The sequence below is a fragment of the Ursus maritimus genome, unplaced genomic scaffold, assembly GCF_017311325.1.
Source record: "Ursus maritimus isolate PB19 unplaced genomic scaffold, ASM1731132v1 scaffold_14, whole genome shotgun sequence".
Taxonomy (NCBI): Eukaryota; Metazoa; Chordata; class Mammalia; order Carnivora; family Ursidae; genus Ursus; species Ursus maritimus.
In genome coordinates this window covers 2071194-2141809 of record NW_024423786.1, presented here as the reverse complement: position 1 = coordinate 2141809, position 70616 = coordinate 2071194, and the positions used below count along the sequence as shown (strand labels likewise).

The 70616-nt window shown below is 48.1% G+C and overlaps 2 protein-coding genes and 1 pseudogene across 4 annotated transcripts in view; 1 reads left to right on the top strand and 2 right to left on the bottom strand.

The window, feature by feature from the left end:
- The window catches only part of EEFSEC (eukaryotic elongation factor, selenocysteine-tRNA specific), a 249804-nt gene extending 243794 nt beyond the window's left edge, over positions 1-6010 (bottom strand). For 2 of the 3 annotated variants that reach the window (XM_040628368.1, XM_040628370.1), the window contains exon 1: positions 5650-6010. In XM_040628368.1, coding sequence (XP_040484302.1) covers positions 5650-5965 — 316 coding nt within the window. In that variant the 5' untranslated portion in view covers positions 5966-6010. Of the gene's footprint in view, positions 1-689; positions 843-5649 lie in introns of all 3 variants that reach the window. The other variant, XM_040628371.1, reaches the window with a different exon arrangement.
- A 16193-nt stretch (positions 6011-22203) lies between these two features.
- Positions 22204-62449, top strand: RUVBL1 (RuvB like AAA ATPase 1). The gene is made up of 11 exons (XM_008697814.2): positions 22204-22454; positions 26005-26091; positions 32398-32530; positions 39376-39527; positions 42632-42721; positions 43528-43677; positions 45414-45477; positions 46905-47103; positions 56210-56312; positions 60777-60868; positions 62063-62449. The coding sequence occupies exons 1-11, from the start codon at positions 22314-22316 to the stop codon at positions 62220-62222; spliced, it is 1371 nt and encodes a 456-aa protein (XP_008696036.1). The 5' UTR covers positions 22204-22313; the 3' UTR covers positions 62223-62449.
- LOC103669605 lies at positions 53170-56126 on the bottom strand (annotated as a pseudogene).
- Positions 62450-70616: the final 8167 nt, after the last annotated feature.

Below are 70616 nucleotides of genomic sequence, written 5' to 3'. Positions count from 1 at the left end.
GCTGGGAGCCTGCTTCTTCCTCTCCCACTCCCCCTGCTTGTGTTCCCTCCCTCGCTGGCTGTCTCTCTCTGTCAAATAAATAAATAAAATCTTAAAAAAAAAAAAAAGAAGAAGTTAAGGTTAAAGAAGTATTTCCACTTATATCAACTCCTTTAAACATGTCTCAATATTTTAGGACACACATGTATGAATACCATAACATAACAACATACTGCTGTACAGATTTATAAAAAGACCAGAGGCAAAGAAAACCAAAATCGGGTTTTTTGTTTGGCTGGCTGGTTTTACATTAGCATAATGCCCAAATTCCGTGCACCGCCAGGCCCCTTTGTTGTCTCTGCTTATACAGCTACCACGCTGCTTTCTGGGTATTATGTGGAGGTACCCGAAGGGTAATGTAAAAAATCTGGTTGAAAACACACATTCATTCACACACCTTGTTTCTCGGGTCCAAAGAGAGCGTCTCAGACAGACTGCAGAAAAACTGCAGGGCACACTCCTTGATGAAACAAGCCAAAGGGACAAGCACTTTCTCCACATCGGCACCAAGAGCACAGGGAGTTGGAAAAACAGAGAAGGCAAAGTAGCTTAAGTTTTACCAAGACTGTTTTCTCCCAGGCTGCAGAGACAAAGACCCCCGGGACTGCTGACTGTTTTCCCTCCAAAGAGAGTAACCAAGTCAGACTTACAAGGCTTTGGCTGCTGTCATCAGCTCCAGCCAGGGAGGATCCAGAGACCCAGAGAGGGTCCAAGCCAGGCAGGAAGCACCGCTTAAATAGTGGGCAGAGGAGGCAAGGGATCAGGCGACAAGTCGTGGCAGAAGAGCTGCTGTTCATTAACAACTGGAACAAAAGACCAGGAGACAATACACTGTTAATCCTAGCAGCCACAAGAGGACTATAAATTGCCAAGCCAAGATACCAGCATTTTTCAGCTCTCCTCTTTCCTGCCAGAGTTAGATTGAGGATGGGTCCAAGTCCCTCACCCCCACCCAAGTCTTTAAAACATACATTACTGAATCTTTTTGAAGTTCTAACCCTGAAAGATTTATACCCTAAAATGGATTAGAGAAAAATACTGCCCTGAGACACTACTATAGGGGGCTGGAGTGGACAGATATACTTTTTCATTCCCATTGAGAATGCCGGAGTAGGAGCTGTGGGTCAGATTAACACAGGTTCAGAGCTAGCCCTGACACAGGAACTGTGCTCCCTGCCTAACCTCTCTGAGCTTGCTTTTTCACCTGTAAAATGGGAATACCACCTCTTACCTCACGAAACGGCTCTGAGTGTTAAATGGGGAAAGAAAATAGCTTAAGGGCAGCACTAAATAAAGGCTAAGTACTAGTGTCACTATTAACCTCCCCCTGGTACCACAGGAGTTTTATCTACGGCCACGTGGCTCAAGGAGATACAGCCCAATTTTCTCCTAAGTTAAGAAAGGAACGTTTTGGGTAGTGAAAATACTTTGGGGGGAGCAATAGAATCAAAGAGAACTGCCTTTAATATAAGATATATTAAACTTCAGGGATATCATCATAGAACTGAGACAATCATTCTAATTTCCTTCTACTAGGGCTAATGTATTCAGCAAGGGGTCTAAATCACTCACAGCAAGTCGGGAATTCTAACAAGAGCCCAATCTTCCAGCAATCCCAGGTATGGGTGCATTGCCTGCCGCCAGTACGAGTCCCTCCCCCAGAATCTTGCATCGGCCTAAAGCTCAGGCCAAATCTTGTCACAACCCTGCTTTAAAACGCTGCCAAGGCCCTTAGAAGAAATCTATGCTAAGGGCCTAACCTAATCTAAGTTCAACACTCAGCACTCTAAAGGATCTGGCCCACCAACCCTTCTACCTCCATCTGCGTCACACCTCCCCAAACATCATGCTGATTTCCAGCCACAACTAAATGCTAGCAGTTACCTCTGACTCTAAACAGACAAAAAGGCAGGTTTAAACCACAGAGGCCTGACCAGGCATTTCCTCCACTAGGAAAGCTCTTCTTTCCCCCATCATGCCCTATACCCCACTGCCTAGCAAAGGCAGTTATTCCTGCTTTTGTCCTGTATGCAGAAAGCTCTGAAAGGTCACTCTGCACATGGGACAATGCCCTCTCCCCAGCTCTGCTGTTAGCTCCTAGAGGGAGGGAAAAGAATCAACATGCATAATGTATCTACTGGAGGCCAGGCCCCATGCTGACTGCTTTCTGTCCACTAACCCATGAAGAAAGTTCTTTGCTCACTATGACCATCCAGCGCAGGAAGTGGGACACAGCTTCACCCATTCAGACTTACCGAATGCCTACCACACACCTGGCTCTGGCGCAAATGCTGAGAATACGCTCGTAAATAAGCCAGACATGATTCCTACTTTGCTCTCGGGGAGGACAGGGACAGTCAACAAGTAAACACACAGTTATTAGATAGCGAAAAGGGCTGTGAGGAAGTAAAACAGGGACATGAGAAAGTACATGGGGGAAANGTCGAAGACACTTTAGCTAGGCAGCTCAGAGGAGCCTTCTCTAAAGGACACTCAAGCTGAGATATAAATGAGGAGCCAGATGTACCAAAGAGAGGGAACAGCAGGTGCAAACCTAGCCCATTCAGTAAGAATGAGGCCAGTGAGACTGAAGGTCAGAAGCAAGGGATGAGCTCAGAGGAAGACGGAAGCCAGATCGTGGGTTCTGTGGCCCACAGAGAAGAGGCCGGCTTTTACTCTAAGAACAAAGAGAAGCCACTGGGAAGTGTTGAAGCTGAGGGCTGACGTGATCTGATGAACCTCTGTAAAAGGAGTTCGCTGCCTACTGTATGGAAATGGAATAGCAGGAAGAGGAGGGCAAGCAGGCAGTGAGAAGAAGGTCCAGTCTTATAGGAGGCCAGCTGACAGAGGCAGGGATTTGGCCTCTGGAGCACTCTCAAGAAGGCAAAGACGGCTATGGATTTATGAGTCATGAGGATAGGTAACTAAAGGTATTAACCAGATCCAGGTTAGGGGCAGCAGAGTTAGGTAAGCACCAGCCCAGTGTTCTTTATACTTTCCTTTATCGGAAAAATAGGTCTAACACTCCCACCACTTGGAGTTGTTGCACAAATGCAAATTCTTAGCAACAGGCATGGGCCAGAGTAGGTACTCAAATATGGGCGCCCTTTCCCTCATTTTTTCTCATTTCTCTGCAAAGGGTGGGAATCTGATCTATGGAAGGAAGACAGTGGCAGCTTTGGCCTCACCATCCCACTGTGTTCAGGTTGCATTTTAACGGCTATAAGAAGGTAAGAACAGTCTCCTCGCTCAGGAGGTAAGAGAAAAGTAAGAAGAGCCACGATGTACGTACAAGAGAAAAAAATCCTCTTTTTTTCTTTTACAGTTTTGCAGTCTAAACTAAGTACTTGCCAAATTCTTGGAGGCATTAAAATTTGGTTATATAGGATAAGGCTGGCACCTGAAACATTTTGTCCTACAAAGAGCTTCTCTATAAATGGATATGTTAGAAGAGGGCCAGGGGGAGTATAAAGTGATCTGAGGAAGCATGGCAAAGAGCTCCAGCTTTGGGACCAGGGGAACCTGGGCTGTGCCACTTACCAGCAGCGTCCCTATGCCCCAATTTCTTCAACAATTAAATGGTAACCACCACACTCCTTGCATAGTTTGCCTGGGAAGTGGCAAACATGCGAGAAAAGCAAAGCCAATAAAGAGCTGTGTGGTTGCTATCTGCCAGTGCATGGAAGGTCCAAAATTAGGTTCAAAGATCGCACAGTAAGTAAAGGAAAAAGCCAGGCCTCGAGCCCAGTTCTGACTTCAAAAACATGTCCTTCATTACTCACCTACACTATTTACTAAGAAAAACAACAATAATAACAAAAACCCTAAAAGTGCCTTCTTGTTTTATTTTAAACTGGCTCTTCCATCTCCAACCTAGACTGGCTCAGACTACATGTCTTAAAATGTACTTGGACTTGACTAAACAGAATTGTTAAGAGAAGGGAAGGGGAAAAGGGTAGAGAGGATCACATGACCCTTAACATTCATCTGACGACTAAAACATGACTTAGTGGAAGACTTTAGGTCGTGTGACCTTGGGCAGGTCCCTTCCCTTTAGCCTCCACTTCCTCCACTGTGAAATGGAGAAATGACCTCAGACTGCCTGCAGCATGGAACAACTGGGAGGTAACAAAGATCGAAGTACTTAATACTCATCACTACAGCTGGGGCCCAATATGCCCAGCGACCAATGAGGTCATCTGCCCAATATATATTCCCATTTGTGCTTATAGGTGTAGAGGATATCTTATAATTGGAAGGAAACAGAAGGCAATGGAAAACAGGAAAGTAACCAAATACTTGGGTCAACAGTGAACAAGAGACTTCTTTTAGCTGTACACCCTTTTATGCCAGGTGCTTCTATTATTTTATCATTTTCCTCTAAAAACAGAGCAAGTTTTAAAGCCCTGTCCACAGATTTAACTGTGGTAAAATGTGTCCCCAAAAGTAATCCACAAAGGTATAATAGCGGCTTCCTCTGGAGAAATAGGAGGGGCAATTAGGGGACTTTTGCCTAATTTGAAACGTTCAATTTCTTCACAAGCCGAACATATTCATGTATTACCTGTATAATTAAAAATTTATTAAGTGGTACATCTTTGGAGGGCATTTTGGCAGTACCCATCATGACTGAAAATGCATGTGCCCTTTGCCCCAAGCCAGTTCAGTTCTAGGAGCTTACCCTACAGATAGATTAGCACCCCCACCAGACTTGTTCTAGAAAATTCACTGAAGCATCATTAGCAACAACTGGAAAGGACGTAAGCGTCCAGCATTAAGAGTTAGTTAAGAAAACGGTGGCACAAGTGTACAGTGGAAGTTTACATGACCCTTAAAAATAATACAGCTTTGGGGGCACCTGGGAGGCTCAGTCCACTAAGACTCGATTTCTGCTCAGGTCATGATCTCAGGGTCCTGAGATTGAGCCCCACTAGGGCTCTGTGCTGGGCGTGGAGCCTGCTTCTGATTCTCTCTCCCTCTCTAATAAATAATTATAATATAGTTTTGTGTGTATAGATATGGAGCCCTTGGTGGTGACTAAAACAGTGTATCCAGTGTTACCATTTTGTCAAGAGAAAGAAGAGCAAGGGGGTTTACATACACAGAGGTAGGCTTGTCTTTACATGGAGTTTTTTGAAATGATACATGGAACTGGGAACAGCGGTAGACTCTGGTTGACTCTGAAAATGGGAACCAGGAGACCAAAGAACGGATGAGTGGAGACTTCTTTTTTTGGGCACTTTTTACATATGCCCTTTTGCTAGTCTTTGAGTTTTCTTACTTGTTCGTGTATTACAAACTCATCTTGAAAACAAACCAAAAAAACAAAACCAAAAACTTTAAGGAAGCACCTTCCTGCGCGGTTGTGCTGGGTGGGAAGAGCTTCCAAGTCAGCCGGCCGCCAGTTCGAGTCCCAGAACCTCCGCTCCCTTGCCGCGCGGGGCCTTGGGCGAGCCCCGTCCGCCTCTCGCTACCTGGGGGTGGGGAAGCCCCGGCCGTGAGGTGAGGCCGTCTCCCTTCCCGGGCAGCGGCTCGGGCGAGCTCGGACACGGGGCCCGGCCGCTCCGCCCAGCGTCCCCGAGCCCGGCTCCCGCCCCGGCCCGCGCTCACCGCCAATGATGGTCCGGATGAGGGAGGCGTGCCCGGGGCAGTCGACCAGCGTGACCTGAAGCTGCGGCTCGCCGGGCTCGGGCTCGGCTCCGGACGCCGCCGGGGGCTCGGGCAGCGCCGACCGCAGGCGCGCGGGCAGCGGCACCGAGAAGCACGAGAAGCCCAGGTCGAGCGTGATGCCGCGCTCGCGGCTCTGCGGCTGCTTGTCGAAGGCGGCGGTGGAGGCCGTGGTGCTCAGCGCCCGCGCCAGCGCCGTCTTGCCGCTGTCGATGTGGCCCAGCACGCCCACGTTCACGTTCACCCGTCGACCTGCCATGCCGCCGCTGCCGCTGCCGCCCGCCGGCCCTCCCCTCCCGCGGCCGCCGCTGCGGTCCGGCCAGTTAAGCCGCCCCCCCGCAACTCGCGCGCCGGGTACGCCGGTTCCGGCCCCGAAGCTTCCGCCCTCTCGGCGCCCGCGGGCGCTGCCTGGCCCCGCGCAGTAGGAGGGGGCTCCGGGGTCGGGACTTGAGCATGGTCGCCGACTGTGGGGCTGTTCTCTCACCTGGCTCCTGCCACCTGATGCTTCGAGGAGATGGAGAATGGGGGGATCCGTCCATCCATCCATTCATTGAACAGGCTGTTCTTATGTGCCTACTGGGTACCAGGCACTGCTTTCTCACGGCATTGGGATACAGTGCTCTCTCCATGTTATACTGTATTGGGGCGGGGGTGGGGGTCAGGCAATACACAGGTGAACAAACGTCTGAACCAGACCATTTCAGAGAGGGAGAAGCCTTCCAGGGAAAATAAAAGCCGAGATTAAAAGGGCTAGTGCGCAAGGAGAAGGGAGGACAACTAATGTACAACGAACGGTCAGGGAAGGCCTGTCCCGAGTTGCTGATTGAGCCGAGGCTGGAATGTTGAGCAGGAGCCAGCCATGGGGAACTCTGGGAAAGACTGTTACAAGATGGCAGAGAAAGATGTCATCTCTGACTCAGGAGTTCCCGCCCTGCGAGTCTGCAGCCTGGCCTCAAGAGGGGCTGCAGAGCTCCAGACTGTATGTAAAATGTTAAGCTGTGTGCTTGTACCGGAGAGGGTACGTGCCTGTCTCGAAATATCCAGTGTCTGGAGCCACTAGAAAGGTTGTCAACAACAGCCAGGGGTCACAAACAGGGGTCTTCACTGGCTAGGCAAATGACTCAAGGAGAGATGAGATGGGCTTAAGATGCCCCTGAGTGTGGGGACTGGGGACCTGAAGAGTGTCCTTTGTAGAGGAAGCCACCTCTCAGTTCCAGCCAATATAAGGCAGGAATGCTAGCCTAACATTGCCCATCTTCCCATGTTTCAAGGGAAGAGAGTGTTTCTCTATGAAATTTCTATATGAAATCTTTCACATGTCAGCAACTAATTTAGCTTTTAATTTAAACATTAAGGTGGCCAAGCACAAAACCCATTCAATTCTGCCTGATGGCCAGTTTGCTGTCTGTGACGAGCCGGGCCATTTTCTGCTACAGTCACACTTGGCAGTAACTGCTCCCTGATGCCTCCTGTGGTCCAGGCCCTGCCCTGGCAACAGAGTCACTGAGAGAAGCAGACACGGTTGGTTCAGTCCCTCTTGCAGTGCAAAGAAGAGGACACGTGTTGGGATAGCTAACACCTTGCATCTGCCACTCTAGGAGACACATGTACAACACAGGGTGAAGACTGAGGGCAGGGGTTTAGAGAAGGGCCAGATAGGACACTTCTGTTTGTCGGGCACATGGCACTCACCTGGGGAAAAGTTACTGCTAGGTGCTTGCACACAAAATACCCGTACAGAAGAGAAGAAGCTTTATGGTAAGCTTACTCTGAAAATGTCTTTCCAAGTATGGTTTTAGTCTGAACCTGTGGCCTTCTCAAATGTCACAGGCAAAAGCTCTGGAGAGTCAGTTATAGGCTGCGATACTGTGATTTATGGTAAGAAATATTTATTTAAGGGGTGCCTGGGTGGCTCAGTCGGTTAAGTGTCTGCCTTCAGCTTGGGTCATGATCCCAGAGTTCTGGGATCGAGCCCTGCATCAGGCTCCTTGCTCAGCGGGCAGCCTGCTTCTCCCTCTGCTCTCTGCAGCTCCCCCTGCTTGTGCACACTCTCTTCCTCTCTCTCTCTGTCAAATAAATACATAAAATCTTTTTAAAAATTTATTTATTTGATCTTCCTCCTGTTCCTGGCACAGAGCTCCAAAAACCCTTGGAATTTCCTGTGATGACAGTGAGAAAGGTGTCTTTTGTTATGTTCCTGAGGTGACTTTTGGAAAGCACCTAAGAATGGGGGCTGGCCACCAGGGAGCCAACCAAGTGATTAGAGTTGGAACTCTCAGTCCTACCCCCTAGCCTCTGGACAGGGGAGAGAAAAAGGAACTGGAGACTCAATCAATTGCCAATGGCCAATGCTTTATTCAATCATGCCTGGGTCACGAAGCCTCCCTAAAAACCCAAAAGGACAGTGTTCAGAGACCTTGCACGTTCAAGGAAAGTGGGGAGCTCAGATAAGGCATGGAAGCTCCATGTCCCTTCCCACATACCTTGATCTGTGCATCTCTTGCACCTGGCTGTTCCCAGTTAAATCCTTCTGTAATAAACTTGCCATCCAGTACGTTGTTTCTCTGAGTTTTGTGAGCTGCTGTAGCAAATTAATTGAACCTGAGAACAGGGTCGTTGGAACTTCCCATCGATAGCTGGTCCTCGGAACCATAGGAGAAAACCTGAACTTGCAGTTGGCTTCTGAAGGGGAGGACAGTGGTCTCCTAGGACTGAACCCTTAACATGTGGAGCTGATGCTATCTCCCGGTAAATAATGACAGAATTGAGTTGAATTGTAGGACACTGTAGGGGAGGAAAAACTTTTCCCCTCCTCCTTCCTAGGTTCTGCGGCTGGCCTAATCATTAAATTGGCCTAAGACAGATTCACAGGCTAACTAAACAAATGTAATTTTGTACATATGAGGACTCATAAAAATGTGAGACTCAAAGAAGTAACCAAAGCAGGCAGCTTTTTTACCTTTTAGATAAAGAAATAATAAATCTGTGCAGAATTGACAAGAGAAAGAAGTTGGGGCTTGGGGTAGCAAATTAGTGAAGAAGTAAACAAGGTTGATTTCTACAGCATTCTGGGCCCTGAATTCCCTATCTCTGGTGATAAGGATGTCTTCTACCCAAGTACCCTTCACATGGGAAATTTATTTCCTGCTTTCTGGGAGATAAAAGAGGGTCACAATGTCCTTATTGCACAGGCTGTTTCTTAAGTAACTTTAATTCAAAATAATCCATTTGCCAAAGTGGCATCATTGGGGGCAGCCTGCCCTGAAACCCAACAACACTGGTACAAGCAAGACAACTGGTCCAAAATGGAGTCACTTATGCAAATCCCTATGTCAACAAACTGAGAATTAATTACAATTTTAACTCTCCCTGAAATGGAATGTTAAACCAGTCAATTAGGAATCACCTGATCAGCACTAATTAGGTAATCGGCTTAATAAGTTCTCATCATCTCTTAAAGGAAAGTAACCTTGCCACCTTGAGATAACCAACCCACTTTTTCACCTAGTATAACTTCCTTGTTCCCACTCCCTTTTGCCTGTACAAGTCTTTCATACAGCTCCTCAGTGCTTCTTTCTATCTGCTAGATAGGATGCTGACTGCTTCTAACCAATCTTTGCTCAAACTCTTAAAATTGCTAACATGCCTCAGTTTATCTTTTAACAACACCCAGCTGGTGTTAGACAATTGCTTGGGAGAACCCACACGCTGGAATTGGGGCCAGAAATGGAAAGGCGTGGGCACCTGGGTGGCATAGTTGGTCAAGCATCTGACTCCTGGTTTTAGCTCAGATCATGATCTCAGTTTCCTGAGATCCATCCCCTCACTGAGCTCGATGTTCAGTGTGGAATCTGCTTGAGATTCTCTCCCTATCTCCCTCTGCCCCTCCCGCTCATTCTCTCTCTCTCCCTCAAATAAATAAATAAATCTTAAAAAGAAAAAAACACAGAAATGTAGAGGCCAAGGACAGAAGACATCCCCAGAGAAAGGATCTCAGCGATGCTGAGATTTGCGTTCAGGGTTCAGGACCCGTTCCTCAAGAGAGATGCTCTGCAAGCATTTCAGTTCCCGACCCTTTGTCCATTTGGGCACCAGCGAATGTGGTCTTTGTGAATAGGCATGTTGTAGTGTTTCTTTACTATATTGTTTACAGCAGTAAAATATTATGCACAACTGAAATACCCTTAAAAACAGATGTTATGGTAAGTTTGCAATTATATCAAACTAACGAGTTACCAAGAAACGATAATTTGAAAGAAAGAGAGTGTGTGGTCTAGACGACCTACAACTGGCCGTGAGCGGATCGCTGTCGAAGTTGAGTAATGGGTCAGGGTGGGGAGAGGATTCATTATAGTTTCTTTTTTCTTTTTTTTTTTTTTAAAGATTTTATTTATTTATTTGACAGAGATAGAGACAGCCAGCGAGAGAGGGAACACAAGCAGGGGGAGTGGGAGAGGAAGAAGCAGGCTCCCAGCGGAGGAGCCTGATGTGGGGCTCGATCCCATAACGCCGGGATCACGCCCTGAGCCGAAGGCAGACACCTAACGACTATGCCACCCAGGCGCCCCTCATTATATTTTCTATCTACTTTTTGTGTCTGTTTGAAATTTCCCATAGCAAAAATTTTATTTATTTATTTTAAAATTTATTTATTTATTTATTTATCCCTTTATTTGAAGTGGGGGGAGAAGGAGCAGAGGGAGGGACAGAAGCAGACTCCCTGCTGAGCAGGGAGTCCAATATGGAACTCCATCCCGGGACTCCAGGATCATGACCCGAGCCGAAGGCAGCCACTTAACCAACTGAGCCACCCAGGCACCCCCATAGTAAAAATTTTAAACAGGAAGAGAGAGAGAGAGAGAGAGAGAGAGAGAGAGGGATCATGGTATATCCACAGAGTGGAATATTATGCAGCCGTCATAAAGAACAACAACAATGTTTGTAGACCACTTGGGAATAATTTCTAAGATATATTGGTAAGTGAAAAAAAAGCAAGGTGCACACCCATGTGTGTAACATGTTTACTTTTAAGAGCGAGGCACTCCCTCCCTATATTTGTTTCAACAGTGTAGAATAGCCCTGTAAGGGATACACATGAGTGTATCCCAGAAGATGGACCCAGAAAGGCCCTAGAGCTCAACCCTCTTATTTCGTCTCTCTCTGCATTCGCTTCCTGATGATCCAAATCACTAGGACCAGTCATGACCTTAAAAGCCATCAACTCTCAAATGTACAGCTTATATATGCATCTTGAATGCCTAACAGATACCTCAGACTGAATGCAGGGAATGAGATGCCTAATCCCGCACTTCTTGCCAACCTCCAGCAGCCCTGTCTCAGTTCATGAGAACCACATCCTCTCAGTTGTTCCGGCAGCAAACCCTGGCTCAACCCAGGAATCCTCTCTTCCTTTCATACCCTGCATCCAATTCATGAAAACATCCTGCTGGTGTTATGCCTAGAATCCAACCACCTGTTAGCGCTTGGCTGAAGCTGTCATCTCTTACCTGGATTACTGAACAGGAAAATTCACTCTTTTTGGCATATGGTTCTATGAGCTTTGGCAAACGCACGGTCACATAACCACCACTACAGTCAAGATTCGAAACAGTTCCACAACCCTCTGAGAAACCCCTTTGGGATCAAACCCTCCCATACCTTTCAACCCTGGAAGCCCCTATCTCTGTTCCTATCCCGACAAGCCTTTTCCTTCCCAGAACATCGCATGAATAGAAGCAGACAGTAGGTAGTCTCCGAGTCTAACGTCCTCCCTTTAGGATAACGCACTTGAGAGTCACCCACGTTGTTGTATGGGACCACACTGTGGGTTCCTTTTTATTGCTGTGCAGTATTCCACCGAGTGGATGGACCGCCATTTGTCTACCCGTTCATCTGCTGAAGGACAGGAAGACATTTTACTAGCAATGCATTGGTATTTTTGGCTCTTAAATTAGGCCAAAGTATTACCTATTCAATAAATAAGTAAATATTCTTTAAATGTAAAATATTGTCCTAAAGAAACCAGTGGGCCTAAGATCCTTTTGTTTTTAGTCCTTAGTGGATGAGTCATAAATGCTTTCTCACTGTTGCCTGTGTATGGACTTCTCACCACCCACCCCTTGCCCACCCCTCTCCACTCTGGCCATTATGAACCTGTGCGATCCTGCAGATGGACAGTGCTGACCCTCCTTGCCCTAACTCGGCCACCAGCTAATACCCTTTGCCTGACACACTTCTGGAAGCTTCCTCTATATCATGTCCCGAACTAGTCACAGTTTGAGAAAGTAAATACCAGAAACCCTCCATGAAACTGAAGAAAAAAAAAGGAAATTCACTGGCTGACGGTATAGCTAAAGCCCAGGTTCCAGGGGTTATCTGCTCATGCTTGAATCCCACCTCCGCCATCTGAAAGCCGTGTGGTCTTGGGCCAGTTACAAAACCTCTTTGTGCCTCAGTTCCTTCATTTGTGAAGTAGGTAGACATAATAGGTCCTAACGCACAGCGTTGCGAGCATTAAATGAAGTGGTATTTGTGTGGCACCTTGAACAATGCCTGGCGTAGAGGAAGTGCTGTATTACTGTTTGTTAAATTCAATAAATAAAACCTAACTAAAAAGTCTAGAGGAAGTGCCCCTTTTCACGTCAGCCTCATCCAGGGGCTCAGACGATGACACGAAGCCAGCAGCTTTGTTCCTCGCCCCTCTGGGGTGCTTCTGTTGCAGGCAGGCTCTCGCCTCATGATGACAGGATAGCTGTCAGCACCTCCAAGCTTACAGCCTCAGCAACCCCAAGTCCCTACATCGAGTCTCGTTGTCCCTGACGAAGCCGTGTGTCCCTGCACCAAGCAGAGACAGAAAATGCTCTGCCTAGCCAGGTGTGTCATTAGCTCACTCCAAGGGCCAGGAGGAAAGTGCAGGTGCTGTTGCCAGCAAAACACAAATCACACTATGCCTCACTATTGCACATTTTGTCTCTATCCTGACATCTATCCCACTGAGTTGAGTTTGCTTTAGGCCAGGCTGGTGCTCTGAAGCCCCCCCCCCCCAAACCAATCCAAGTAGGCTGAGAATCCCTCACACATCTTTGACTGCCCAGAGCCTGACACAGGCAAATGCTCCATAACTGTTTCTTGACTGGACTCACCCCCAAACCGCTAGGCCACAAATACATCCCCCTCTGCAGCAGACTGCTGGGTCTCATACAGTTCCACAGGCTGGGCACGGTCCCTGGGAAATGACTGACAGGAAACGGCCTGCAGAATTGCGATTATTTGGGATTTGTTCTTAATGTTAATGCGATGCTGGTTCCTTTCTGTTTCTTTAATGCCATTTTGTACTAAGGTAGTTCAAAGTTCTTTACAAGCAGCTAGTAATTAATTCAACTTCATTAAGGCCAATTAATCCAGGATTAATTATAAATTTGCCCAGAGGAAGTTATTATACTTTGCTCTTTGATTTAGGTTTTGGCTTCTAAAGATTCTTTTAGGAGTGAAATGGAAATTTCCCTTTTCTCTGAGGGTAACTACCTTGCCAGTGATTGTGTTAACCATGTACCTTCCTCAATATGTCCCATACTAACCTCGGATGCGACTGTCCCTTGGGCCACCAGCTGTGCTACATGGCATTCCCAGCACTAAACAGATCTGCTAATGCCACTAGCCACAGGGTGAGGAAGAGGGTGTCCTGACAAGAACTCATCCTACATAGTTTCAAACCAGAGCCCTGTCTCATGCTGGCTGCGTGACTCACCATTTCTTCCACCTGCACATGGACATAATAATGTTTTACCAAATCTCTGTAGTCTACATTGGCCAGCATCCACGCCCTCCTTTTCTGAAAGGCTCCTTGATTCTCCTTGGAGGCATCACACCACCCTCTTCCAGGTCACTGTGGAGACTGACTCCCCTCTAGTTCCAGAATGAGTCTGAGACTCAGGTCCAGCCCACCAGCCATAGCAACTGGTTGGGTAGGGAACATGTGATCCAGTTCCACAACTGGAGGAAACCCTGGAATTGTTTCCCAGGGCAAGCAATACAAAACTGTGCTCTCTGACACCGGACTACAACCTAAAGAGATCAGTCTGGGCCTGTGATGGGGTCCCAGGGGGGGAGCCTGGCCATGGCAGGGTAATGGACTTCCAAAGATGGCCCTGTCCTAGAATCTGTGAGTATGTTAGCCTACATGGTAAAAGGGACTTTGCAGGTGGGATTCAGTGAAGGATCTTGAGATGCGGGGTTACCCTGGATTATCCTGTGGGCCTGATGAAATCACAAGGGTCCTTATCAGAAGGAGGCAGGAGGGTCAGAATCAGAGAGATGGCATCATGAAAGGCTCCGCTGACCATAACTGTCTTTGAAGATGGAAGATGGACATGAGCCCAGGAAAGCGGGCAGCCTCTAGAAGCTGGAAAAGGCAGGGCAGTGGATTCTCCCCTAATCCTCCAGAAAGGAATGAAGCCCTGCCAACACCTTGATTTTAGCCCACTGAGACCCATTTTGGCCACTGACCTCCAGCACTATAAGAGAATAAATGTTTTAAGCCACCAAGTGTGTGCCAGTTGGTTACCACGACAATAGGAAATGAATGCAAGCATTTAATTGGAGGACTGAGTCTATTTCTGTATTTATTACATAAACAAATATCTCCTAATCCCCTCCCACCCGATCAGATAGAGGGGCCTTTACCAGGCTTGCTCCGCATCTTAGACCTAAGGAGCCCTAAGACTTACACCATAAACAACCTCAGTGCCTGTCTTCTGCTCAGACCTGCTGCTTTCATCCAGGCTACCCCGACCTCTGACTGCACTGCCATGCAACACCAGTAGGACAGAGCCCTGGGAGCCGTCAGGAGCTGCAGGCTCCGGCTGCTTTCCTAGGCTGACCCTGGGACCCAGCAGACGCTGACAGGTTTCCCCATTGCAGTGGGACATGCCTGTTGAAATGGAAACACTGCTCCCCAGCAGAGGAAGTTACAGTAGGAGACGCAGGACTAGCCCTTGCTGACCTGGCCCCTGTCTCCAGCCTGACTTCTACCTCTGCTGTCCACAGCAGTTCCTGTGGAGTCCCTGGGGTACTGTTTCGGCTGAAAAAAGCATGACAAAATGACCCACTAAGGCCAGGACACACACAGAGAAGGCAAATATTAAGGTGGGGGGGAACAAGGTCATGCCTTTATATTCCCAGACTCTGACCACTTTCTGTGCCCTCCCGGACGCTAGAGTCCCTTGTGAAAGATGTCATTTAATTTTCTTAGAAATGCTATACATGAATGCTGTTACTGCTGTTTCACAGCTCAGGGAAGTGGACCTAGAGAGATAACTTGCTCAGAAAACATCAGGATTTGAAGCCAGGTCATCCATGCTGGAGTAGGAGCCTTCCACGCTGCCAGGAATGCAGGACCCTTCTGTTCCCGGCCAGCTGATCCTGGTTCTGTTAGTTTCCTTCAGCCCTACAGATGTGCACCATCTTCATAATTTATGTCCTATCCAGATACCACCTACCACTTAATATGTTCCTTTAAATTAACCTGCTTTTTGACTTAAAGTATTTTCCTATACATAGGAAAACTATCACTTGCAATAAGTAGGGAGGAACCACAAAATCCTTGGTTTCGGAGTCCTTAGGGAGATTAGCAAGTGCTAGAAAGGAGTCAAAGTTAAACTCTGCTCCCTAGGACTTGTTGAAATAGAATTAGAAAGGCAAGAATGTTCTTACCATAAAAATCAATATTATTTAATTTTAGGTCTTTGTACTACCTCTAAGTTGCCACCAAAATGATCTCTGTCTGCTCTGCCCCTAGAAATCAGCCTAGGGCTGAAATAATAAGCATGGCAATTAGGTTGGCAATAACCAGAAAGGGGTATAATTCTGAAGGCTGGTGAGGATGTAGAAATGCAAGATCAGTGAATAAGCCAATTAGTTTTAAAAAGTGATTCCTTCACTGGGTATTTCTTTGGCTTATTTGATTCTGATTGGCTGGAGTCTTGGGACCATGGCTCTGAAGTGCACTCCACACATTGGGAATTATTCTGTTTATAATAAGCATAATAGTCTCCTGGGTGTGCCATATTCTCTCAAAAGCTTTAAATACAAGTTCCCAGCCACTGCCAGCAAGCAAATGACCTCCCTAAGACTAGAATGTCAGAAAAGGAACAAAGAGAACAATTGACCTAAAAAATGTAAACTTGACATTGTGACCTGTGAATACCACACAAATATACAGCAAAAAAACAGGATTCTAGAGCAGTAACTGGGAGTAGCATTAATGCTTTACCTTTTATTACATCCTTCGAGTAGGCTGAGAATTTGACCAAAAACGGGGGACTTGTTAAAAACAAGACAGTAAGCCCCCAGTGGAGTCACTTAGGCTAAACCCCACACTACCAAAACAAGACTTAATTAGTGTTGGTTCTCCAAGAAATAGAATCTTATTTTTTTTTAAGAGTTTATTTCATTTATTTGACAGACAGTGAGAGAGAGGACACAGAGGGACAGAGCACAGAGGGAGAAGCAGACTCCCCACTGAGCAGGGGCCCAACGCTGGGCTCCATTCCAGGAGCCCAAGATCATGATCTGAGCCAAAGGCAGACGCTCAACCGAATGAGCCACCCAGGTGCCCCAGAAATAGAATCTTAAACCAATGATCAGGAATCGTCTGATCGGCACTAGATAATCTGCCTGATAGGCCCTGCATCCCCTAAAGGAAGGTAACCTTGTGATAAACAACCTACTTTTTGGGCCTACTGGGACTTCCTTATTCCTGCTCCCTTCTGCCTATAAAAGTCTTTCATTTTGTACAGCTCCTCAGAGAGCCTTTCTGCAATTGGACACTGCCCGATTCATGAATTGTTGAGTCCAGCCGATAACATCTTTAAAATGTAATCAGTTGAATTTTGTTTTTTAACATTGCAAAGGGTACCAAAGGATATGGATCAACAGCCAGATGAAGAGAGATTCATAGGGCAAGGTATGGGGAAAGAGCCTGAAGCTCCCGCACTCTCTCTAAGCATATTATCCTCCCCAAATCTCCACGTGTTCATCAACCTCTCTGAACCCTGTCCTTTTGGCTTTCTATGGAGGCTTCATTACATACACATGATTGATGAAATCATTGGCCACTGGCAACTGATCCAACCTCCAGCCCCTCTCATCTCCCTGGAGGTCGGGGGGTGGGACTGAAAGTGCCAACCCTTTAATCACTTGCTTGGTTCTCCTGGTAACCAGTCCCCATCCTAAGGTGCAGTCCAAAGGTCACCTTATTACCATAATAGACCTTTAGAGCTTTCATATCTTAGGAAATACCAAGGGCTTTAGGAACTTGATGCCAGAAACAGCGCAAAGACCTGTTAAAAAAACAAAATTCATTTGAAGATCTAATTGGTTTCATTTAATGATTCATGAATTGAGCAGCATCCCATCTTAGCAAATAGAAGGGAGCTCCAGGGGCGCCTGGGTGGCACAGCAGTTAAGCGTCTGCCTTCGGCTCAGGGCGTGATCCCGGCGTTATGGGATCAAGCCCCACATCAGGCTCCTCTGCTGTGAGCCTGCTTCTTCCTTTCCCGCTCCCCCTGCTGTGTTCCCTCTCTCGCTGGCTGTCTCTCTCTCTGTCGAATAAATAAATAAAATCTTTAAAAAAAAAAAAGGGAGCTCCAGGGAATTATAAAAAATGGAAGGCTTTTATAGGAAGAAAGGGGGCAGAAAAAGGAAGTTCCTAGCAAAGAGTGGATTGCTTCAGGCCAGGTCTCCTTCCTTTGGGGGAAGACAGGGGTCTATAAGGCAAATTACCTCATAGTGCTGACCAGATAATTCCAGATTGACTGGTTGAAGTCATATTTCTGGAAGGGGTTGAAACTGCAATTAGGTTAGGTATTAGTCTTGGTTTGCTGCCATGGGGCTTAACACAAGTGACTCCATTTTGGGTCTGTTGTTTCTTTTTTAACAGACCAAATATGAATTTCTTATTATAAATCACAATATCACAGTTCCTGTGAACAATGCTGCTACAAACATAGGTGTGCAGGTATCAGCTGAGGTCCTGTTTTCAGTTCTTTGGAGTAAATACCTAGCAGTGAAATTGCTGGGTCGTATGGTAAATTTGTGTTTAACTTTCTGAGGAGCAACAAACCATTTTCCACGGCAGCTGCACTTTTATACACTCCCATCAGCAATGCACAAGGGTTCCAATATTTCCACATCTTGGCCAATACTTGTTATTTTGTTTCTTCCTTTTTCTTCCCTTCTTTCCTTTCTTCCTTCCTTCTCTTCCTTCCCCTCCCTCCTCTTCTTCTTCTTTAGCTTCTTCTTCTTTTTTTAGCTGCTGCTGCTTCTTCTTCCCCTTCTTCTTTCCTTCCTCTTCCTCCTTCTTCATCATCATCTTCTTCTCCTCCTCCTCCGCCTCCCCCTCCTCCTTCCCTTCCCCCAACCCTTCTCCTCCTCCTTCTTCATTATAGCCACCTTAATGGGTGTGAAGTAGTATCTTAGTGCAGTTTTGATTTGTACTTCCCTGATGACCAATGATGTTGAGCATCTTTGCATATGCTTAGTGGACATCTGTGTATCTTCTTTGGAGGCATGTCTATCAAGTCCTTTGGTCATTTTTTAATGGGTTGCTCATTTTTTTTGTGTGGAGTTGTAGGAGCCCTTTATATTTCCTAGATATAAAACACTGATTAGATATGTGATTTGTAAATGTTTTCTCCCATTTTGTGGGTTATTTTTTTCACTCTGTTGAGAGATAGATCCTTGATACACAAAAGTTTTAAATTTTGATTAAGTCCAACTTCTCTATTTTTATTTTGTTGCTTATGCCTTTGGTGCCATATTTCAGAAACCATTGCCAAATTTGGAGTGCCTGGGTGGCAAAGTCAGTTGAGCATCCGACTCTTGGCTTCAGCTCAGGTCATGATCTCAGGGTCATGAAATCAAGCCTTGCATCAGGCTCTGCACCCAGCGTGGAGTCTGCTTAGAGTTTCCCTCTCCCTCTGCCCTTCCCCCTGCTTTCACTCTCTAAAATAACTAAATAGATCTAATTTTTAAAAAAGAGAAACCGTTGCCAAATTCAAGGTTATGAAGATTTACCCCTGTTTTCTTCTAAGAATTTTTTTAAAAAGATTTTATTTATTCATTTGATAGAGAAAGAGAGAGAGCATGAACAGTGGGGGGAGCGGACAGAGGGAGAGGGAGAAGCAGGCAGGACCCTGGGATCATGACATGACCCAAAGGCAGACACTTAACTGACTGAGCCATCATGTGCCCCTCTTCTAAGAGTTTTATAGGTTAAGTTCCTCAGTGCAGGTTTTGGATCCATTTTGAGTTAATTTTTGAATATTTTGTAAGATAAGGGACCAACTTCTTTCTTTTGCACATGAATAACCAGTTTCCCCAGCATAATTTGTGGAAGAGACTGTCCTTTCCCATTGACCCATTGAATGGTCTTTGCACCCTTGATCACATCTGTGAGAGTTCATTACTGGGTTGTTTATTCTGCCTTCAGGAGGCAGTGGTGAAGGCAGGGATAGGCTTGACCTGGGCTTGTGGGTTCAAAGGTCAGGTGTGAAAGAAGCCAAAGCAAAAAAGAAGTAGAAGGGGTTGAAAAACAGTGGCTGAGATAATCAAGCTTGGAGTCAAGGATCTGGAGATGAAAGAGCAAGGGTCATAGGAGTGAGGGAATGAGAGTGCTGGCAGGTCTGGGAGCGTCACACAGCACAGTGCTGGAATGTAGCAGTCCACACAGTTACTTGCATTGTCATTGCATTGATAAGGATTTTCACCACCCATGGCTAGAAACCTAACTCAATCTATGTTAGCCCCAATATCAGTGCCATTTACACTGCAAGTAGGGCAAGGCTGTGTCCGAGAATGTAAAGGACTTCATTAGGAATGTCTGCCAGCTTTCTTTTCCTTTGTGCTGGCTTCATTCTCAGGCAGAGTCTTTCCATAAAGTGGCAAAGATGACCTGGAAACCCATGACTCAAGACTCTTTCTTGATATTTCCAGTAGAAATACCAGGACACAGTGTCATTGGTCTGTCTGCTCACATTTCTGAACCAATCATCATTTTGGGGGTGTTGGGATACTTTGATCGTTCAGGCCGGGATCCCATGTCCACTCCTGAAACAAAGCCATGGGTTGAGGTCAACCCATCCAAACCACTCAGACCCAAAGTCAGGGATTCGTGGTTCTCTAAAGAAAGTGACTGATGGTAGCCAGAAAAAGCAGGATGGACGCTGGGTAGCCAATATATGTCCACCACTGTGGGCCTCACCTGCCCTTTACTCACCTGCGTATCTTAGACACCAGCCAGCTGCATAGTCTTCTGTTGAACTGAAGGGAACTGTCTGGCTTTGCCACCAGGCCCAGCTTCTTTCTACACCGGATGTGGGGTCTTAGCTTTGTCAGGTTACTTGATCGATTTGTGATCCTGGACAAACTCCGTCCCCTCTGAGGGCCTCAGTATCCTCATCTTCGAAATAAGAATGCTAGACTAGATCCGTGCTAGAACAGCTCTAGCAGAGGGGAGGTGGGGGCATGAGACTGGCATCCTGCCTCCTCAGCTTTCCCTTTCTCCACACATACTGGCCACAGAGGAATTCTACAACCCCATGGAATGTGCTTTGAAAACCACTGGATCAAGTGTTCCTAGTGATTCCCCTGAGCTCCAAAATCCATTATTCCCCAACTCTTGCCCCCCATTTTCTCTGGAAGGAAATCCTCTTCATGCCAAAATCTGGGGCTTAAAATACTAAATGTAGAAAAGCTCTTCTCTCCTAACGGAATAAGGCACAAAGAAGTTAGTCCCATAGAATGCCTCACTTTGACTACTAATTGGGGGAAAGCTTTCTTCCTCTATGGGGTGAAAGGAATTGCTCCTTACTTGTGAATAATGAGGTGCTAAGCAGCCTTCTTGGTGTCCTAGGATTGATGAACATAGGCCACTAGTAACAAACTCGGCCTTCCAAGGCTTTGCCTCTGCTCTTTTGCACTCGGAAAATGCCAAAAGCTTCCATACATGGGCAGAAATCATTACCAAGCCCCATAAAAACCCTGTGTTTAAAATACATGCAACAAAACCGCATGACTTAAGTGGTATGGGTGGTATCTAATCTTATTTGAATTCATAAAAAGCCTTAATTATGAGCCAGGCTATGTGCCAGCACTTGGGTTAAAATGATGAGCACAAATGTGCACTACACTCACAATGCCTACAGTTTAGTGGGAGAGACAAACATTGACCCAATAATCTTGCAAATAAAAAACCTAGATTCAAAAATAATGGAGAGGTACAAGATGGGAGAGTCAGAAACTACTACAGTAGGATTTGACTTCAGGTCTGTTTCAAACCTGATTCAAGCTCTCCTAAGCTCTAGGCAAGTCTCTCCTTTTCTCTGGATCTGAGTTTACTAACCTGTAAAATAGTAACATACCAATTGCTCCTGAGGAAGTCTTTCGTTGGTCAGGATTTGGCACAGGCATTCTCTCCTCGTGATGCCTTCCCTGGCTCTCCAGGCTGTTCTTGGTGGCCCTGCTCTGAGCTTGCACACCAGGTGCATTCACCTGTCCCTGCACATCTCATGTTGCAAGTTTCCTAAATAAGGACCTCGCTTGTCAATGCTGGAGATTTTATCATCCCTAGTGCATTGTAGCATCTGGCTCATAGCAGGTCCTAACAAATGTTTGTTGAATGAATGGATGAATGGGGAGACTGTATTGTGTTAGAAGGAGTGTGGATATCATTCAGGAATGTCATAAAGGAGTGTCAAATCTGACAAGACATATTTGCTGGTTTTATCATCTAAGGTTGTGGGATGGGATGAGGATTATACAGGCTGTGGAGCCTCAAGTCCTCAGTCAAGTTCTCCAGTTCTGATTACTCACTGTGCAGTAATGTGATTATTTTTGGGCTAAGTTATTGTGCTTTAGTCTGCATCTTCATCTGTATTAGGACTTGCACTACCTTACAGGGATGTAGAGTTTTGGAAACATGTTATTCACTGCCAACTTTATTTAAATAAAGGGTGAGGGTGGAAGCCAGGAGAAGCGGAGGAAAACAGTTCCAGGGAGGATCTTGAGCGGAGCCAGGGTGGGAGTGGTTGGTTGAGCTGGCCTCCCCAGGGAGGCAAAGCAATGGCTTGGGAGTCATAAAACTGCTCAGTAAGTAAAAGTCAAAGCTTAAGCTCTAAACTTGTTTCCTTCATCTTCGAATCAGATGTAATAACTTGAGCTCCGCAGAAGGGTATGACGTTCAAATGCGATGATAGGATGGCACGATTAGGAACCGGACTCCAGGACCCCACTTTAGTGCCCCAGACCAAAGTCGGGACGAGATTCCTTCCCATTCTCACCCTAGGACCAGAGCAGGAAGTGCCGGCTGCGGGGGAAGCCAACCCAGCAACACAGTCGGAAGTGGGTGGGCGGAGCCCTACCGGCAGCCTCGATGGGCGCAGCCAAGAGCCAATGGAGAGCGGAGGCGTTCCCGTCCTCGCCAATGGAACGCCGAGTAAGGCGGGCCTTGACTAACCGCCCTAGTAACAGCCGCATGGTAACCCGGGTGTTGGGCGTGTGGTCCTAGCTCTCCGTTTTCCACGCTGGTTTCGGTTCCCGGCGTCTGCAAGATGAAGATTGAGGAGGTGAAGAGCACCACGAAGACGCAGCGCATCGCCTCCCACAGCCACGTGAAGGGGCTGGGGCTGGACGAGAGCGGCCTGGCCAAGCAGGCGGCCTCGGGGCTCGTGGGCCAGGAGAACGCGCGAGAGGTGTGGCGGGCGGGCCCGGGAGTTGAGAGGCCGCTGAAGTGGGGGGCTCAGGGTGGGTGTGCGCTTGGATGTCCCGCCGAGGTTTCCGTAGGGCAGTGAGAATGGGCTACGGGGGGCGGGGGCGGCGAGGGAGGTCCGCCCTGGGACTGGGAAAGGGGCAGTCCCAGGAGAGCAGGTGCTGACCCCACGCGGGTGGTTGACTGCTTCCTTCACCTCATTGACATCAGATCACGATTGAGTCCCCTCCGCTGTGCCTTGCTCTCCTCGTGACGCAGGGATAAGCTGGGAAGAAGTTAATTAAGGTCCCTGCTCTCATGGAGCTTACATTTTAGTGTGTTGAGAGACGATAAACGTTTTACCAGTAAATAAAATAATTACTACATTTTGGTGGAGGTCAGTTCCTGCAGGGCTTTGTCGGACGTGATAAGGAATTTGGATTTCTGTGAACGCAGTGGGAGGCCATGGGGGTTTTAAAGTAGGGAAGTGATCAACCTTAGAAAACTCACTTTGGAACTAACTCACTTTGGTTCCCAAGGCTTGGGGGCTGAAGGAGGAAAATGGGAATTAGGGAGAGGAGCAGTCTGCTTCAGCCACGCTCCAGCATCCTTTTTGACCACTCCAATCAAATCCACTTTTCTTAAGGGGTTAGTGATGCCAAGTCATTTCACCTACACTATAATCGCGAAACTATTCAAGCTCTTTGTATTATTTTTTGCAGATGAAAAAATTGAGGGTTCCCACTTGAGGTCACTTCACCTATCCATTTGCCACTCAGTTTAGTAATGGTGGTGCTGGGATTTGTACCCACATGTATTTCGGACTCTCAAATCAGTGCTCTCTCTGTGATATTACAGCCACTTTTCAGCCTGCTGTGCTCTAAGGTCAGATCCATGCCCCTTGGCCTTGCCGTGGTTTGGTAGCTATAGACACCTGCACTTAATACCAGGTTAAGACTCTTGCCTCCTAGCCGGATTGTGCTAGAAGAAAGGGCCAAAGAAAAGCCTCCGGTTTCTATTTTGAGCATCATCTTTCCAAAAATGGAAATATTGACAGGGTCAGGGGGACTTTGAAATTTCTCTTTATCTAGCTTCTGCTTACTGAGGACCTGTTATTGAAAATAGCTAACACTGGCTGAGTGCTTGCTGTGTGCCAGGCAGTGTTATCTCCACTGTCTTGTTTTTGCCTACATCCTAATAATTGTTACCTACTTTACTCGGCCTCTTTTCAGATGTTAACAAAAAAGTTAAAAGACTTGTATAGTGAATACCTATGTGCCTAAATTCTACAATGAACATTTTACTGTATTGGTTTAACCTACATCTGTTCATGTATCCATCCATGAATCCACTTTTGCATTTCAGAGTAAGTTGCAGACAGTAGTACACTTTAGCCTTAAGCCCTTTAGCGTGTGTGCCACTATTATGAACTGTTTTCAGAGGAGATTTGATGTACACAGGTTAGGTAGGTAGGTCCAAGGTCACTCAGAGGGTAGTGGTAGAGACAGTATTTAAACCCAAGCTGTCTGATTCCAGAATCCATGCTCTTTTTTTCTTAAGATTTTATTTATTTATATGAAAGAGAGAAAAATCACGAGTGGGGGGAGTGGCAGAGGGAGAGGGAGAAGCAGACACCCTCCTAAGCAGGGAGCCCGACATGGGCTCTGTCCCAAGACCCCGGAATCATGACTTGAGCCAATGGCAGATGCTTGACTGACTGAGCCACCCAGGTGCCTTCCAGTATCCACGCTCTAAACTCTGATGCTTTATGCCTCCTTATGAATATGAGCTTCCTGACAGTAGAGATGATTAAATATGATTATATACACCAAACCTTACTTATTATCAGGGCTCAGTATTTATTTATTTATTGAATTAATAGGTATCCTGCTGCAGCTTCCAGGTCCTTGCACGACTCTGGTCACATCAGCAGTCTCCTTGGTGCTTAGTATCCTCTCATCTGAAAAAGGAGAGTTAGACTAGATGATCTTTTAAAGGCCCTTCCAGTTCTTTTTAAATTTTAGAGTTCACTGAACATATCTCACTGGAGAGAATTGAGAGCTTAAACTGAGACAGAGTAAATGGAAGAGGTCCTGGTGTGTCAGAGTACATATCCACGGTTTGGAAAATTTCTTCCCAGGGAGTGCTGAGGATTATGATATTACAAGGCTCTAGGAAAAGACCATAGTGGGTAGCTCTATTTTCTTCTTAGAAATGCAACACTGAAGAATAGCATCTGGGCTCTCTTCAGGGAACTGTGCTTTTCCAACTGAGTCAAAAATGGAATATAGCCCATCCACATGTATTCTTTGAACCCACATTTTTGGAGTGGCTGTCTTAAGTGTGGGACCAGGGTACTTCTCCACAGTCCATAGGAAGTAGTGGTGTAGAGGAGATAAGATGGGTTCACAAGACCTTGTCACCACCCAGAGAAAAGACCTATGGCCTGCCCTAAGTCAATGTAAGAAATCTTGTAGTCCTGGGATATGTGTTCAGTAAGTGTGACTCTCAACCCAATTTATAGTTAAATATTCTAAAATACATAAAATCAGTAACCTGTTTATGGAATTTGCATATATACATACATGTATTTATATATATGTACATGTATGTACATTGCTGTAAATGGCTTAATAGTATTCAGAGTTAGTATGAACTTAAGGTATAACAACAAATCATCAAGTAATTTACTCTTGAGGATTTGGAAGTCATTCAATTAATCTTATGGCGCCCTAGGTTTAACTTCACGTGCAGCATTTGCTTTGCGACATTCTGGGAGTTAACTAATGGCCAACTAGTAGTGTATGCCTTGATTCTTAACCCTTAATGGGATAATTTGGGAATCTGATGAAAGCAGTGACTCTCCTCCCTGGAACCTATATACACAGTTTGTTTTCAGTTTCGTTCACAATCTCAGGAGGTGTGTGGGCCCCTGGAGTCTACCCTTGGCTCCCAGGGTAGAAATCATTGCTCCCATTTATACCCCTACCAACCATTCTCCACACAGTGCCATCTAGGTCTTTTAAAAAGAAATCATCACTGGATGCATAGCCTATTCCCATTACATATAGATTAAAATCCAAACTTTACAATGGACTAAAATCTTGTGAGTCCTGGCCCCTGCCTGCCTCTTGAACCTCATCTTCCCATTCTCCTTATCTTTGCTTTGGTCACTGCAGCCTTTCTGTCTCTTGGATATGCATTTTGAATTTGCTGTTTCCTTTGTCTGCAACACTGCCTGCCCTTTGCCCAGAGCTTCACATGTCAAATACAGTGTCCTCAGAGAGGCCTCCCCAGATCGTTACCCTTTTCTTGCAGTAGTGATCTTCTACAGTGTGTGTGTGTGCCTTCCACTAGACCACAAGGTCCAAGACCACAGGCTTTCTTTTTGTCGCCCTCCACTGCTCCCAGTACCTAGAATGGTGCCTGCAGTGTAGTGGCGCTCAGTGTTGGCTGAATTGAGTATGTGAATTGTTTGGACCAGAAACTGGACTTTTTCCCCATGTGAAACATTTTAATACTGATTTATTATTTCTTTCCATTGTGGTGTCTAGGCATGTGGTGTGATAGTAGAATTAATCAAAAGCAAGAAAATGGCTGGAAGAGCTGTCTTGTTGGCAGGACCTCCTGGAACTGGCAAGGTACTCATTTTCTTTCATTTTCTAAATCTACCCAAGAGAATGATCTTAATGTTTAAGCCAAATTGAATTCGTGTCTTAACTAGTCTTTGTTTAGCTAAATTGGTTATACGTATGTTTGAAAAACTAATGTGCAATAATACAATTGAGTATCTAAAATCCATGCTCCTAAAATTCAAATTATCCTGGCTGACCTCCAAAGAAGAGAGGATGAAGTCCTCGGAGAGGCCTCCATTGTGTCTAGAATTTGTCCTTTATCTCTTTCCAGTCCCTTTGCCTTGGAAATACATTTCTGTTGGCCTAGGGCTTCATTAAATCTTGGGGATGACATCTTACTTGAGGGGGGAAAGAAAATCAGTCAGTGACCATTTTTTTTTGAAGGCTAACTTTACCTAGCACTATTCTGGCTGTGTGAGAGATGGGGGGAAAAGAAGAAAGGAATTAGATGATTTTTATCTTTAAGGGGCTTCCAGTGTCCAGCGCAGAGAGAGGAAACCATGACAGCACAAAATACTTCAGTTGACCACTAAGCTGTGAGATACTGACTGGTCTTAAATGCAGCTGGGATTTGAGCTGGAGGTGGTATTGAGGCCTGGTAAAGCTGGAAGGGTTGAGACTTGACATTTGCCCTGCAGAGTTGGGAGAGAGTTTGGCTTTGCAGGGGAGAAAAGGGCCTTCCAGGCAGAGGAGAGAATATGGCTTGTTGGGATCTGTGGGGGGACTGGCCAGATACATGAAATGGACCAGAGCCCCCAGTCTGAGTCATGCATGTACCTCAACAGGACCACTTGGTAGGGGAATGTAGGAGCTTGGGATTGTGTTTGTAAAGAAATAAGCTTTAGATTCCAGCTCTGGTGTGGACTTGCTGTGGGGCTCCGGGGGAGGTACCTTCACCTTTTCTGAAGTAACATGTGCCTCATTTCAGACAGTTGTTACACTGGTCAGTTGTAAGATAATGACTTGAATTATCGTTTTGAAATCATGTAATTGATTTCATGAAATCATGTAAGCTGGTGTCTTACAACAGAGGAAGAAGTGCTGTATTCGTGAAGAACCTTTAAAGTGCCGTGTAAATGTGAGCTTTGACTATCTCTCTGCAGGGAACATCAGGTGGTCCAGTGTATTTACCATTTATTTGCTTACTGTTCCTTCTGATAGCTTAGAACTTCCTTCTTCTTCCATTTTTCTTCTTCCTAAAGTACATGATTTAGAAGTTGCTTCTAGAAGTTTGCCAGCTCAGGTTTGTATTTATTATGTTGCCCTTGTTTTGAAAGATCATTATGTTGGATATATAATTCTGTTGATAGCTATTTTCTCTTGGTACTATTTCTCTTGGTGCTTGCTACCTGTTGGCTTCTGTTTTTGCTTTTTGAAAAGTCTAGTTTTGAGGATTTCGTCTTTCTGGATGTTTGAGATGTTTTTGGTTTTGGTATTTCACTATGATAAGTATCTCTTGATACCCCTTCACTGCGATATGTATCATTACAATTTTACCTCTTCAGATGTTGCATTTCCTTATTCTCTTTATGCTCTTCTGGAACCCTAGTCAGATAATGTTTGATTGCAGAGGTTCTCAGCCTGGGCAGTTTTGCCCCCCAAGTGACACTGGCCAGGTCTAGAGACATTCTTGGTTGTCAGAATTTGGTTGAGTGGGGACTGCAACTGTCCTCTCGTAGGTGGAGGGCACAGGTGCTGCTAAACATGCCACAGTGCACAGGGTGGTCCTTACAAGAAGGAATTATCCAGCACGAAATACCAGTAGTGCCAACACTGGGAAACCCTGGGCCAGCGGTTCTTATTTTGTCTTATTTGTCTTTCAGTCTCTTTTTCATATTTTCTCTCTTTTTGGCTCTGCTGCATTCTGAGTAATTTCTTTAGACCTCTGTTCCAGTCTAATTGTTTTGTAGGCTATAACTAAGCTGCTGTTTAATCCAACCCATTGAATATTTTTCTTCTTTTCGTTTCGAAAAATTCTGAACCTGAAAAAGAGTTGGAAGAATGGTATGATGATCCTCTCTATGCCCCACACGTAAATAAGTAATTTGTAAATATTTTGTGACATTGGCATTTTCTCTATTTCTGAACCATTTGAAAGTCAGTGCAAGGACATACTCTTTCTTATGACACCAAAGTACCAGTGTCTGCCCAAGAAAATTTAATGTTGCTAACATCATTAGCTGATGTCTAGTGTATATTAAAATTTCTCCAAGTCATTCCAGTTTGGGGTTGTTTCATTTTTTATATTTTTAAATTCAGAACACAATCAAAGATCATACACTGCATTCATTGTTGTGCCTTTGTCTCTTTTTATCTAAACAGTTAACCGCCCCCCCCCACCTTTTTTGGGTTTGTTGTCTTTTTTGACCTTGACATTTTTGAAGAGTCCAGGACAGTTGTTTTGTAAGAAGGTCCTACAGCAGGCTGACAACGATTGTCTGATTGTTTCTTCAGTAGGAAATGTTAAACACTGGTGGAACCCTGCACTGGTGATGTTGTAGCCCTTTGCATCCCAGCAGGAGGCTGACAGGACAGGTGGGCCGGAGGCCAAGTTCTGCTGTGAAGGTCCTGGTTCCCTTTGTAACTAATTAGTAATCGGAAGTGACACACTGAGATGTTGCGAATATCCTTTCACTGTAAGGGTGTAGCGTTCTGATGATGGTTATTGCTGTATTAGTTACCACATTGGTGGTTGCAAAACAGAGATTTTCTAAATCTGTCATTCCACGTGTATTAGCTTGTTTTTGGTTTTGTTTTTGGTAAAGAAGGACCATCCCCTTCTTAAGTTCAGGTTTTTTTTCCTTCAAAATCTGGCTTTTTTAAAAATCTGAAACTGGCTATTTTTGATGCCTCTTGTTCCTTGTTCATGACTCAGTGTCTTCATTTTTTCTGTATTCTCTGTCTGCTTGTGAACTTATGTTGGGCTGATCAACTTTGCGAGGCTTCTTCTGAGAGTGCTTGTGAGGGACCCGACTGCCCTACCCAGGGCACTTGCTATGAAATTTGTGGCATGGGTTTTCTGGTCATGAGCACAAAGACTAATCCTAAAGTTGTTTGAGAACATGCTGAGGAGACTTTTCTCCTCACCCAGAGCCATGGCAGGACGGGTAAGTTTCTACCTTGTACGTCAGGGTATTTTTTGTTATGGCTCACCTTTTCTACTCATGCATGGCCCTTCAGGGCTCCTTTTTATTCAGGGGTTTCCCCTTTACCACTGTATCTTGCTGAGGTTTCTGCGGTCTGTGAAAACCTTCTGAACTTTCAAGGCGACGGTAGTTTACTACTCTAGATTTTTCATTATTATTCCTTTATTTCTGGGCGTTTTGTAACAGAAAGCATTTTCCATGGCTCTTTCTAGTGTGTCATATTCCTGGCAGCATAAATTCTTCATTCCTTTTATTTATTTATTTATTTGTTTATTTGAGAGAGAGAGAGAGAAAGAGCGAGAGCGCATGTATTAGAGCAAGCAGTGGGGAGGAGCAATGGGAGAGGGTCAAGTAGACTGGGGGCTCGATCTCATGACCCTGAGATCATGACCTGAGCCAAAATCAAGAGTCAGAGGCTTAACTGACTGAGTCACCCAGGCGCCCCCTTCATTCCTTTTGTAATATTGTATCATTTTCCTCCTAGGAAATAGAAGATCTCAGCAGTATAGTCCCTTTCCATGTGTATGAAGGCATGCAGTAACTCTCCTGCTTCACAGTGTGCTGATGAGATCCAGGGCTTAGGCAGCGTAACTAAGTGGCAGGCAGAAATACGGTGCATATTTTAGAGATGCAAATCCATGGCTCATACGGACAGTCCACTCTTGAGGACCTCACACTATTAATAATGGGGCTTTATATTTAGGCTCTAGAGAAAGGAGACGTTCAGATGAGATTGAAAATAGGTTTCAGTCTTCTTTTGGCAACAACCTCTTTTTTGTGTGCCACTTGCCACTTACATAGGGGGTACTCACAAAGAAATAATGTTTTGGGGATCGGGGTTTGCATCTTGGCTTTGCTGCTTGGTAACTGACCTACGGTGAGTTAGTAACGTGTGTGTTTCAGTTTCTTAATCTGTCAAATACAATACCAAATATCAAATACAATATCAGATACTAGATCATCAGGTTCACAGGCTAGTTGGGAGGATTCAGTGAGACCTCATACAAATGATCTAGCACCGTCTAGCACAGATGTGAATGTAATAGCTGTATTGTATACCTGCCTTCTGGGAACCAGTAAATGGAAGAATCTGGACACACCTGAAGCATTTCTTAACCAAGCAGTTATCATACTTTAGTGGAAGGATATGATCATCTCTCCTGTATTAGGTAGAGGTGGGGGGGATGCCACTGAACCAGATATAGTCTCTGTCTTTGAGGTTCACAGCTGAAGGTGTGGAGTCAGGGCCTGTGGAGATACCTGGGTGAGAAGGTGGTGGGTTTGGGTAGAAGGTGGGTGTGGTACTAGAGACTGTTCCTCACATTGTACCCTGTCATGCTCCAGAGATTTTCCCTTTGCTTTTGGAGTACCAGAGAATAACAGTTTTAGAGTTATTAGCCCCAAGGTCACAAACTCAGGCCGTGGGGATGAGGGAAGGGCATGGGTGCAAGCACGAGGGCTCAGGGTGGCCAGAGTGGCATGCCCTCACCGAAGCTGGCAACTGCTCTAGAGGTCCACACCGGGCACCGCTGCGCGGTAGTGAGGGCCCATTGTGGCCAGACCTTCTCAAAAGAAGCTAAATACCTGGATTTTTAAAATGTGAAATTTCCCAACATTAAAAAATGGGCAACAAATTGAGTTTAAAAACACATGTGAGACTCAGCAGGGAGAAACAGAACCGGGCTGTGGGCAACTAGTTTGTGACTTGTGATTTAAGCTAGGACTTTGATTTGATAGGTGGGGAAATCCAGCACCAGAGATTTGCCATGTGCCCAGGGTCACCGTGAAAATTAGTTGCAGAGCCAGGACTACAACCCAGTTTTTGCCCTGCCTGCCAGTGCTTTTTTTTTTTTTTTTTTTTTAATTTCGTTTATTTGAGAGAGAGAGGGTACTCCTGAGCAGGGGGAGGAAAGGGGCAGAGGAAGAAAGAAGCAGGCTCCCTGCCAAGCCGGGAGCCCGACTCAGGGCTCTCCAGGCTCGACTCAGGGCTCTCTGGGCTCAATCCCAGGACCCCAGGACAAGGACCTGAGCTGAAGGCAGCCGTTCAACTCACTAAGCCACCGAGGCGCCCCCTGCCAGTGCTTTTTGTGCTACGCTACATGCTGATTCTCTAACACATTCTACCATCTTAAAACTATCACCAAAATGGCACTGAAAAGGTTCCTTCTAAGAGGAACCTTTTCTGGGCCAGTTTTAAAATACTGTTTAGAGATGTACTTTGTTGTTCAATGAAGGCTTGCTTTCTTGCTTAGTCTGTGCACCTTGGGAACTGACCTTACTCAGGCTCTTGTTTCAGAGTTGAACAAAGATGAAAACAGGCATTCAGACGCCATGACATTTTCCTGTCCTGTACCAGCTCTAGTGCATTGGATTTTCATACTTGATACGTGACCATGCAGCTATTAAATCTGCTTGTGTTTAGCATCTGCCAGCTGCAGCCATGTTACTAAAAATCAGTTTGTAGTTTACAAGGGCATGTTCAAGTATAACTTCGGACCAGACCAGCTCATAGCTTCAGAACCTAGCTCCTGTGTCATTCTCTGTGTTCGGGCCACTTAATACAAAGCGAATGTCATGTGATTCATTCTCTGATTAGTGGTTTTCTGATTCGCTGGAGGTTGTTGTCCTCCTGTGCCTGTAAAAACCACCCTGGAGTAGTGTTCCGAGGCATGAGGTCAGGGCCCTGTTTTGATACTGAGGGAAGCGTTTTAGAAGACTATTGATTACAATGAGAACACGATCTCTGGAACCTGCTGCTAGACTTAAAGTTCCCACTCTGACATTTTCTAGATAATGGTTCCCAGGACGTGTTATTTAATCTCTTCCATGCCTCTGTTTCCTCATTTGTAAAGTGGGGAGAGTTTAGTGTCTACTTTGTAAGGTGAGTGGAGGGTCACGTGAAGCACTTAGAGCTGGGCCTGTGCTGGTAAGTGTCAGTGAGTGATAGCTCTTGTAATTACAGGATGATTAAAGATGCCATTGGGTTATAAATCGCCTGTCCACAAAAGTCATTCAGCATTTATTGTGTGAAACATGCCAGATGATGTTACAACTAAAAGGACTAGATTTTCAGTTATTCCTGGTTCATGTTTTTTTAATAGCATGTATTTCTGAATTACTGTATTTTCAAGAATGTAAAACAAGTGCATTTCCATTTTTTCTGTAGACAGCTCTAGCTCTGGCTATTGCTCAGGAGCTGGGTAGTAAGGTCCCTTTCTGCCCAATGGTGGGGAGCGAAGTTTACTCCACGGAGATCAAGAAGACGGAGGTGCTGATGGAGAACTTCCGCAGGGCCATTGGTGAGTATCACGTCTGTGGCAAGACTGTTGCCCAGTGCCCTGAAGCCGCTTTGTTGTGCAAATGCCTTTATGACTTATAGTTGTTGTACTACCATTTTTCTTTTGGCACCGTTGGTGTTGTCTTTGCAAGCCAAACAAGAACCCAACTTTTCTAATTGAAACACTTTAGCAGTTGGCAAGTGTGGGCCCTGGCTATGGGGCTGGGGTTTCTCACCTGACAAAATAAATGTGGCTGTGAAGTGATTTTTTAAAAAACAAGTCAGATTTTCCTGGCAGCCTTATTATGCTTTTAGAGATGACTGTCCACTGAAAAGGCCTGGACTTAAGCCAAAAGCTTTGTGTGTCGTGATGCTGGAATGCCCCTGGTCCTGGATATCGAGCCAGAATTGTGGCCTATCAGAGAGTGAGGAAACTATGTGAGGACGGGCAGAGATTTGAGGCTTATGGTGCCACTCTTACGGGGCTGGGAGCCACCATATCAAGCACTAGTTGTATGCCAGGTCCCCCCAGCATTGATTATAGCCTTTTGTTCCTCTAAGAGAAAGTTCTCTGACTTCATTTTGCATCTGATGAAACAGAGTCTCAGGAAGTTACATGATTTGCCTATAGTAACCCAGCTAGTAAGTAGCAGGGCTACAGTCTGAACCTGTATCGGTCTGATTCCGGAGCCGATTCTCTGAAGATCTGGTGTGAAAAGAAAATGGCCGTTTTCAAATATTTACCTCTTGTCAGCCGGGATGTCTGGGCCAGCCTCCTTGCCCCGTTTTTGTTGCTCTAAGTCTGGGAAAATCCCGGCTTCCTTCACATCTACATGTAGAAATAGCTTATGCCTTTTAAGATATTAAAAGCTACTTGGTGTGTGCCTGCACATGTGGAAGTCTATCTCTGGGATGCAGTTGCTGAGTCATGGGTTATGAACACTTGTCAGAGTGCCTGTACAGTTTTCCAGGCCCTTTGGTCGTCAAAACAAGGTAAACGTTCTTTTTTTTTTTTTTTTTAAGTTTTATTTATTTAAGAGAGAGGGTGAGAGAGAGAGAGAAAGAGCATGAGTAGGGGGGGTGGGTAGAGGGAGTAGCAGACTCCCCGCTGACCAGGGAGCCCGACTCAGGGCTCAGTCCCAGGACCCGGAGATCATGACCTGAGCCGAAGGCAGACGCTTAATGGCTGAGCCACCCAGGCACCCCTGGTGGCTGTCTGAAACTGAGATATACATATAGGAAAGTAGGTGCAGCACGCCTGTAGTTGAACAGTTAATACGAAGTAAATATTCCATCAGTGCTCAGCTCGAGGTACAGAGCAGGCCCCGCAGCTGTCGTGTGCCCTGGCTGGCCACAGCCCCTCACCCCTCCCACATGGACCTGCAGGGCACTAGAGCGGTGTGGCCGAGGCTTCTGTGCTCATCGGAGCCGGTACAGCCGTGTGGCTGAGTCTTGCCCTTTACACTTTATCTGAATGGAACCTATTCAGGTGTTGCTTTTTTAGCAGTGTGTATGTTTGTGAGGGTCAGCCGGTGTTCTTCCGTGTCTTGCTATCTTTGGACTTTCGCATCGTATCTGGAATAGCAGTGGACATGGCTCACAAGACCCTCTTCCGGCTTTAAAATCTTTCTGCGTCCTTTTTAAAAACTTAATGAACATGTGCCAAAGATTTTATTTAACTCGCTAATTAATGAGATGAACTGTAAAATATTACAACTGGCTCAAATATATGAGTACATCTCAAATGTATTTTTATTCACTAAAAAATATTTTTCCGATTGATCAAATCTGACAAAACTGACTTTTACATAAGTGCATGTGTTTAGGTCGCATAAAAGTAACTTTAATGCTTTAAAATTGGAAAAAATAAAGGTAAATTTCCTAGGCATCTGCTTCGGGATTTGCCATTTTTGAGGCGAGAGGGCAGTGCAGTTCTTTTGATGGCAGTGAGGTAAAGAGAATTTCTTGATCCTGCCACAGAATGAAAAGGCAGGCCATTGACTGTCTTCAAAAAGGAACCCTGCCCATCTTCCTCTGCCTTTGAATTCCTGTGAAGTTGGCAGAGGGGTGGGGAGGAAGCGGTAAGCTGACCAGAAATAAAAAGCAAGGAGTCTGTGCTGTTTCCTTGACGTGATGAAGGTCCCTGTCAGGGATTTAGAAACCTGAGCCAGCAGATGAAACCTGTGTCATTTGTGTTGCCGTTGCCAGAGACAGCGCCAGCTCGGCCCCTTCCCCGGCTAACAGCCGGTTTCATTGTCCGTCAGCCACATCCCCTGCCTGCTTGTCAGCGCACAGCGACTTCTAAACAAATACGGGGACTAGTGAGAGACGGGAATGCCTTTCTTCCCCACTCAAGGAATTTCATGTCATGGTCATTAACAGGAAATAGAGGGAGCATTCCACTGGAAGGAATTTATCTCTGTGGGATATAAAAGTTTTGATTAAAAAAAAAGTTCATTTTAAAAGTACAGAATTTTCCAAGTATGTCACAGTCTTCTGATACATTCATGTAGGTTTGGAAAATTTTTGTTTTGATGTTTAGGAACTAAGAATTTGGAAAGGCAAAAATGAAACACAGCCTCTCTTTTGGGGCCATTCCAAAACTTCCATTTGTAGGCTATCAGATTGAATGAAGGTAGAGTAGAACTTCTTCTTAACTTTAATGTCAGAGTGTCTTTGTCCTGGTTGGGTTTCTGGGGAAAGAAGGCAACCGAACCAATGATAAGATAATGACCACATTTAAAAGTGGGAAGTAATCGAGAGTGTCTGACACCATTGGCAGTGTTTCTTTGTGCCACTGGGCAGTTTCCATATCAGAACAGAGGTGGCTTGATGGTGAGGACACCCAAACCCTATCTGGGCTACCTGTCATCAGAGGTAGTTGACGGCTCTACATTGTGAGTAGGACGGAGTTCTTCACTCCTTAAATGAGTGCTTCTCAGCTGTGGCTGCATGTTGGAATCACTGGGGGAGCTTTAAACAAATGACGATGGCAGTCCAACCTCTGAGATTCCGAGGCAAATGGTCTGAGTCCAGCCAGGGCCTGAAGATTACAGAGGCCTATCGTGATGCTAAAGGGTGAGAGAACCATGATGTAGACTCCAGCTGAGGATTAGAATATTCTTTTCTAAACGTAAGCCATCAGTGTTCCTCCTTTGCCAGGTCTCACTAGTATTATTTACTTAAAGTGTTCTTTTTAAAGTGACTTGGTCATGTTGTGTGCACAGAACAAAAAAGTGCATGGAACATAAGTGTATGGCTCAGTGAATTATCATAAACTGAAAACCCTTGCAGTCAGCACCCAGTCAAAAGAGTATTGCCAATACCCCAAAGTACCCTTTGTGTCCACCCCCAATCTCCATCCTTCCTTCTTTCTCCGAATGAATGACTGTCTTGCTTCTAACATTATAGTAGTTAGGCCTGTTTCTGAACCTCGTATATGCAGTCGGGCAGTGTAGAAGGATATATTCTTCTGTGTTTGGCTACTTTTCCACAAAGTTATGTTTATGAGGTTCATCGGTGTTGTTGCATGTAGCACGCGCATACCTAGCGGGTAGATACCTCGGAGCTGAATTACAGGAATGTAGGGTATCCATGTGTCCAACTTTAGAAGACGGTACCATGTTGTTTCTAAAGTATTTGTACCAATTTACACCCTTATTCGCAGTGCAAACCTTCCTGCTCTGCTGCATCCTCACCAACTCCTGATATGGTCAGCTTTTAATTGTAGTGATCCTAGAGGTTGTAGAACAGTATTTCATTGCTTTTTTCCTTTTTTTTTTTTTTTTTTTTACTTTTAGTTGGGAAAGTTTCAAATGTACAAAAAGGAGTCAAGTGATGACCTTCCCCCATGGACCTATCACCAGGCTTCAACTCGTAGTTAATCTTGATTGATCTATAGTCCCCATCATTCCCCTCCCAGATCCTTTGAAGTTAATTGCAGACCTACTTTTTCATCCATAAATATTTCAGTATGTATCTCTGCAAAATAAGGACTTAAAACCGCACTGTACCACTGTCATGCCTAGAAAAAATGAACAGTATATTCCTTGATGTCATCAAATATCTAGTTAGTGTTCAAATTTCCATTTGTCTCATGTTGTAATGTGTTTTTTTCTTTTTCGAAATTTTTTTGAATTATTATTTGAATCAGGATACAAATAAGGGTCTGCATGATAGCTTGGTTGATATGTGTCTTACATCTTTTTAACCTATGAGTTTCCCTTACATTTCTGTTTTTTCCTTTGGGCAAAACATAAATTAGATGGAGGCTAGGCTCACACCCAAGGGCTTGCAGAAAAGGACTGCTGAGGTCAGTGGGCACATGTTACCTGAAGGGGAAAGGACAGGGCCAAATGTTGTTGGAAAGGCTGTCAGCCAGCTGGGGCCCTGTGGTGTGGTGTGGCATGGTGGGAAGGAGCTGGTGTCAGAACCAGAAGACTTGGACCCTCGTCTGGGGTCTACCACGAAGGGAGAAAGGACCCTTGGCTCCACCTCTTGGAGCTGACCTCCCCTCTGTAAAAGCTGTAAAAGGACATAAGGTGTACTCACTCTGGCTGTTTCACAGGGGTGGGTTGGGACGTGCTGAACCCTCCTCTCATCCTCACGATTCCAGGGCAGGATCGAATGAGGCAGTGACACGCATGCCCTCTCTAGACTGGGCGGGAAGGCTGCTTACGCAGGTGAAGAGGCTGCCACGGTTAGAGGTTTATAGTGTGGTCCTCCTGGTGTGGCCTGCAGCTTTCCCTAAATGTAGGGACTCCTTTTAAATGCATCGTCAACTAGTTTGACCCAAGGATGTTTCCCTCCTTGCCTCTGGATTGATGGCAGGTACGGTGACTGAAAATGGTTTTCTTGTTGGTGTAGAATCCCAGGAAAACCGATTTATTGGCTGTTAACTTACCTGTGATACATCTGTGGTTTTGGAGAAAAACATTTGTGTCCCTTGACCTAGACTTTGGGAACTGGGGAGAACTTGTGTGTACGCATGTGTTTTCAGAGAAGCAGTGTTCAGTGGTATGCATTTGTTTTCTCGTTGTAAGAAAATCTTTACTTACTAGTAATTATCATTGCTTTATTAGACAAACGCAATTTTCTTTTTCTAATTTTAACATGTTATTAAAGCATAATATATATGTATGGCTATGAACATATGTGTAACATGTGTGTACACACACACACATATACATAGGAAAAAACCCCACAATCATAGGTATTTAGCTCTTTGAGTTTTCATAAAGTCAACACACTCATGTAACCAGCACTGAGATCAAGAGACACATTAGAACTCCAGAAGCTCCTAAAAAAAAGCACTCCAGAAGCTCCTTATGCCCCCTCCAGTCACTCCTCCCTGTCCCCCTGCACCAGTGAGCAGGGACGTGCTTGTGTTGACTTTGGAGGCAGAAAGGTTTGATCCAGACTAGACCTGGGTTTTAGGGTTAGGGTGTTATGGCAGACCTGGGCTGTTGCATCACGTGGCAACCTCCTTAGAGATCTCGGTCGTTACAGAGAATGTGCAGAAGTGTCTGTAGACGTGTTGCTTGGGTACTGATTGGTCTGCCTGATGACACCCCCTCACACCCTCAAGTAACTTCCTCCATTCATCCACTTACGTGTGTGGCTGTTGGTAGTCTAGCAGAGGGAGGGTCAGGTTGCCCGAGTCCCAGCAGTCCCATGTGTGAGTGTTGCCATGGGAGTCACCTGGAGGGTAACGAAGAAGGTGTGTCAGGCAAGCTTTTCTAGAAGGAGTAAGTATTTGAACTGGGGAGTTGGTGAAGCCAAAAAGGAGGGAAGTACTTTAGGCAGCAAAAACATTTCATAAAAAGGCACTGAGATCATGTTCTAAAAATTAATTTGCCCACAGTTCTTAGTTTGTCTGACAACAAACATTTATTGAGCAGCTAATGTGGTTGATGTTTAGAACAAAGAGAGACATTTGCCTTCACTGATAATACTCTAATCTGAAGATTGTGCGTTATTGGGGGGTTGCTTTGGAAATTGTGGCCTTGGAAAACTTGTAAGACAACCCATTGCAAATACTGAATGACAACTGGTCTTCCTTCTTTGGGTGTGCACTGAGGGTCAGCCAGAGGCCCAGGATACCTGGCAGGTCAAGTATCACTCGCTGTTGGCGTGGACCTCTAATTATATCTAGCTTAGGCCTGACAGTGTCACAAGGGATGTGGGGAGTTATTCCATTGGCTTTAAATTTTTTTTCGAGAGTCAAAAATGCAGGATACGAGGGCATATGTAGTTGCTGCTCTGGTGGAGTAGATGGTTTGGGCTCAGAGGCATTCGAGGCTAATGCTAAATTTCATACCCTGGAGGTGTAGCAGATGTCAGAGACGATTTTGAGAATGATAGCCTATTTACTTCTAGATTTGAACCTAGAAAGTCCCTTTGCAAAGTTGAAATAAAATTGCTTTTCTGCATTCTGAATAGCTCCTCCAGGTTACTTTTATGTTTATAGTACTTTTCTACTCAGAGTGATACCCTTGAATGTGCATTAGTAAGGTTGACTTGTCAGTCTTGGTGACATGGAAGTTTTGTGATTAAAAAGGCTATTAAGGAGGGGGTGCCTGGGTGGCACATCGGTTAACAGCGGTTAAGCGTCTGCCTTCGGCTCAGGGCGTGATCCCGGCGTTATGGGATCGAGCCCCACATCAGTCTCCTCTGCTATGAGCCTGCTTCTTCCTCTCCCACTCCCCCTGCTTGTGTTCCCTCTCTCGCTGGCTGTCTCTGTCTCTGTCGAACAAATAAATAAAATCTTTAAAAAAAAAAAAAGGCTATTAAGGAGTAAGAGAGAGAGTATGAATATGTGAGAGAAAATTCTGCTTCTCACCAGGGCTCACCTGCCATCTCTTCCAGGGCTGCGGATAAAGGAGACCAAGGAGGTTTATGAAGGCGAAGTCACAGAGCTGACTCCATGTGAGACAGAGAACCCCATGGGAGGGTACGGCAAAACCATTAGCCATGTGATCATAGGACTTAAAACGGCCAAAGGAACCAAACAGTTGAAAGTGAGTACCCATGTGTGGACTCTTTTGTCTTGCTTCAGAATCTCTCAGCACTGTGTGGCCTTGGGCAAGTGGTATAACCTCTCTGTGTCCCACTTTTCTCTGTACACTGTGGGTGATGCTACGTCACAGGGCTGTTTGGGGATGTTATGTGTATTAAACAGTACCTAGAATAGGGCGAGTACACAAGAAGACCCAATAAAAGATAGCTCTTTTCCCATTGACTCCTAGGAAATTAAAACGTGAGCTGTGTGGTTAGTCGTGTCTACCTTTTGCCATCCTGTATCCTGTATTGTGACCATGTGTCGAAGGTTCTGGGCCTGTCTCGGAACCTACAGATTAATGTTTCAGATACCATTGTTCATGCTCACATTGAGTAATCTGGTAAGAGCTGTATAACAGGTGATGGATGGACATCCCGAGGGGCCAAACACAGAATCCTGACTGCCGTTCCTTTTATGCGTCAGGGCCTAGAAACCTGTAGTGGCTTCAGTGCTTGACTGCTCAGGCTAGGGCTTTGTGGAGAAGCCATAGTGGTGGCAGTGTGGGAGGCCTTCCATTACCCTCCTCAGACACTTGTCCTGTCAACCTTGGGGATGCTGGTAGCAGGGGTGCCGGGGGAAGAATGTGGTTTGGAGTCCGGCAAAGTCTGAAAGGGAGACCAGGCTCTGCTGCTGACAGCGCGGCTTTTGGCAAGTGACTTAATCTCTGAGCAGTAGTTTCTTTATCTATTAAATGGGGATAATGATTGCCTATCCTGTAGAGTTCTTAGAAGGATATGAAAGTTGCAGCTTTGGGGGATAGCTCCTGGTTATCTAAGATGTGGTAGCTGTTACTGTGAGAGCCTTCATTTAGAGAAACGCGGCAATTGGGATTGTAGGCTTTGCCTTATTATTTATAATAAACAATATCTTAATAAATATAATAGCATCATAGTTCTTATTTACTGGATGTGCCAGGCCCAGGCTAAGTGCTTCGACAAATATCTCATCTGCTGTCATGTATAGCTTTCTACGTGTATGGGTGCCCATGTGGGTAATTTCCCTCACGTTACAGATGAAGGAACTGAGCCTTCATCAGGAGGTTAAGCAGTTATCCTAGGCGCGCACAGCTGGTTAAGTGGCAGAGCAGACTCTCTGAGTCCCAGCCGTTATGCTATCTACCCTCCAACTTTCTGTGTGACCTTTGGGAGTAAGTTGAGTTCTCTGGGCCTCCGTTTGCCCATCTGTGACCTGTGGTAGATCAACCATATAATTTCTCCATCTTCAGTCTTCGTGATTTTATGGTTCTGTGATTCTGTAAGGTGGTTTCTTGGTCACTGCTTTATGGAGATCATAAAAATGTCACTTCTTCAGAGGGTCATTTTTCTTTTTCCTAACAGGTTTTCCATCTCAGGAGCTTGCCTCTGCAAATATCTCTTTTAACCCTCCCCCTCATCTCTCCCATTCTGTATTAATTAGATTTCTTGGTAGGATCTGCCGCTTTTCCAGTAATTACATCTTCAGTCAATTCATTTGGGAAATTAACCGATATTAAAATGCTTGAGGCAAGAAAAAAAAGGAGTACTCCCCAGTGTAGGAGAGCTGAAATAAGGCGCGCAGTTTGCATTTCAGTTCTCCACTAGGCTGCTTTGCAGTTTCTTCAAGAAAATAACATAAAAGAGAAAACGAATTTTTTTTCTTCCCAAATGAGTACTTCTAGCTGCTTTGAGCATATGTACAAGGTATTTGGACAAACAGAGCTCAGATACTTGGTGTAGGTATTGAACTGTGAAGGAGGAGAATTACCATACCTGCCATCGTTATCGTGTGCCTCCCTCATGCCAGGCCCTGCGTCAGGGGTTTACCAAGCACTGTTCTGCTGGAGGAGGCTGCCAGGCCCCACCCTGCCAGTGACGCAGAACCCCGGGTGTGTTCCTGTGGTTACTGTCTCTAACAGCTTTATTGAGATGTAATTTTAAATAAAATTCACCACTTTAACCATACAACTCAAGGAATTTTTATCTGTTTACAGAATGGTATAGGTCGCACCACCATCCAATTTTAGAACATTTTCATCACCCCAAAAGAAACCTCCTGCCCGTTGACAATAGTGCCCATTCCCACCCACACACCCCCTGGCAACCACTAATCCATTTTCTGTTTGTATATATTTGCCTTTTCTGAACATTTCATGTAAATGGAATCATACAGCATGTGTTCTTTTGTGTCTGGCTTCTTTCACTGAGCCCTGAGTTTTTACTCTTTAGTTTTGTTTGAGACAAAGCCCAAGTGTTTTTCACATTATAAAATATAAAGTTTGAGAAAAACAGCTCTCCTTGAAGTTTAACAGAGAGAAACAGGTTTAAATCCTGATTCCTGACAAAAGATGCTGTCCTAGAGTATTGAACGTTAAGGGTAGCATGAATTTGGACGATCAGGAGAGAAGCAGTGGTCAAAAATGTGCTCCTCTTCTTTCCTGGAGATACAAGCAGGCAGGCTCCAGGGAGCAGGCACAGATTTGAATCAAAACGCTTGGTTTGTGTTTCCCTCTGGATATTTACACCTGGGTGCTGTTGTACAGATGAGGAAACTGAGGGTCAGAGAGCCTTGTCCAAAATCATAGGACCACCAAGTGCCAGCCACGAAGAGCAAGCAGGTTCCAGTGGGTGTTTCACATACAGGAAGTTCTACCCCCACCCGAGGCGAGGAGGAGAAGAATTGAAGCAGGGAGAGCAATCTCAAAAGGGGGTCTTAGGGCCTGTGGTCCCACGGACAGCGTGGACCTCACCTAAAAGCAGTGAGAGCCATATTTGCCAGTTTGCGACCTCAGGAGTAAGAGGAAGGAGGGTAATAGGTCTCCCCTTGCGTTCCCCTTGGGTGTGCTCACTCTCGAGCTGTCTCTAGGACACACGTTCCCAAAGCCAGTTGTCTCATACATCCATGCACACAGACACATCCGCAGACGCGCATACATACCCCCACCCCCACACAGATATGCTTTCTCCATACAGTCATTATCTACCTCGAGTCTCTTGTGGAAAGGTACCTTACAACATGTCGGAAATAGATACAATATGTATTACAGTTCCCTGAGTCAAATGTTTTTGGGTTTGTTTTTTTTTTAAGCTGGACCCCAGCATTTTTGAAAGTTTGCAGAAAGAGCGAGTAGAGGCTGGAGATGTGATCTACATTGAAGCCAACAGCGGGGCCGTGAAGGTAACTTTATGCCTGGTTCGCACAAGCAGGCCTAGGTGACAAGAGGTGGGGGTGCTGGGGGGTGCTTTCTTCAGGGGTTATGGGATGCAGGGAGGGGCTGGCGTCTGGTGGGGTGCTGGGGGAAGGTCAGCAGTTGCCCCTTTATGTTGAATAAAGTTTGCTTTCCCTTTATCTTCATTCTTTAACCTTCTCGTGATTAAAACAGACAGTCTGTTCGGAAAATACTAAAGCCTGTTTAGAGGGGGAGTACCGGGTGAGAAAGCAGAACAACTGTAGTCATTTTCAAATTGAAGTGTGCAGTGCGTTTAATCTTCCTTTTATCTCTTTGGTATTTTCTACCCAAGATATATGCATGTGGAAAGGAATGCTGCATTAGTTGGCATTCTTTTTATATCTGATTTTCAGTGTCCTGTACAGTGTTCCTCACTGTTTAATGGATGAGCATAATACTTCATATCATACGATAAATCACCCACCTACAAAAGAGTCTGAACGGCTCCCTCCGTCTCCAGTTAATCTACTGGATTTGCCCTTTATCAGGAATTGCATACAGTTAAAAGAAAGAGAGGGGGGGAAAAGATTCTTGGAGAAAGTATCAGGTGTTTTTCAACTGGGTTTTTGGAGCCCAGTGATGAGCAGATAGCTTCCTTCTCTTGGCAGCGGGGGTGTGGGCGTATTTGGAGTTTGTCAAGTAGGCTGTCAGGCTCGCAGTTGGGAACTGAGGCTTTTATCTCACTTAGCACTGTGCCATTTGGGGACTTGGCAGCGAACACTCACCGGGCACTCAGGTTTCTTTCTTTCTGCAGAGGCAGGGCAGGTGTGATACCTACGCCACAGAATTCGACCTTGAAGCTGAAGAGTATGTCCCCTTGCCAAAGGGGGATGTGCACAAGAAGAAAGAAATCATCCAGGACGTGACCTTGCACGACTTGGATGTGGCCAACGCACGGCCGCAGGTACGGCCTCAATGTGGACGTGACCTGGCACACGAGCCCTTTTGTGTGTGCACGGAAGCTCTGGGAATGAATTGTCAGTCTTGCTGCCGTTTCTTAGGGCAGACGATCCTTTTCTATCTGTAATGTTCAGCAATTAACATCGACATGAGTTACGAGGGACTCCTTTGTTCCAATTCAAATGCTCTAGTCACAGATGATTTCATGTGTATTGTTTCTTATCCCAGCCAAGCCTCTGGCCCTGAGCTAGCCAGCTTCTTCTGTGGCTTCCCTCCAGCAAGCGGGCTCACGCCTGGGATTCTCTGGGTGTTAATGGTGGAGGGCAGGAGTGTTCTTGGAGCCCTTTGCAGGATTTCCGAAAGCCTGACAAAGCTGTGTCTTTCCCCCTGCTCAGTAGCCTCTTCAGTGTCTTAGCTCGGAGCAGGGTTGTGTCTGTCCTCCTGCTGACAAGGTGTGTACTTAGGCCTTGACTAGTAAAATGGGGGAGGTACAGTATGACTGTACGATGTCTCTGCGAAATGTGTGAGTTTGAAATGCCAACTCTCCCCTGCTGGCAGTCTTTCAGTTTGATTTCCTCTTCATCTGATGATAGTCCACCTCTTCCCTAGCAGGGACTAGGCTTTCTGACCTGAGCTTTGATCCCTGGGTGCTTTGCCCCTTACAGCCTTGGCCAAGAGATTGCTGAAGAATTGTTTTGGACCAAGAGGTTCCTCAGTATGTGGAACAGCTGTCCCCAAACCAGCCTCCCAGGAGCCTTCACCTTGGTTAGAGTGTTTGGCCGAGAGTTGGAAGTCAGGGGTTTTGTCACTCCGACACTAATGAGCTCCTCCCATTAGTCACTTAGTGTCCCTGGGTTTTCTGTGATTTAGTGTGCTCTGGTTTTGAGTTTCCTCCTCTGTGAAGAGGGTATAATGGTTCCTATCCTGCAGGGTCAGATGTTGTAGGTTCTCGGGAAACATTCGCTATGTTTTTTGCTGAACATTTAGTGAGCACCTCCGCCTCTGTCCCAGGGCCTGGCAGAAGGGATCACGAGCTGCTAGGCAGATGACAGAACAGCGCCTCTTCTTGCAGACCGCACTGGGAGGGGCTGGCGGGAGGGCGAGCCTGTTAGCAGCCGACCTTCCTGCAGGGTCGATTCCCCCGGTCAAGCAGCTCCAGGGCAGGACTTGCTGAATGTGACTGTGTAGTCGAGTCTAGAGAGAGGAGACGTGGGTACACAGGTAAGTACGTCCTTGCACTTCCCTCAACAGTCCATCAGTCCGCAAAGGAACCAGAGCATTCGGCAGAGGGTAGGCATCAGATGGCCCGTGAGGGCGTTTGACCTGAATGTTGGTAAATGGAGCTTCCTGGAAAAGAGACTGTGCTTCCTGGCAGGTGGACTAGAATATGCAAAAGCATTGACTCGTACAAGAGCCTAGGTGCTGAGAGAAGGGTGTGGTCCTTTGTGGCTAGTCAGGGAATGTGGGATGGGAAAAGGATTATGGCTGGAAAAGGAGATTGGGGCAGGCCCCACAGAGCTGGTACTTCCCATGAAGAAATTGTGCTCCTTCTTGCAGGCCAAGGGGAACCTCTTAAAAATTCCTCTGTGTTTAGAAGCTCCTCACACTTTCCAGTGAGGGTGTCTGGGGTCTCCGCACCTAGGACCCTGTGTCCAGTTGACAATGGGAAGCAATGTGATGGTGGTGGTGGTGTTGAGACTTTTGCAGCGGCACTGACTCTGTGAGTCTTCTGTTTTGCAGGGGGGACAAGACATCCTCTCTATGATGGGCCAGTTAATGAAGCCGAAGAAGACAGAAATCACAGGTAAGAGAAATAGCAAGACCTGCGAGCAAGAACCAGAACCGTAGGGCCCTGGATTCTGATGTGTACTGTGTGAGGCTTTTTGAGTGAATCCTCGGACCTCAGGAAATGCCTTGGGACAGGTTCTTTCTTCTCATCATTCAGAGCCTGACTTCACCCGAGCAGTCCGTGGCTACTTTAGACAGCTGTGAAGAAGGCTAACGTGGGCCGCCTGGCCTGGAGTGCCGGCGCAGCCTCTCGGACGCTTTCACTGGCCTCGCGCTCATCCTTGAGGATGGAAGCCGTCACACTGTCTGGTCCCTTCGAGGTCCCAGAGTGGACGGTATCACTCCAGCTGTGCAGGATAGCTCCCGCCAGAGCACTCCCGAGCACAGCCAGCTCCACAGCCTCGGTCTGGGTTTTGTGTCCTGCAGCCGCAAGGCAGCTCCCAGCCCGCCTGGCTCAGCTTCCTGCGCACTTCCCAGAGATGGCAGGAGTGTTGTTGCTTCCTCGTGGACCTATAGTTTATCTTGCTTCTCTTCCCAACTGGTACATCCCTCTTTCTTCCAAGCACCACCTATAGCTCTGTCACTTTAAAATGCTAAACATTAAGGCCTCTGTGATCTGTTTTGTGTTAGCCAGTGGAACGATCTGAGACCTTTCTATCAGAGTCACCAAGAGTATTTTCTGTGTTGTCGTGGTTTTGACCACGACCTCCTCTTTGGACCACCCCTGCCTCCTAGCTTTGGTGGAAGGTGCAGCATCCGACCTTCGTGTTCTGTGTTTGTGAGCAGCTCCCTCCTCATCATAGCACGGGAGCCGGTTTGGAGAATGAGGACTGTGACCTCAGGTGGGCTCTTGTAGCTCTTGAGAGACCTGTCCCTCTAGAGCTCTTAGGTTGGACCTTTCCTCTGAACATGCACTCCTCACAGGTTTCTTCCAGAGAGGACTCTGCAAGCACCCTACTCCTTCATCTAGGCACTTGATTGAAATTTAATTAACTGAAGCTTTTTCACACAGGACCAAAAGAAAGGGTCATTTGCTGAGTGCAGAACAGGAAAATTTGCATATGAAAACTAATTTCATGCAGGGCTTCCCAACTTCTATGTCTCTGGTATGTGGCAGGGCACAGGTGTGAGTAATAAGGCAAAGTGGAGAGTGTGACTGGGGGGTGTATGCCCCTGTGAAGACATGCAAAACTGTCAATGCCATTTACAGACTTAACAGAACATGTCGGCAGGGGAAGCTGCCAGTTCTGTGACTTCTCCGTGGTCCTCCTTCCTGTTTTCAGATCATGACACTGAAGTGGGGACGTAACCTGCCTGGGGTCATATAGTTAGCAGTAAAAGTGGGCCCCACACTTGGCTTTGGATCAAATTGGGATGGGGGAAGAGGAGAAGAGGTGACCTCTTCCCCACCTGACTTGCCTGTCCCTTCTTACTGTCTCCTAGACAAACTCCGAGGGGAGATTAACAAGGTGGTGAATAAGTACATCGATCAGGGCATTGCTGAGCTGGTTCCAGGCGTGCTCTTCGTTGATGAGGTCCACATGCTGGACATCGAGTGCTTCACCTACCTGCACCGGGCCCTGGAATCTTCTATCGCCCCCATCGTCATCTTTGCATCCAACCGAGGCAACTGTGTCATCAGGTAGGGTGGCTCCCTGCTGGCCATGATGCTTTTCCACATTCCATCTGGGTTCATGTTTTCCTCTGGGATCACTTTCAACCCATAATGTCGTGAGTCAGGATGGAGATGAAGGGAGATCATGTTCATTTTGAGAGAAACCTGCCAAAGGCTAGTCTTCACAGGTAGTTCATGCATCAGCCTCATTCCATCATGGCTACCCAAGGCAACAGCCACCCTGTTACTAAATATGAGGGGCTCCCACATGGTCTCTGGGGTTGTAGTGTGTTGTGATTTGGTCATTCCGTTGGAGTGGGCAAAGGTAAGGTCAGACAGGCTGGCCTTGGGTGATCTTACATATGTTAAGTTCTATCCTCATACTAGCTGTGGGCGGTAAGTATTCTTAGCTTTGTGTTTTAGATGAAGAAACAAAATGGCAGAGTAACTCCTGGTGGCAAAGATAAAGATAGGATGAGGACCAGGATCTCATAATGATAATGAAACCAATAACAAAACCAGTATTTTCTCTCTATCCCAGATCTTCTTGGAGCCACACGGTGCCTGCCCCGGCCCCCACCCCTACCCCTTAGGTCTGCCTTTGGGAAGGGTAGAAGTGGAGGCCTGGAAGGCATATAACCCGCATGCTGCTCACCCTGTCAGGATGGGCCCAGGGCTGGGTCAGGGCACTTTCTTGAGGTTCTTTTTCTTCTGAGTACTCTGCAAATGAGCAGATGAGCCCCAGAGAACACACTGTCTTTCCAGCTCTCAAGGGCCCTGTACTTGGTAGTTTTCTTGTTCTTTGGTTTTCTGTGCTCCTGTTTGAACGTCGGGGCCTGGTCCCAGCAGTGCTGGAGCACGAAGCAGGGTGGCGAGGAGCCCTTTTCAAGCCTGCTGAGGAGTAGTGTGGGAGAACAGAGCTCTGGAGCCTGCATGCTCCTGGCAGCAGGGGTGGTAGGAATCTGGAAAGAGACCCTAAGGCCCATGAGTTATCTCAGCACAGAGCTGGAGCCAGACCAAGTTAGGAACCCAAATTGCTGATTCACCTGGACTTGCCTCTGAATGATGGTAGGTCATATCCAGGAGTTAATTGGCTCTTGACGGAGTTTTGTCTCCATTGAGATTGTTCCGAAGCTGTGCTGCTGGCTCTGGGCAGTTCCCCTCTCAGGTGATCGCTCTGGCTCAGAATTAGGATTTGCTTACGTGATTCAAGTTCATGTGGCAGCAGCTTATAGTCACTCCTTGAATCTTTGTATTGGTGTCTTGAGAAGATCATCGTCACAGGTGTTTTCTGCATTCTTGGGGAGAAGGCAGCTTGTTCCAGGGCCAGGCCAGCCATTGGTGAGAGGAGCTGGCTACCTGGGCAGTCTCTGGAAACCCGGTATGTGGCCTGGTGCCTGGTGAGCCTGGCATCCCTGCTGCACAGACGCTGTAGCTTTGCTTGGATTTTTGCTTGCTTTGGTCAGGCTTGGTTTCAGTCTGAAAGTTGGTGAAAGGCTCAGCCTGGACTGATGGTGCCCCCTTCTGGGGAGCTCTGCTAACAGGTTCCTCTCCCTCAGAGCAGGTAACCCAGCCCAGGGGATGCCCGTGGAGCCTGGCAGCTTCTGATAGGAGCAGACTCTTAGGACTCAGAGTACCTTCTCTCAGACCCGTCCCACCCAGGAAAAGGTACACAGGAAGATGGTTCTGAACTCAGAACATGTCCAGTGGGGGTGGAGCTCTGTTCAGCCTAAAACCTGGGAAACGTGGCCCCAGCTCCCCCAGACAGATTTCATCAAGGGCTGCTAGAGGTTGTGGCCGCCCACTGCTGCCAGACTGCAGTCACCCAAGTGGGAGGAAGATGGTCGGAGTGTGACGCTTTCTGCAGCTCTGCTGAAGCAACCAGAATTGGGTTGTATGCTCCAGATGAGGGTTTTGGTGCGAAGCGCTAGTAGCTAGTAGGGATTTTGCTGTAGTAATGAGAATAATGTGAAATTAGCAACAATAAAAATAATAGCCAACATGTATTGAGGAGTTCCTTCTGTGCACCTTCTGTGCACACTGCTGGTCACATCTCAGCTTATTGGGGAAGGGATTGGCGTTCTCACTGTTCAGATGAGGATACCGAGCCTCTACCATGATGGGGGACTTGGCCAAGGTCATATAGCTCAGAAGTAAGTCTGGGATTCGAATCTAGGGTGGTGGACTTCAGAGCCCATGCTCCCAACAAGATTTGGTTTAGATGTGAAGTGATGAAATTTCTGGAATATTGGCTCAGTATTGGCAGCATCTGACTTGCTTCCCAATAGACTTTACTCCCGGAGAGAGCTGTTGGGCTGCTTTGCCCTTCAGACCCATATCTGACCTCCAGAGCTCAAAAGGAAAGGGAAGAGGAGGGAGGGAGCTCCCTGTAACTGAGGGCTTCCTCTGTGCCAGAAACTGTCCACAGTACTCTACATAGGTCACCCCATGTAATCTCAAGCACCCTGATGATTCTGTGGGCAATTGACCTTCTTTCCACTCACATGGGAGGTGACGTGAGTGGGCCACAGGCCTGAGGGTCGGCTGGCTCTAAAGTTCCTGCCACCCCTGTTCTCCTGCACTGTCTCTGGTCAGTGTGGGGGGCAGAGAGGGGTTGACCTGGTGCAGGTCGCTGCCACCACTGTCGGGGTGGCTGTGAAAGTGCAAACTGCCCCCTCTTCCTCTAGGTCATGTCTCCCATGTCTCCTTGTGCACAGGGGAGGGGGAGCCATTCCTGCAGGAGCATCTTGAGGCCTCAGGCTCCTCCTGGGAAGAGAGAACACCCCTGAGCGCCAGGGAAGGTGTGGCTGCACTGGCTCTGCCCTCCCTTGCCACCCTAAGAAGTCCCTTCTGGGCTGGGACCCTCAGCCATTAAAGGAGAGCTTGGCCTTGATCCCAGCTCCTCAGACTTGAGAGGTCTTCTTCTCCTGCGGGGAATAGCTCCCTGGGGTTAAGGAGTCTTTGTAGGAGTTTCTCTCCACAAGTCACTGTTGCACCAAAGTGCAAGCCTTAAGAAGCAGTGGTCTCCCTTCAGTGTATTTCTGTGGCAGAAGATGGCACATTTTAAGAAAACAGCTTTATGGAGATAGAATTCACATACAGTATAATTCACCCGTCTGAAGTGTTCAGTTCAATGGTTTTTAGTGTAGTCACAAAGTTGTGCATCCATCACCACTATCCATTTTAGAATATTTTTGTCACCCCAGAAAGAAATGCTATGCCCGTCAACAGTTATCCTGCTGCCACGCCTCACCCCCCAACTCTTCCCCACCCCCACCCCCCCGCCAGCCCCTGGCAGCCATTCATCTGCTTTCTCTATGCATTTGCCTTCTCTGGACCGTTCATATAAACGGCACCATGCAACCTGTGGTCTTTTGTGCCTGGTTTCTTTCACGGAGCATAATGTTTTCAAGGTTCCATCCATGTTGTAACCCGTGTCGGTGTTTCTTGGTTTTTAAGGCTGAATAGTATTCCAAAATGTGGAATATTTAATAGTACATTGACCTTTTCATTAGTTGATGGACTTTGGGTAACTGGGTTGTTTTTACTCCGTGGCTGTTATGAATAATGTTGCCCTGAGCATCTATGTACAACTTTTTATGTAGACTTTGTTTTTTTTTTCTCTTGGGGACATACCTATCAGTGGAATTATTGGGTCAGATGGGGAACTCTTTTTAACTTCTCAAGAAACTGCCAGACTGCTTCCCGCAGGGGCTCAACCATTCTCACCAGCAGTGTCTGAGGGTCCAGTTTCTCCACATCCTAGACGACACTTACTACCGTCTTTTATAGTTTAGCCTTCCAAGAGTTGTGAAATGGTGATTCACTGTAGTTTTAATTTGCTTTTGGCTATTGATTTTGAATATCTTTTCGTGTGTTTCTCAGCCATTTGTCAATCTTCTTGGGAGAATTATCTGTTACTATCATTTGCCCATTATTTTTTTATTCGGGTTGTCTTTTTATTAGTGAGTTCTGAGAATTCTTTATGTATTCTGGATACTAGACCTGTACCAGATGTATGATTTGCAGATATATCCTCCCGTCTTGTGGGTGGTTTTTTTCAGTTTCTTGATAGTGTCTTCAAGTTTTGATGCAGTTCAGTTTTTCTGTTATTTCTTCGGTTGCTTGTGTTTTTTGGTCTCATATCTGAAAAACCATGTAAGGTCACAAGGATTTACACCTGTGATCTCTTTTAAGAGTTTTACAGTTTTAGCTCTTACATTTAGGGTTATGATCATTTGTGCTTAATTTTGTGTATAGTATAAGGAAGAGGTGTGTCTGTCTTCACTCCTTTGCATGGAGATGTGTGGCTGTCCCAGGACCATTTGTTCTTCATTGAATTGTCTTGGCAGCCTCATCAGAAAAGCAAATGGTTTTCTTCTTAGCACTCTGTCTGTGTCCACAGAGCCAGGGTGCAGTGGACTTATGGGAGTTACCCTTCACATTATCCAGAGATGTGTTCTCCACGGCTCCTTCTGTCATCGGACAAGCTTTGTGGTATCTGTGTCCCTGCAGCCACAAGGTTATATAAAGAAGTAGTCAGGCAGTGATTCTCATCTGGGGACATTTTGACTTGTCACGACTTTCAGTGCTACTGGCATCTGGTGGGTAGAGGCCAGAAACGCTGCTGAAATCGTACAACGCACAGGAGAAGCCCCTACAAAAGTTATTTGGTCCACAGTGTCAGAAGTGTCAGCAGAGGAGCCCTGAGTTGTAGTAGGATGGAAACATTCACAAATGAGTCAACCCTTTCCACTTGTAAGTGTAGCTATAGGATACATTTCTAGAAGTGCCCTGATCTTGTTCCCATAGATAGACCATATCGCATTCCAAGGAGAATTAGGCCTCTGGCGTCACAGCCCAAAACTATATCTGGAAGAGGCACGGCATTTAACACAGTTTGAACAATTGTCAAATGGCCTAATCGTGAAATCAGTATTGGGCTGACACCAAAGCCAGAAAGTAGTCTCTGGGTACAAGAATAAATCTGCAATTTTAGCCAAAATGTAATTATTACAGTTTATTAATAGCAATTTTATAGTCTAATAAGACAGTTATGGCAGCCTTGTCAAACAGTGATTGCTCTGCACTGAGAGCTCCTTCTGGGCTACCAGCCATGCAGGAGCACTGGTAAATAGGGTCTTCCATTCCCTCGCCCACTTAGCAAGCCTTTTGAGGGACTCTTGCAGAATAGAATCCCAGAAACCACTTTTTACTAATATGTTTTCTTTTTTTTTTAAATGATTTTATTTATTTATTAGAGAGAGCATGTGATGGGGGAGGGTCAGAGGAAGAAGCAGACTCCCTGCTGGGCAGGGAGCCCAAAGGGGGACTTGATCCCGTGATTCCAGGATCATGACCTGAGCTGAAGGCAGTCACTGAACCAACTGAGCCACCCAGGTGCCCGTTAATATTTTTTCTAAAAGAAACTTTGTACCTAAGATTCATAACTTGGACAAATGTTTTGGCCTTAATTCCTAAAAAATGCTTGGTAGTCTTTAAGCGATCTTTTTGTTTAAATTTTTAGTTTTGTGGATTCAAAACTACAAGAATTTTTTCTCTTTCCTTTTTTGCATAAAAAAGGAAACATCAAATTAAATTTAAGGAAAAAAAATCAGAAATTATATGAAAAAAACAATGGAGCAGATCAACTCCTGAAAAAGAGTTCTGCATCTTGGTGAACAACTTTATCGGAAAGGTTGGAAAAAAATAAAGATGCCCTTTAGCTTAAGAATTTGTAGGTTAGGGGCGCCTGGGGGGCTCAGTTGGTTGAGCGTCTGCCTTCGGCTCAGGTCATGATCCCAGGGTCCTGAGATCGAGCCCTGCATTGGGCTCCCTGCTCAGCAGGGAGTCTGCTCCCTCTCCTTCTGCTGCTCCCCCTGCTTGTGCTCTCTCGCGCTCTCTCAAATAAATAAATAAAATATTAAAAAAAAGAATTTGTAGCTTATCTGCAAATCAACTCATTTCAGGAGTGGAAGAATCCTTGGTTCTTAATATCAAAATTCACGCAGTTTTCTCTTTTGAGTGTCTTCTGTATTTAAGGAGGCAATCATGCAAACTCTCTTGTGTTCCGTACACGATAAATTTTTTGTTTCACCCGACTCTCAGTGGAGGGCAATTAGTACAACACCATCTCCCCGGACAAAGAGCATCATCACAGTATGCTGTTTTGTTGATGTACATATCTCTTCGCACGTGTCCTCATTAATTTCTATAGTAGTCACAGCCCCTCCCACATCTCCTGATACCATATTTAAATGTTGAGCATATAATCTGTCTCGAAGCTCTCTGTCGTTTCTCATCTTCACATAAGTTCACTCATCGTCTTCATGTAAGTTCCCTCATCCAGGCTGACCTTGTGGAGACCCAGGGGCTCCTCTGTGGTGCTGGCGGTTTGCTGCTAGTCCACTCGTCTGCCTCGGCTCAAGCCCCCCTGAGAAATTTTGAAGTTTAATTAGAGAGTACTTCACTTTTCCTCTCACCTTTTCTTCTTCTTTATTTTTTTAAGAATTTTTTTTTTTTTAGATTTTATTTATTTGTTTTGAGAGAAAGAGAGCACAAGCTGGGGAGAGAGGCAGAGGGAGAGGGAGAAGGAGGCTCCCCGCTGAGCAGGGAGCCCAGTGTGGGGCTCAGTCTCAGGACCCCGGGATCATGATCTGAGCCAGAGGCAGACACTTAACTGACTGAGCCACCCAGGCGCCCCTAACCTTTTCTTCTTCAGACTTTTTTTTTTTTAAGATTTTATTTATTTATTCGACAGAGATAGAGACAGCCAGCGAGAGAGGGAACACAAGCAAGGGGAGTGGGAGAGGAAGAAGCAGGCTCACAGCGGAGGAGCCTGATGTGGGGCTCGATCCCATAACACAGGGATCAGGTCCTGAGCCGAAGGAAGACGCTTAACCGCTGGGCCACCCAGGCGCCCCTTCTTCAGACTTTTTATCTTTGTTATTACGTCTGAATCAAAGATGATTTACCACAAGTGTTGCAGAGTTTGGGATATTTTAACATGGCAAAGTTGAGATCTTTTAAAGAATTCCCAAGAGAAATCCAAAGTAGAACTTGAAAAAAACCAAACTTATCACCTAAACAGAATTACATATCTAAAAATGAATTGTAGTTTTCAAAGGTTATTTTGTTGAATGTGAAGATCGTAAGCATTCCAAATACTGAGAATTGAATCATGGTAGAATTTAATCTTTATAAGTCTTCCTTGTTATTTTAGAAATATTTTTTCATGGAAAAGATTCGTTTTCTCTCAAGTTATCTTTATATTTGTTACCAGTCTATTTCCCTATTTATTTTAAAAGCTCTTGATTGTTTTTCATGTTAGATTTAACAATTACTCATTAAATGTAGCATTTTATTCTTTCTTTGAATTGTTTTTGTTTTGGGAAAATTTCTGTAACAGAATTTGCAGTTTTAGTTATTTTTAAGCATGCAGTTCAGTGGCGTTAATCGCATTCACAGAGTTGTACACCCATTCCCAGCACCTGTCTTAAAAACTCCCATCTCCAAACAGAAACTGTGTGCCCATTAAGCAGTGAGTCCTATCTTCCCCTGCCCCGAGCCTTTGGTAACCTCCACTGTACTCTGTGTCTATGAATTTTCCTTCTGTAGATATTCCCTGCCAGTGGAACCCTACACTCTCTCTCCTTTTATGACCGGCTGCTGTCACTTAGCATCCTGTTGTAGCGTGCGTCGGAGCATTTTATGCTTGCAGTAATAAGGATGCGTTTATACTTCAGCTGGCTGGATAGAATTTCAACAGCTAGATTTCTTTACTGAAGTTGTATTCTTGAATGCTCACTTATATTGGAAACTGAATATTTTGGTAATATTAACAACTAAATCCAGATGACCTGCCTTGTTCTCTGTTCTACTGATGAGTTATGACCATAGACTCTGCAGTCTGGCATAAGATTAGGAGTGCCGGAGTCCGTGCTGACATCGACCTGACGCTGCTATGACTGTCGGAGGCTGGGCAGGAACGCACAGCACGTTGGGCTTTCAGACACAGTGGCTGGAGCCGACCTTGTGTGCTACCAGCTCTGCTCGGCACGCATCCTTTTGGGCAGCTGGTGTCTCATGGCCTCCTGTGTTGGCAGGGCTCCTCTGCTGGGCCGCTCTTCCTGTGGTTTGGCTAAGGATTCGAGAGAAAAATAAGCACAAAGGACATGATTAGACAGTTCCCAAAAAGAAAGAAAATAATTAATGGATATGAGGGAAACATTCAAATGATTCATTAGTAATTAAGGAAATGTAAATTCAAACAAAGTGTCAACCTTTCTTTTTCTAAACCATTAAAGCAGCAAAATATTTAAGAATTAGAATATCCTGTGGTGGCTGCAGTGTACTGAGATCAGATCACTCACGTAGCTGTGGAAATCAGTTCACTCGTTCATGCAAACATATTCAGGCTTGTAGCAGGTATTCTGAGAGTTGCTGAGGAAATATTCATGGCTGTATGTATGAAATTGTTTAATCATTAATAATAGCAACAATTGGAAACTACCTAAATGCCCAACGGTTTGGGTGAAGGAAAATACTTGATGGGTCATTTATTTTTTTAAAGATTTTATTGATTTATTTGAGAGAGTGAGAGAGAGTGCGTGCATGCACGGGCAGCGGGGAGGGGCAGGGCAGAGGGAGAAGCAGACTTCCCACTGAGCAGGGCGCCCGTTGTGGGCATGCGGGGCTCCATCCCAGGACCCTGGGATCACGACCTGAGCTGAAGGCAGACGCTTAACCGACTGAGCCCCCCACGTGCCCCCTCAATCAGGGTCGTTCAGACTGAAGCAACATGGACAAAAGTAAAAAAAAGTCTACACACTTAGTGTGATTTATAAAGACATCTGTATGAAAATTTGGTCAGTATCTATATGAGTATTTTTAATAGGATTTTAGGTGACCTTTTTTTCCTTCTTTCCCAAATTTCCTGTTGTATTGATATTGGCTTAAATAATGAAGTTGTTTTTGATGCCACCTGAACATTAATTGGTTCACTCTGTGGTCATGAGTGGACTCAGAATATGAATTGCCTGCTTTGTCATTGTGGGTAGCTCAGCCGTGTTGCCAGTATCCCGTTTCTGGTCTCAGAGAGGCCTGGGTGATGTGATGATTTTGGGCCTTGCAGGGGTACTGAGGACATCACATCTCCTCACGGCATCCCTCTTGACCTTCTGGACCGTGTGATGATCATTCGGACCATGCTGTACACCCCACAGGAGATGAAACAGGTGAGCCTCCCTTCCCCCGCCCTTCCCTCTCCTCCCCTCATCTACTCCCAGCACTCCCTGATGCTGTGCGGAAAGGCATCCACAGAGTAGACCTGGCTCCCACCACCATCCTGGCGCTTAGTTGCTGGCCTTGGGCAAGTCACAGTACTCCAGAGCTTCAGTCCTCCCGTCAGAAAAATGGGTGGGCTGATAAGACGTTGCCTGAGATGTTCCCAAACTGTAGCTGTCTGTGGGTCCTGGCTGTTGTCTCTTCTACTATACCCGTACTGATAAAGGAAAGGGATAGTGAAAAAATCAACTTGATGACAGCCGTTAGGGAGGCCACCAGCTATAGGACAGAGATGATAAGATATGATTTAGTGATCACTCTTAGTGTCTGGGCCCTGTCCGAGGCCTCTTCTGCTGAGTAGGCAAAGCCAAGTGCTCCGTCCCACCAGAACCCACAGCAGGCTGGCTGCGACTAGGCACAGAACCTGGAGGGGGCAAGAGCCTATCTGCTGCAACGAGCGTGACTAGTGGTAGGTTTCCTGGGGGCTTGGAGGCCATAGAGATGATGGTGAAGCAGGGTCACACAGCTTAGAGGGACACCTGGAAGTGGTCCTAAAACCAACCTGTAAGAGGCTGAAGGAGGTGTACCTGACACAGGGCGTATGCTCAGAATTCTGTGCGAGCTTGAACCTGCGTTAGGCCTGAGCGGGGGAGATGACACAGGTGTCTGCGGTCGCGCCTTACCCCAAGGGCACCGTCCCAGCTCTCCCCACAGGGTTTGTGTCTTGCTCGAACTGGAGTTGGAGCGCCACATGCCCAGGTACTTTACACTAAGAATTTCTAGTCCCCGTCCTGGTATTGCCAGGTAGTCCTTGATCACCCTCTTTTTGTGGATGGCTCAGTTGCTGAGTGGCAAGTCCTGGGTGCAGAGCCCAGGCCACGTGCTCAGTGGCGGGTTGCACCCTAGGTTGGTGTCCCACTGGGGCAGCACTGCCATGCTCTTGCCCTGCCCTGCCCACCCTTGTGCCAGAGGGTCTCGCTGCCGGCATAGTCTCTCACCGCGGGGTCTGTGTGGCCACAGACCAGGTGGACTGGGCCGCCCTGATGTCTCAGCGGGTCCTGCCTGGACCCTCTCCTCTCACAGAAAGGAGACATCCTGCCCTCTTTGTTGGATGTCATCCTGGGCCTGTGGACACACTTAGGCAACATGATTCCATTTGATCCCCAGTACCTGTGAGGTGGGAGAGCTGTTATCACTGTCATTCTTAAAGATGAGGACGCAGAGACCCAGGCCCACTTGCCTACCCAAGTTCATAAAGCTTGTCAGTGACCAGTAAGTGACAGGACTGACAAACTGGAGTCCCAGCTGCCTGGTCCAGAAGCCCATGTTCTTCATCACTGGGCCACCAGCTCCCACCTGCTAGAAATAGCTCAATTGGGAGTGGATTCCCTGTGGCAGTTTGTCAGCAGGACCCTTCCTTTTGGAAACGTGACGGCCTCTCTGGGGCACTCCCTGGTGCCCTCCTACCCCAAGCCCAGCCCCACTGACGTTTGCTATTGACCAGCACCTGCCAGTCGTCATTGTGAGGTAGGGAGCTGGAGACTGCCGGAGCGGTAACAGTGCAGGGTGGCCACGGGCACACAGTTTGGGACACAGTGTCCATGGCCGGGACCCTGTCACCAGATCATGGTCTCTGGCTCCTGGATGATTGCTAGGTTGAAGTCAAGGCATTCACTGAACAGAAGGGAGGCAGAAGCAAAGGAAAAGTTCGTTGCCTTCCCATCCTTATTGTCCTGCCAGGAGAGGCAGCCCCAGCCACTCGAGGTGCTTCGTGGCCGAGTGCACCTCTGTGATCCTCGGCCTTCTTCGTCCTCTGGAAGGTCCGCTGTCTCTTTTCCAAGTTGTTGTGAGGACTAAGTGACTGTAACCGAGGGAGGGGACTGGGCTGGCCATCCTTTGTTCTAGCGCAGTTACTGTTACCGCTACTAATGGCTTACAGGTGTTCACTGTCACCCGCTGGGAGCCTTACAGCAGCTCCCAGTAACCAGGCATTGAGGCTCCCGAACAACAAGGGTCCTGTGGTTACAGAGATAAGCTATGGAGCTGGGACCCCACTCAGAGCCAGTTCACCTTTGTTGCCTCCTTTCGATCCTGGAGCACAGGGTCTGAGCTCTCTTGGAATGTTCTGCACTGTGCCTCTGGCTGAGGGCCTCTTTTTTTTTTTTTTTTTTTTTTTTTTTAAGATTTTATTTATTTGAGAGAGAGCGAGCAGTGGGGAGGGGCAGAGGGAGAGAGAGAGGGAGAAGCAGACTCCCTCCTGAGCAGGAACCCAGTGCGGGGTTCGATCCCAGGACCCAGAGATCACGACCTGAGCCAAAGGCAGACGCTCAACCAACTGAGCCACCCAGGCGCCCCAGGAGGCCCTCTTCTCAGGCTTTCTCTTGGGTGAGCAGAGGTCAGGCCAGCTGCCAGGACACGCATTGCTTTGTTCTGGTGGGTTCAGGGGATAACCTCAGCATTTTTACTGGAGCCTAGGGTAGGTTTTTAAAAAAACAAAGTAAATGTAACTTGTGTAGTCTGCCATCAGTGCCGACACCCTCATAAACTATCCCTGCAGGTTATTAAATGATTAAAGATCTAATTTATGAACTGTCCGTTTCCGAGCAGTCTGAAACAGGAGCTCTTGGGATTGCTCTGACCTGCTCGCGCTCGCTCTCTCTCTCTCTCTCTCTCTCTCGAGAGAGAGAGAGAGAGCAGAGCAGCCCTGACATTCTTGAAGCCCGACTTTGAAGGCTGTGCCATTTGCCGAAGGCCCAGTGCTCTGGGCTGAAGCTCCCTCCTTGACCAGGCTCCTGGATTCAGTATTTGCATCTCCCTAGAGTTTCCGAAGGCCCCCAGAGGACATTTTTCTTGGCAGGACCTGGAGGTTTCCTTAATCCCCAGCTGTCAGGGAAAAGCCCTTTTCTGTTAGAGCGCAAACCTGTCTGGCTCTGGCTGTTGCGGTCAGAGGGACTCCTGTGGTTGGAGCCAGGAGCAGGGATCTCTGTTCCTGCTCCTTTTTGCGCCATCCTTAATGCCTGTCCAGTGACTCCCCTCTTCTCGGCAGCATTCAGCTTTAGCCCCTAGACGGTGGAACTCCTCATGCGCAAGCTGAGTCTTTCGACAGAGGTCGGACCCTGGCAGCCCGCTAGCTGAACGACAAATTCTGTGTAGCCAGTACTGTGATTGCAAATGACTCAAACAAGTTGCCAACATTTAGAAATTGGGACATTTCATATAAAAGTCTAAGTTTTGAGTCTCTCTGGACCAAATGAAACTTCCCTGTGAGCACCTACCCTCTGTCCTGGCAGCACCGGTGGCCTGCGGCAGACGGGCCATCTGCCCTGGCTCGTGCGGCCTCGTCTACCTTGGCCCCGGACCTGGTCCGGTTCTGTGAGACCTGGCTTTCCTCCAGAGCGGGACTTTTTCCGTTCATAACAGCTGGCATGTGAGGTGCCCTTACCAGAGTTCCCAGATGCTGAGCTGCCTGCCCCAGCAGGTCTCTGCCTCAGAGCCACAGGGCTGGTGGGAAGAGTCCAGCTTCTAAACCTGTGGTCCCTCTCTTCCCCTTGCAAGGCTTTAGCTGGGGGCTCAGTCTTTCCCATTTCCTATGCCTCTACCTCGGGTGTTTTTATGGCTTTAATTTAAACAAGGGCTTCTTGATATCTTGTTTACGAAGCTGCCAAAGTGAAAAATTCCTGTATTATATGAGGCTCGAAGTCCTCGAGTTATCTCGGCTCCCCAACACACAACATCATTATCCCGGCTGCCCCTTATCACTCAGTGCTGGTGCGCCTGCAGGATCCTGGGGCCACGTGTGTTACAGCGGCCCCGCCGCCAGCCTGCCTCCCCTCCAACTTCACCAGGATCTTCACACCGCGACAAGCGTCAGCCTCTTCGTGATAGATTAGATATCTCTCAGTGATGTTATGAGGGCTGGTAAATCTTAAAAAGTAACTTTTTTGATTTATTTAACCATCGTATTTATCAAGCAAATAAAAAATGTCTCTTCTTGCCTGAGTGCTTATAGGTGGTGGTGCCCATGCTGGGGAGGAAGGTTAGAGCCCTTGAGGGAGCCCTGGCAGGTTTCGGAGGGGCCTGTGTTCTCCAGATCTAGGGACTGCGTTAGGGAGGCTGGGGAGGCAGGAACCGAGCCACCTTGGCGCACGCCTTCAGGGGTACCAGCTGCCTTCTAGTCACCGTGAGCCCTGGCTGTAAGCTGTTCACACAGAACGTGCTGTGGCTGGCACCCCGAGGTGTGCCGGGCCAGCAGTCCGGGGCGGATGCCAGCTCTCTGCCCCTCCAGCTCAGGTTTGGGCCTCTTTGGCACTGATGATATGGGACAAGACTTATGGGACGAGGTCGTTTTTAAAGCGTTTGATAAAGGGGACACTTAAGGTCGGTCACTGTTGATCATGGTCTTTCTCCTCCAAAAGATCATTAAAATCCGAGCCCAGACAGAAGGAATCAACATCAGTGAGGAGGCGCTGAACCACCTGGGGGAGATCGGTACCAAGACGACTCTGAGGTGAGCGCGTCTGCCTGGGGCTGCTCCCCAGCTGCGGGTGCCTGCCCAAGGGCCCTGTGGGGCCACTGGAGGGCCCGTTCTGGGACATAAAGTGGTCCCTCTCACAGGGCACAGGATCATGTCTGCCCTCACTGCTATGATGGGTCTTGTTCTGGGCACTGTGATTTAGAATGCAGACTATTTGGGTATGGTGCTCATAGGGCTAGAGTAACAGGTTAGGTCCCCTTGTCCTGTGGCAGATATTCCCCTGTGTGGAGAGCTTCCCAGCCTCCTTGGTGGAGGCGAGGGACAATCCACAGAGGTCAGGGTTCAAGGCAAACGGCTCACTGGCCGGGCCCTGCTTGGCCCCTCCCCCGGCGCTCTTCTCCAGGCTGCAGGGAGGGGGTGCAGGTGAGGAGGCAGGACGAGTGCGGACACAGGTTGCTCTCCGGACTGGTTCACTAGTGGTCTGAAGCCAGCTGCTTGCAGGATGTCCCTCTCCTTGGGAAATCATGACCTCACAGCCCCTAACCAGTGCCTGTTTCCATTTCCCTTTGAGTCTGTTCCTTGCTCCAGGGTTGAGGCAGAATTGCAAGCTGTTTTATTTGGGTGGAGCGGTGCTCTAAAAAAAGTCCCGTGCCTTTGTATGGGGAGCGTGCTTTCCTTTGTCTGCCGTGTGCAGTGTCCCAGTCCGGGCCTTAGCCTTCCTGGCCTGCACCTGGGTACACCACAGTTTGTGGTCCACCCCCCCTCTTTTTTAAAAGATTTTTATTTTATTTACTTTTCTAAGTAGGCTCCACTTCCAGTGTAGAGCCCAACGTAGGGCTTGAACTCATGACCCTGAAATCAAGACCTGAGCTGAGATCACGAATGGGATGCTTAACCAAGTGAGCCACCCAGGCGCCCTAGAAAGATTTTGTTTTTAAGTAATTTCTACCCCCCGCCATATGGGGCTCGAACTCACAGTCCCGAGATCAAGAGTTGCACGCTTTACCGACTGAGCCAGCCAGGCGCCCCTGTGGCCTCTTCTAAGTAGCAGTGCAGTTACAGCAGTTACAGAGAACTTTTAGACTGACAGAGATCTGGGGGCTAGGATGTGTCGTGCTGGTGACTTGCCCTCGTCTGAGGGGGTCACGACGGCAGGTCCTGCTGGTGTGGTGAGGGCGCTTCCACCCGTGGCCCGTCTCACGTCTGCTCTGGCCCCTATCACTCTAGGTACTCGGTGCAGCTGCTGACCCCGGCCAACTTGCTGGCTAAGATCAATGGGAAGGACAGTATCGAGAAAGAGCACGTCGAGGAGATCAGTGAGCTCTTCTACGATGCCAAGTCCTCGGCCAAAATCCTGGCCGACCAGCAGGATAAGTACATGAAATGAGACGGCCGAGGTGTTCTGCCAGAGACTGCGGCGCGCCTGGCTGGGTGTCGCCTGCGAGCGGGAGGCTCGCTCTGCGCTTGGGCTCTGTCCCGCTTCGGCCATGGTGGGCAGCACCAGTTCCGTGTGGAAAGTGTTTCTTTTTAAATCATCCTTACTTTTCCTGCGGTTGCTTTGAAGGAACCTTCTTGCCTCACCCGGCACGGTTTCTAATAAATCCTTGTAGGGTATTTTGATGACCTCTCTCAATTTTTTTAAAATAAACTTTGTATTTTAGAATAGTTGGAGATTTCCGGAATTGTCGTGAAGATGGCACAGGGAGTTCCCCTACGCCCCACGCCACTTTCCTCCCTGTTAACGTCCTACGGTGCTGGTATGGCACAGCGTCCCAGCTCACGAGCCGATATTAACATGTTACCGTACCCCACTCACCTTTCCTGGGTTACTGCACAGCCTCACTGTCCCAGGATCCCGCCCAGGACGCCATGTTACATTTAGCCATCATACCTCCTTCAGCTCCTCGTGGCTAGGACAGTTCCTTACGTGTTCCTTGTTTTTGCTACCTTGACGGAGGGAGGCGTGCTGGTCAGACGTCCTGTCGAATAGCCCGCAGCGGCGTTGGTTTGATGTGTGTCTCATGGTCACCCGGGCTTTTGGGTTCTTGGTGGCAGACCACAGAGGTGCCATTGCCATCACAGCGATGGTTGGCCGCAGTCCCCTGGCTGCGGTCGTGCGCGTCCTCCATAGTGTCGTCTTTGGGAGGACTCACTAAGCACAGCCCACACATGAGGCTGGGGAGTTCTGCTCCATCTCCTTTTTTTTTTTTTTTTTTTTTTTAAAGATTTTATTTATTTGAGAGAGAGCGTGTGCATGAGGAGTGAGGGAGAGGCATAGGGAGAAGCAGTCTCCCCTCTGAGCAGGGAGCCTGACCCGGGACTTGATCCCAGGACCCTGGGGTCATGACCGAGCTGAAGGCAGACGCTTAACCGACTGAGCCACCCAGGCGCCCCTCTGCTCCATCTTCTGAGGGCTGGGTATCTACATAAATTATTTGGAATTCTTCTGCATAGGACGAATCTCTTCTCCCCATTCTCTCCCATTTGTGTACTTACTCAGTCATTTATATCGGTATGACTCAGGGATATTTATCATATACTTGCGGTTATAATCCAATACTACGTTATTTATTCTGTGGCTCAGGTTGGTCCAGCTTTGACTGTGGAGAGCTCTTTCGGTTAGCTCCTGTGTCCCTTTGACTTGTTAGTCCACCGACTGGGGCTTTCAGCCCCTCGAGAGGAAGAGGCAATGGCAGCCCTGATGACAGACACCACAGTGGAACATTCTTGCCTGGTAGGATGACCACAGCTTTCTGCCTCTGTCCCGCCCAATGCTCGTCGGCTGGCTTAGCCACAGAAGTGGTGCCTCAGTAAAGGCTTGTCGTTTGGTTCTCTGCCCACATGCACAGGGCCTCTGTGCTCTCAGTGGACGAGAGAGGGGACCCACCAAGATGGGTCTCTTGATCCAGTCAGGGCTCTGATCCCAGTCAGCCATGAGGGCCTTGTGGGGCAGGCACATCTGTTGTCCCATGAGTGATACCCACCTGAGCATGTCCAGGACACTCCAGGCAGGAGGGCTGAGGTCATGCTGTGGGCGTCCATCTAGCCCTCCGAGGGTCCCCAGGCCACACTCACACCCCAAGGAGGCCCCAGGTAATCCCTGTTGTCAGAATGGATCTTCTGTGCCTGGACCCTGAGGGCGGTGCCTGCATGGAGGTCTTAGGGGGAGTGGGGGGGAGGAAACCAGGTCCCGTGGGGGATGGTGAGACGCTTCCCGAAGTCAGGGTTGAGCACTGCAGCCTGCCCGGGCTGCCCAGATCCCCTGTCCTTGTGCCTGTGCCTCTGGCCTCCCAACACAAGCCACGGTAGCAAAGAAGAATGACACCTAAGGTGTGGCAAGAGCTATTAGGTACTAGAGCCATTTCCTTCCATGTTCTCACACGGTAGCCCCAGGAGACTGGGGCAGGATCAGTCACCTGGCCAGCTAGTAAGAGGTGGAACCAGCGTTTGCAGTCAGACTGGCTGGAGTCCGTGCTCCTAACCGCTATGGCTGTACTGCCTTCCTCTGCGCTGAGTGGTGGGCGGGGCCTTCAAGATCTGACCTCCGTAGCGGGCAGGTGAGGCGAGCAGGGTCAGGTGTGAGGATGGTGACCTAAGATGCCCCAGAGCCCGGGAGCAGGCTCTGCCCCAGCGGGACCCCTTTCCCCAGGTGTTTGAGGAGTAGGATAGTAGCAGTGGTGCTGGCAGACCTGTCAAGCACAGGTGAGGACGGGTCCTCCCAGCCGCTCAGGGAACCCGCTGGCCGGAGCAGTCCAGCGGAGGAGGGGCGCGGGCTGTGGTCACAGCCCCCTGCTCCAGCTCCTCAGGGATCTTGGCCTTGGTGGTGCCCAGGGAGCTGGCCCACCTCGCTCATCTGTGCTCCAGTGAGGGCGATGGTTCTGGATAGGTATGAAGGTTGGGTTATTTTAATTTTCCTCCTGTTTTTTCCAGCAAGGCCTGTGATTATTACATTAATCTTCCAGGCGAAGTTTTTACGACCGATCCCTCGCGGACTATGAGAAGTTTCTCCATCCATTACCAAGAGGGAAACAGACCCTGGTGGGGAGGAAAATATTTGTTACATCTTATCAGGCTGACACACAATCTAACAACAATTACAGCAGCCCCATTTTTTGCACTATTTCAGCTCCGGCGTGAAAAATTGTTGTAGTATTAAAGTGAGTCAGGGTGGGGGCTGGTCACGGAAGTGGCTGGTATTCCAAGCTCTGGGCCCAGGCTCTCCCGGGGGCCTCCCAGCAAGCCGATTGGGTGGCTGAGGGGAAGGAGTGTTTGCATGTAAATCCCAGCTCCCCGTTCCTGTGCTAATGGCCCTGGAGATGGAGAGATGCTGGAGTGAATGCTGGAAGGGCTCCTGAAAGACAATGTCCCCAGCCCTCGCTGGGAAGACCCCTTGTCCCCCTTCTTCTCAGCCCAAATGCCTTCGTACCATCACACCTCTTAGGGTGCACTCCCCAGATTGGTTTGTAGGATATTGTTTTTAGGACTGAACAGATAGATGGTAGTGTCACACCAGAAAGGGACTTCTCGATGAGCAAACATTCCTCAGCGTTTTTCTAATAAAACAGCTGCGCAATGGTGGGGGTGTTCTCCGTTGGCCTCCGTATCCGACCCCAGGGTCAGCAGGCTTCTGCCAGGTCCCTGGGTGGTTCTCAGCGCCCCCCACGGCCAGCCCTGAGCAGCTCCTGCTCTTGAGGGGCCCCAGACAGGCGACAGGTGAGACCCAGCAGCAACTGGGTTCTGGGGGCATGGCACACAGGGACGTGGTTTGGGTTGGGTTTGGCTCTTGGTCCTGATGAGATTAGTCCCTTCTGGTCCTCTGAGCTTTGGTTTCCTCATCTATGAGGTGGGGGCAGTCGTATCCCATTAGATGGACGTGGGGACATGGTGAGGTGGTGTGCGGCTGCGTCAGGCACTCCGGATGCTAAAATTCAGCAGAGTTCCCAATCCCTGTCCCTTTTGGGAGAAGAGAAGGTCACGGTTTGTCCAACTGGAGGCAGAAGTTGGCTGGGCTCCACCCCTCCCTATCTCAGGCGGTAGGCCCTTGAAAAGGCCTAGAAACCCCCGGTGGCCGGACCCTTCTGTTAGGCCCAGAAGGACCAGACCCTGCTCAGGGCCACACAAGCTCTGGAGCAGAAAAGAGAATCCGTCAAGGCATGAGCTTTCCCCTCCGTGCCCGCAACTTCCAAAAACAACGTGCTGCTCCCCACTGGGCCCCTGGGCCGCCCAACCCCGGGGCCCAGCCAGGGCTGCAGCAACCAGAGGGGAGAAACGGCCGCCCCCTTGTTCCAGCCAAGCAATAGCCACCGTTCCGCCAGGCCAACCCTCCCTTTGGTCTCTGGGAAACCGTCCCGCCGGGAGGGGACAGTGTCCACCTGGGCCCCCCTGCTGGGCGCTCACCACGCCTCCCCTTCCCATTCATCCCGGGACGGCGGGGCCCCGGGGGCCAGCCGGAGGCCGGCGCAGGGTGGCCGGGCAGCCCAGGGTGCGGGGAGAGGCGCGCAGCAGGGCCGGGTGCCGGAAAAGGGGTGGGCCGGCCGCGGGGGCTGGCTGTCGGCCCGAATGGCCCTGTCGCCCCTCCCCGTCACTCGGCGGCAGGCGCGGTGATTAATGGCCGGGCCGTGCGGCCCGTGCCGCCATCAGCTCGCGTCTGGGCGGCGATGGATGCGGCTGTCAGGCCGGCCCGGCCCGCGCTGACCCCCAGCTCCGGCCCGGCGCGATCAATGGGCGGCGCGCGGCGGGCGGCGGCTGGGCCGGCGCGATAAGATGGGCCGATGGGCGCCCGCCGATTGCCCGCTCCGTCACCCGCCGTCACCGTCCCCGTCACGCCGCCCGCGCGCAGATCGGCGCCGTCAGCGCCGCGTGATTAATGGGGACGCGGGCAGCGGCGGGGAGGGCGCGGGGGCGCGCGGACCCCGCGGCGGAGGGACGCGCGGTGTGGGAGGCGGCGGGGCGCGCGCCGGCGGCGGGCTAGGGGTGCCTGCAGGGGCCCCTCAAGCCCGCGGGGCCATCCGCCGCGGGCCCCGCACGCGACCCACTGGGGCACAGGGGTCACCGAAGGGTGGCGGAGTGCGCGTCTGGGGCACACGCTGGTAGCGCGTGTTCATGGGGGCCGGCAGGACCACGAGGGCTGGGGCAAGTACATACACAGCAGGCACAGAGGTGTCACCAAGGTCTGCCCTGGCCCACGTGCCCCGGTCGCACAGGGGCCTGCGTGACCGGAGCTGTTAGCGCACGGAGGGCCGGGGGTTGGGGCGACAGCTAATGTGACCTCTGCTCCCTGACCTCACCCGCCTGGCCCAGGTCCGCCACCAGGGCCACCAGCCTCCTCGGTCTTTGCAGGCCTCTCCCTGCTGTCTCAGCCGTCTTTGGAAACTCCAGATGTGACCCAGTCAGGCCCCTACTCAAAACCCTCTCACAGGGCCCCATGGCCCAGGGGTCAAATCGTAAGGCTTGCGATTGTCCCTGCCCTCCTGCCAGCCCTGTGCCTGAAGGGCACACTCAGCGCTCCCCAGCGCGACACCCCACCTTCAGCTCGGCGCCCTGGGTTCACCCTGTCTGTCCTGCCCGCGCCACACCAGATAACTGTGGAGAAGAGCCGGTGGACCGCCAGCGCCAAGGTCCACGGATGCACCCGAGGTGACCTGGCCCCCGGCCTCCTGGGGAAAGAGCCAGGGCGCCTGGGACGGTCAGCCTCGGAGACAGCGGTCAGCCCACACACCTGTCGATAAACTGATAAGAAGGAGCCGTGGAGCCTGGTGCTAAGGGAGACGCCAGGAGGGCTTCCCAGAGGAGGTGACCGGAGCGCAGCGGGGATGGGCCAGCCGCCCCAGGCCGGATTAGTGGGGGCGGGGGACCTAGTAGGCGGGGAGCCCCAGTGGCCGGAGTGGCCGAGGGCAGCGCGGGCGAGGGGCCCGGCTGCGGCCTATCTGGTGGGCGGCGGTGTCTCAGGGCGAGCAGCAGCGAGGACACTGCCAGTCCCTCTCCCTTTTCGCTTCCCGGGGGTCTGGAGAGCCTCCCCACAGCCACGCGGCCGCCTTGACTGCGGAGCCACAGCGCCCTCGCGCGGCCAGACGCGCACAGCGCCTGCCCAGCGTCCAGCCTCTCAGCCTCGGCCAGGCGCCCCACGCGGCGCCCAGAGGGTGGAGGACGAGGCCAAGCCCGGCCTTACGGTCTGAGATCCCAGCGGACCCACAGCTGCCCAGCCGGCCTCCCTGCAATGGAGGCCGAGACCAGGGCGGGCAGGTAGGGATGTCTGTCCAAGAGTGCTTGTGGGAATAGAGCAGCTAGGGAAAGCTTACTGAGCTGGGTTTCTAATAATAATAATAATAATAATAATAATAAATCCATATATATATTTAAATGGATAATTTAGATCATGGTTCAAAATGTGAAAAGCAAAAGGAGTGTACAGTGAAGAACTTTCCTCTCCCCCTGCCCTCAGCCATCCCGTCTTCCCTCTCCAGGAGCAGCCTGCCTTACGGCCGCGTCCCCTCCAGAGCGATTCTGTGTATACAAGCCAGTGTCACATGCATAGTGTACTTCTGAACACGTATGAACCATTTCAAACATAAAAAATTGCAGGAACTGTATAGTGACCCCCATATCATCTAGATACTCTCCAGCCTTCCCTGCCTCCAACTTTATCCCATCTTTTTTCATTTATTCCAAAGCAAGTTGCAGCCATCATACTTCATCCCTAAACACTGCAGCATACATACAGCTAACTAGAGTTCAGTATTTGTGGGGTTTTTTAAAGATTTTATTTGAGAGAGAGAGAGAGAGGGGAGGGCTGGATCCCAGGACCTGGGGTCAGGACCTGAGCCGAAGGCAGATGCTTCAGCATCTGAGCCCCCCTCGCCCCCCGTGTGTTTCTTTTAGGGTTACATTTATACACAGTGAAATGCACTAATCCTAAGTGGACCTGCCCATGAGTTTTGACAAATGAAACCCAAACCCTATCAAAGATGTTACTGTTGCCCTAGAAAGTTCCCTGTGCCTCTTCCCAGTGAGTCCCAACACACTCGAGAGAGGGAAAAAAAAGACCCCAAAAACTGTTCTGGATGTTCTCACCATAGATAAGCTTTGCCTGCTCTGCGGCCTCTTAAAAATGGGCTCTCTGGTGACGGGCTTCTTTCAGCCACGCGGACCCCCGCTCCTGGGATTCACGCGTGCTGTGGTGCGTACCCGTGGTTTGCCCTGATTTCTGGGCATGCCGCTGTGTGGGCGGCCCACCCTTTGCTCCTCCGTTTACCTGCTGTTGGCTGTTTGGCCCATTCTCGTGTTTCGGCTTTCACGAATAAGCCATTTCTTTTAAGGAGAAAAATGTTAGAGATGCCTGTCGTATTTTCAATTCTTTTCCAATATTTAGCGAATATATTCTCATAAAATATTGAATGATATTACAGAATGTACGTGCGATGTACACTCTTTATTTTTTATTGTTAAGGAATCTCTACGCCCAACCTGGGGCTGCAGTTTACAACCCGGAGATCAAGAGTCGTGGGCTCCACCGACTGAGCGGCCCGGCGCCCCAAACAGTCTTTGATAAGACTTTGTGTAGGCCTAGATTTTTCTTTCTCTTGGGTAAATACCCAGGAGTGCAAGAGCCGGGTGTAGGCTAGGTGTACGTTCAGATTCATGAGAAATCGCTAGACCTGCTCCCGATGCACAATCTATTCTTTACCCCCCCCCCCCACTTCTTACACAGACATCGTAGCATACGCTCTTCCTGCTTTTTGGCGGTTTTCTTCTCCCAAGCAGCACATCTTGGAGATTCTTCTTATAGCATATATGGAATGTCCTCCAAGTTCTGTTCCATGGGAGGGAGCTGCTGGAATTTATCCAGACCCCTTCTGATGGGCATTTAGACAATTTTTTAAAAGATTTTATTTATTTGACAGAGAGACAGCCGGCAAGAGAGGGAACACAAGCAGGGGGAGTGGGAGAGGGAGAAGCAGGCTTCCCGTTGAGCAGGGAGCCCCATGCGAGGCTCGATCCCAGGACCCTGGGACCACGCCCTGAGTCGAAGGCAGATGCTTAACGACTGAGGCACCCAGGTGTGCCCCCATTTAGGCATTTCTAGCTTTATTGAGCTGGGCTTTGAACAGTGAACAGGAATTCGTCAGGCCAACAAAAACAGAGGGAAACGGGAGAGCCGGAGGCTTGGCGGACGTTGCAGAGCTCCCATCGCTGGGGTGTGAGCTTTCTGAGGGTACAATCAACTCCTGACCCCTTGACCCCCAGGGGTTCAATAATGTGTGTCGAATGGAAAGGAGTGGGTGATGTGGAGGTGTGCTGGCCAAAGGTTCTGGGGCAGGGGGATGAAAAGTCCCAGAATGTTTGGGGCAGGGGAGTGAGGTGGGCATGGCCACTAAGGGGCACTCCTGGGACTCTCCAGAAGCAGGCACCGGTGGGTGTTAAGGTTCATACTAGAGCTTTTGCCGATCCTTGGACGGTGGTCACGTGCCCACCGTGTGGCCCTCAGGAAGCCACACTCTTCCCCGGGACATGCGCCACCTCGGGGCAGGGATTGGAGGCTCACCCATGTTCCCCATTGCGCCTGCGCTCCTTGAGGACTTCTCAGCCTGGCTGGGACTTGGGCCCAGGACAGGCTTTCTACAGGAGCAGGCTGGGGTGGGGCGTGGGGCAGGGGTGCCAGCTGGGACTGCGGACACCCCGGAACAAGGGCGGGTTCCCGGCAGTTTCCCAGCTGAGGTCAGCATGGGGAAGCGCTGGGAGCGGGGCAGGTATCCTAAGCCCCTCATTGCTGGTTCCAACGACG

Bases quoted from the DNA above. Each gene is read 5' to 3' on its own strand.
- RUVBL1 (XM_008697814.2), top strand. From the start codon at position 22,314: ATGAAGATTGAGGAGGTGAAGAGCACCACGAAGACGCAGCGCATCGCC. The intron at 32,531-39,375 runs GTGAGTATCACG...CATCTCTTCCAG, and splicing joins GAACTTCCGCAGGGCCATTG to GGCTGCGGATAAAGGAGACC. The intron at 42,722-43,527 runs GTAACTTTATGC...TTCTTTCTGCAG, and splicing joins CCAACAGCGGGGCCGTGAAG to AGGCAGGGCAGGTGTGATAC.